At 48.2% G+C, this 72,089-nt stretch overlaps 1 protein-coding gene and 1 pseudogene across 2 annotated transcripts; one reads left to right on the top strand and one right to left on the bottom strand.

Annotated features, from left to right (window-relative positions):
* The first annotated feature begins 19,283 nt into the window (after positions 1-19,283).
* LOC140212783 (uncharacterized) lies at positions 19,284-69,321 on the top strand. Of its 2 annotated transcripts, XM_072285844.1 has the most exons (13): positions 19,284-19,417; positions 21,596-22,436; positions 23,938-24,321; positions 33,517-33,631; positions 34,476-34,623; positions 35,596-35,714; positions 37,405-37,584; positions 46,614-46,676; positions 47,354-47,445; positions 52,731-52,804; positions 56,424-56,652; positions 58,001-58,103; positions 68,655-69,321. In XM_072285844.1, exons 1-13 carry the CDS (start codon positions 19,340-19,342, stop codon positions 68,953-68,955), a joined length of 2,727 nt encoding a protein of 908 aa, XP_072141945.1. In that variant the 5' UTR covers positions 19,284-19,339; the 3' UTR covers positions 68,956-69,321. The 2 variants fall into 2 exon arrangements, with proteins under 2 accessions (XP_072141945.1, XP_072141944.1); XM_072285843.1 differs by lacking the exon at positions 19,284-19,417 and having other exon boundaries at positions 21,095-22,436.
* Positions 39,325-39,855, bottom strand: LOC129381296 (protein GVQW3-like; annotated as a pseudogene).
* Positions 69,322-72,089: the final 2,768 nt, after the last annotated feature.

Below are 72,089 nucleotides of genomic sequence, written 5' to 3'. Positions count from 1 at the left end.
GTAAAAAAAAAAAAAGGGGGGGGGGGGGGTTGCTTATTATGCGTTTCCTAGACAAGCAAATCACAATATTTTCGGAATGCACTAGGCGTGACGTGTTTCCTATTGCGAGTTCTCGCCGAGTGTTCCCTCTTATTGAATCTCTTTCTCTATGCTTAAACCGTCCAACAGCTAACCGAGCAACCCACAGCGCTTACGTGACCACCAGGGTAGACCACAGGCGTCGCAGCTGCACGGCCTTTCATCTTGTTTGGTTTCCGCGCGCTGTGAAGTTAGCGTTATGTATGGTCAACCAGCCCTGCGCCATAACTTGCTGCGAGGTACGCGCCGATTTTAATATTTGTCGGCACCAATAATTCAAGTGGGAGCAGACGCTATCCGTGTGTCCAACCAAGTCCCCTTTCCTGCGTAAGTGCCGGTCGCGTGGGCCTGCGAGAGCGTTCTTGCCACCGCGATAATTGAATGCCGTCGCCCGCACAAATACGTAGACTGCGTAGACGCCGATGCGTCCGGTTCCAGCCGCGCTATGCCATGCGCGAGATCTTTCGTGGTATGTGCCTCCGAAGGTGATCGTCCAAGATTACGGCTCCAGAAACGCGGCACGCGTTGCCAATGGCGTGATCACGCAGTTACTCGGCAATCGCGTCCCCGTCGCGTCTGAATCCAATCCACAGTGACGCAGCAAAAGGCTGAGCGAAATTTGCGCTGCGCACGTTTCCTCTGCGCAGGTTTGTGGCCCCTGGCTGCTGTGGCGTCGACAACGTCGACTTCATTTGTGACAGGACCGTCTGGCTCGATTGTAACGTTGGCTGTACGCGCTCCAGATTCCGCTGCTCCTGCCAGTTCCTTCGCGGGCAGACTCACGCCTCAAGGTAAGCGCGCAGCTCTTCTGCACAGTGTCGTCCGTGCCGTGAAAAGGGGAGAACTTGGGCATAAAAGCTACGCAAGCAATGGCGCGGAATATGTCATAACGGCGTTTAGTTACATTTGGTCACCGAACGAAATTCGGGGATTTTTGACGAGAAGCCTCGAGCAGCCGTCATATGTACACCCTTTCAATTTTTTAACAATAGCACGCGAGCGTCGACGGTAAGGCGTGTCCGCGGCCTTGTAGTGGCCAGGGACGGTGGGCTTGGCAACATTACGTGCGGTCGTGCAAGGCGAACCCTATAGTGCGAATGTCTACTGCAGCGTTGTTCGCTTCAGGAGTGCCCCTCACCGCTGCAAGGCCACTGACACGTCGTGTGGTCGGCGCTCGCGCGATATTGTTCAAAAATTGCAAGGGTGTACTACAGTCAACAGCAAAAGATTGCGGGATGCGCGTGGCAAAGCGACCCTCCTCCCTTTCTAGCGGTGAACCCTTGGTGTCGAGACCGACGCCTGCACGCTTGCGCGTCCCTCTGAGACTGCAAGCGTGCATGTTTCCGCGCTTCCTCCTTGCGCGCCGGCGATATCCGAATGTAGCCGCGAGGTAGCCCTCTTGCGATATGCGCCGTGGCGGCTTCGAGAACTTCGTTTATACAACGGAAATCAAATGTCCATTTTCATCTTAAAACTTTTTGTGCGCAAACAAACAGGGACGAGTAAAAGATTGTTAGAAAGGCTGTTAGAAAGCGCTTGTCCTTGTATTGCTCCTTTTCTTCGTCCCTGTTTGCGCACAAAAAGTTTTAAGATGAATCTGTTCCAACTAGGCCGACTCGAAGTTATGCTTCAGTCCATTTTCGTCTTGCCGGTCTCATTCTATAGAGCGCGTCTTCTGCCACGCTCGTCTGCGGTAGAACGCACCGTTCGTAAAAAGAAAGGAACAACGAAGATTGGCCACGAAAAGGTGCAGCCCAGAAAAACAAGGCTTGTTGCGTTCGCCACCTGGCCGGCCCTACGCATACGCTCGTGACTCGACAAAAAGCGGCCGCAGTGGCGCCCGCAAGTTCACGCTTCTAAACACGTTTCACAGTTTCGCCCGTCGAAGCCGCCACAGCGCGTATCGCAAGAGGGCTACCTCGCGGCTACATTGGATATCGCCGGCGCGCAAGGAGGAAGCGCGGAAACATGCACGCTTGCAGTCTACCCGCCGTGGTTGCTCAGTGGCTATGGTGTTGGGCTGCTGAGCACGAGGTCGCGGGATCTAATCCCGGCCGGCGGCCGCATTTCGATGGGGGCGAAATGCGAAAAACACCCGTGTACTTAGATTTACGTGGTCGAAATTTCCGGAGTCCTCCACTACGGCATGCCTCATAATCAGAAAGTGGTTTTGGCACGTAAAACGCCATATTTTAATTTTTTCTTTACGCTTGCAGTCTGGGAGGGACGCGCATGCGTGCAGGCGTCGGTCTCGACACCAGGGGTCACCGCTAGTAGGGGAGGCATAGAAATCAAACCGCTAGGGAAATCGTGGAAGCACACTGGATTGAAAAACAAAAATGCAGCCATCCTCCTGTTTCCTTGTTAGATAAAAATTTGCTTCTATCATCACATCTTTAACGCATTTCATTGTAAGTGGTTGTTTTATGCACCTTGCTGTTTTTAGTATGACCGGGTGGCTTTTGTCCATGTCTTTTTATCACAAGTGTTATATGTAATATTGACGTTGCTCTATTGATCGCGCAGATCTGCGGGTATCATATGCGCTATAGGCGTGCTCTGTTGACTAAATCGCGCAGATCTGTTGGTATTTAAGCAGGTAGTTCTTCAAAAATAAAAACCAGTTGTTAGAAAGCGCTCGTCCTTGTGTTGCCCCTATTCTTCGTCCCTGTTTGTTTGCGCACAAAAAGTTTTAATATGAATCTGTTCCAACTAGGCCGACTCGCAGTTATGCTTAAGGGGAGGAGGGTCGCTTTTCCACGCGCTCGCGCATCCCGCAATCTTTTGCTGTTGACTGTACGTCGTAATGCTGCGCAGTTTCGAATACTCTGGAAGTTCGTGGCAATATCTCCGCATGTCATCACATGATTAATTATTTATTTATTTTATTTATTTCAAGAGTACTGCCAGCCTCTGATTAGAAGCCTTAAGCAGGAGTGGTTACATACATGACGAGCAATACATTGAGTACAAGGCGCGAAGCGTAAGCAAAATTAAATAGCACTGAAATTGAAAATATGAACATGCCATTTGCGAAAACGTAGCATTTAGCGCTAACAATGTGAAATCATTCCAGAAGAAAATGCAAACTGCTCTTAGCGCTAAATTGAACATTTTAGAGGCAGAAAAACGGAAAACTAGAATATATGTACACAACACGTGGCAAACGATTTCAGAACATACATCCTATCCGATAAACATAATATACCCCGCTCATTTACGCGATTTCTTTAAGCAGTTTTAAGAATGATTCAATGGTATCACAGGCAACCACCGCAGCAGGAAGTACATTCCATTCCTAATGGTTCAGGGAAAATATGCATTTCTAAATGCTTCTGTTTTGCAGTAGTAGTTTTTAAGCTGCTTAGCGCGGCTAGACAGAGTTGATCGACGAGCGAGAGGCTCGGTGTACGTGTCCTTGTCTATGCCTAATTTTCCATGATAGAGCAGATACTTGTATGTAATCGTTATTTATATCGCCGTTTTTATATAGTGTAGCTAGTTCTGCTGTTTCGAGCATCGCACTTGGTGATGCATACCGTTAAAAAGAATTGAATAAAAAATCTTATCGCCTTTCTCTGAATTTTTTCCACCTTTTTTATGTTGGTATCGCAAAGTGGATTCCAGACGACGAATCCATACTCAAGAATCGGGCGGACGAAAGTTTTGTAAGCTAGTAGCGTTATCTCACGGCGTGAATTTCTTTAAGCAACGCCTCAAGTAACCAAGCTTCTGCATGGTTTTCTTTTCTATGTATGACACGTGCTCATTCCACTTTAAGTCAGAGCTTTAAACGAACGAACGTGCGCTGCCGAAAACTTGCTTGGTGACAGAGACGGTACACGATTGAACGATATTGCAGATTTAGCGCGTCATTGCCCTCAAGACATTGCGCTGCCACCGACGGAAGAGAGAACGAATTTGAACTACTTGTCAGCTTCTTACGGGGCCGTGCCAGCCGCGGGCGGCAATACTGACGTCACAGGCGCTTTTCTTTTGTCGGTTTCGCTTTCAGAAAAAGATAATGCTGCAAATGCAGTGTCATTCGTTCTTGCCTCGTGGATTTAAACAAGGGTTCTAATGGTCGCCACATCGCGTTTGTTTCCATCGCGTGTTTCCAAGTAAGCAGGAAAATCTTCGCTCACACCCGCAAACACACAAACACCCTCGCACGAGCACGCACTCTTCCTCACACGCTCTCTCCATCGCACGCACAGATATTCATGCGCACACAAACGCGCCCCTTTGTCTGCAGGCATGCATGCTAAAACACGAACACGCACGGTCGCACACGTGCACATTGACACGCCGCCATGCATGCGCCGCAATCGCGCAAGTGCACACACATGCACTAACACGCAGATGCAGGCATGCACACACGCCGCGAATGCTCACACACGCACACACGCACTCGACTGCAAAAATATGCAAACACGGAGGCACTAGCACGCGCACACTCTGCCCTAGCTCACACGCGCACACTTTCTCTCCCTCGTGCATACGCACGCTCTGTCTCCCTCGCACACAAAAGCATTTTCCCTCACACGCACGTACTCTCTCCATCCGCCACGCGCACGCACAGACATCCATGCGCACGCAAGCACGCACACATTTGTTCACTATCGTGCATGCTGAAACTCGAAAACTCACGTTGGCACGCGTACACGTTCACACGCGCTCAAGCATGCACCGCAAGCGCGCGCACACATACACACGCACGCACACGCAGGCACACACGCGCCGCGAACGCTCACACGCATACACGCACTCGCGTGCATGCAAACGCAAATACACGCGCGCACACTCATACACAGAGCGCACAAGCCCATGCAACCATACCCAGGCACGCTCAAGACATGCACACGCATAACCACTCTACAATCTCGGCTGCCTGTCAAACCTGTGCGTGCTAACAGACTTCATAGCACTCCGTCTACCATTATCATCTCAATGCCAACTGTAATAAATCGCTTTATGGTTTAAATTTGGCGCTTCTTCAAGTCAATGTGCCCTCTACCAGGAGGGTGCGAAACGATTTCCTCCTGGCGTGGGACTTCACCGCCCCTCTCTGACCTGCTTTAACTATTTTAACGCACCACCAATGTTCCGACTAAGTGCCAGAATGCACACATTGTTAGAAGGGACTACCCTCTTGTTCTAGTCAGTTGATACGTTTTGATCCTCGGCCGATATTCTGAAATATCATTTTGAATATAATTTTTCCCATTGAGTTACACTTGTGCATTGCTGTGAAGTTCTGAAGGAGAATGTGCAGAATTCCTGGACATGGTGACATTGTGGTAGTAGTCTTTTGCTTTTTTAATGCTTTGGCTTAAATGAGTGCGCAGCGCTGAAAGTTTGCGCATGTTACTTCCAGAGGGGTGCTTCCGGTGTTTTCTAGTCTTCTTCGCCTTTCGTTCCAAGCGTACAATTTCTTTTGTTATCGTGGGCGGGTTTTGCGGACAATGATTACCTTAGTCGGTACAAAGTTACTTACGCATTGCAACACAAGATTTTTAAAGTATTGCCAAAGATCCTCTACTGAGCATAAAGCAGACTGGGATAAAGAAACAAAGTTGGCAAAAGTCCGGAGCATCTAATATACGTACAGTGCCGTCCACTTCAGCGTAGAGCGCGCGAGCAGCCTGCTTTTCTCTGCGAGCGGCACCTTGCGGCAGTTGCGGGGTCTCAGCTAGTGTGCACTGGAGCATGCGCGTCCTACTAGACGTGCAGGTCTACTTTGCACGAGTGTCAAAGTTGAGAAGTGTTCAACCGAATGTGCAGTCAGCCTCGGGGCGCTTGCGGCATTGCGTTGGCAAAGAATGACGCGTTTGGGCTTATAACACGTACGAGCCCGGCTCTTTCACAACAAACGACGCACGCTTTCTGGCTCTGCCGAGCGACGCGGTTACATGGAAAATGATAACGCGAACGGCTGAGTAAAAAGAAGTCCCATACGTTAATTTGATGATACCGTGTTTTGCCTACCATAGGCGGCTATTGCTATTGCATTCTTTAGCATTTTGGCTCTATCTCATTAACAGAACACGGCGTGATCAGCAATTTACGAACAAGAGAAGCTTCAGCTTTCTTGTTCAGCTCCTTCCTGAGGTTTTCCTGGTTAGGCCAATGCGGACGACTTGAAATCTACGTCTTTCTGTGGCCCCGCCCCGTTGTGGCTCTTTGTAACAAACAGCATTACGTTGAATGCCATGGCCATGCGGCAGCCGTGACCGCGTGTTTGGATCAGTAGTGTGCCATGACGGCTTGTAGCGTTTAGACAAAACATGGAAGAACTAATTTTATTTATGCAAAAATCAGGAGCGGGCTGTAGCATCTCCCTCCCAATAGAAGATGGGTCCCCCAAAATTCCGTTTCACATTTGCTATCCTCGTGGGAAGCTAGTCGTAGAGCTCATTCACGAGGTCTGGCAGCTGTCGAGGACAGTCCTGCCCCTCTGGAATGGCTAACCAAAGCTGGCCAGCGTTAGCTGTGACTAGACCTGCCTTTCTGGCTAGGTTTAATTTCATTATTTCTCATACATTTTCTGTGACATTTAAATCAGGACTTCTCGCAGGCTAATTCCGCCTTGAAGCCAGCAGAGTCCATCCGGGAAGGGGCCATCAAGGAACTGCGGAACGAGCAGTCTCCAAAACGTCCACGTGCGTTTTAGAGGTCATTCTCTCTAGAAATCGACGTAAACCTGTGTGGCTGACCGCGCCCCACACGTGGACTGTGACACTCCCGCTTGAACGAGTACCTCAGACATAGCGCTCCTCGCACCTGCAGGAGATGTCAGGGACGCATGCATTAAACTGATAGCTATTGAGTACACGTATTTTACAGATAGGAGCGAAATTTTGGTAAATCATGCATGGACTATGTAGAAAAAAGAAAGGGAAGTGGTTCATTCTAATCAAAACTTCGAGTGGTAAGGCGACTTCCGAGACCATGCAGTAAGACAAGGAAGTATTAGTTGCAATGTTGAAGTAAAATCTTTTTCACGTTATAACTGTTTACAAGGATGAGAGATTACACGTTTTCATTTACAGGCAGTGCTGTTCCTGACAGAAGTAGGGAACTACACAGCGTTCACAGTCAATGACAACGGTATGAATATGGCATATACCGGCAGTTGCGCGGACGCCACACGCTTCTCAGCTGGTCCCAACGTGTGCAGAATGAGGCCTCCTCCGTGAACACAGCCGCGCGCCAGTTGTTCGTGCAGCAAGGCTCCACCGCAGACGCAAATTCAAGACGCTCATTGCGATGTCTTTTCTCCAGCATAGTTCTTGCGCAGATATTCTCTATACCGGCTTCGTGAAGCCTTCTCTTGATTGTCGTCAGACTGATTATCCAGTTCAACTTCATCCCTAATTTCCCTGGCCCTGAGGAATGGATCAGCCGCAGCTGCTGCCGCGATTAAACGGTCTTCATCTTCTGATGTCACCCGCTGTCGGCTGGCACGGGAGGCGTCACTAATTCGTCCTTCATTATAAGCGGCCTGAAGGACCCTGTTAACTGTGCGCATATGGCGCCGCGTAGCTGCGCATATCGCTCTTTGAGACATTGTGTGCCCCAAAATATCAATTGCACGTCGCTCTTCTGCTGTGAGTCGCGGAGCCATGGCGAAATAGAATTCTGGGAAAACGTTTGGTATTTATACTTTTATTCTAGACGGCAGGCGCGTGATCTTGTCATTCCATTGGCCGATTACATTATGTGGGAGGGGTGCAGAGGAGGAAATAACTTTATTGAGTCCTGAGGAACCCCTCCCTACCCACTCTTGGTTTAGTGGTCGGCAGGGGTCGCGGGCCGCAACCACGTTGGGACGCGGAGCCCGTGATCCTCCGCCCTTTCGTGAGCCCTCTGTACGGCCGGAAGCTGGGTCTGGTGGTCGTCGCTTCGCAGGGCGTCCACCCAGTCTTCTTCTTTACCGAACACGGTGCCGCTTAACGCGGAGCATTGCCAGAGCATGTGCGCTAGCGAGCAGTACGATTCGCCACAATCCGGACATTGCGGCTTCACCTCTGGTGAATAAAGGCTCAGCCTGCCTCTCGAGGGGAACGACCCTGTCTGGAATATTCTGTATATCGATGACTGTGGTCTAGTGAGTTTAGTGTGGGGGAGCGGGAAGGTCCTCCTCGACAGCTGATAGTGCGTTATTTCGTTGAAGGTGAGCAGCGGGTTTCGGTGCTCCAGTCCTTTCCCGCCACTTCGCTCGCCACGATCGCCGCGGTGCGCGAGTCCTCGCGCACGGCCGTGTGCCAGTTCGTTGGCGTTGGGGAAAGTCGGGGTGCACGTCGGCCTCCATGTGGGCCGGAAACCATTTGACGATGTGATAACCCGCGGCTCCCTCGTTGCAGAGGACGGCCGCCGCTTCCCGCGATATCGAGCTCTAGGCGAATGCTCTGGCCGCCGATCGCGAATCTGTGTACACGTAAGGACGTTCGGGGTCCCTCATTGCCATGGCTATTGCCACCTGCTCGGCCACTTCGTACGTTACCCCCTTGACCGATGCCGCGTTAATGATCGTCCCATCCCAGCGTATCGAGACGGCCGCGTACCGGTCGCTGCGCCCGTACTGGGCCGCGTCTACAAATGCCGCCAGTCCCGGGCACTTGGTGGTCGATTTCAGCAGTGCTCGGGCACTCGCCTGACGGCGCCCCTCGTCGAACTGCGGGTGGACGTTTCTTGGAAGCGGTTCAACCTTGAAAGTGCCCCTGACCGCCGCGCTGAGCGCGACCTTGCGTGCGTTGCACTCTGCATCTGCATTTATGCCTGCTTCTTCTAGGATGCGTCTGCCGGCCCTGGTGGTCGACAGCCGCACGACCTATGCCGTGGCCTGTGCTTCGATGAATTCTGCTAGCGAATTGTGGACCCCTAACCGATCGAGCCGCTCCGTGCTTGTAGTGATCGGAAGACCTAGCACCCTTTTGATGCTCTTGCGCATCAGTGTCTCTATCTTGGCCGCGTCTCTCTTGGTCCATTTTAGCGCCGAGGCTACGTAATTTACGTGACTCATGAGGAAGGCGTGGTAAAGTCTGAGACTGCTCTTGCTGAGCCCTCCCCAGCGGTTGGTCACCCTTAGGATCAAGCGGAGCATGTTCTCCGTTTTGGACGCGAGTTTCATGACCGTTTGCGTGTTACCGCCATTAACTTCAGTTAGCAGCCCCTGGATTCTTAGTGTCCACTCCTGGGGATCGGCTGGCCGTCGCTCGTAATTTGATCGGTATTTGATCGATCGGCATCAAATTCCTCATGCCTTGTTTTGAGGGCCTGTACAGCAACAGTTCCGATTCGCTGGCTGACAGGCGGAGTCCCGTTTTCTTCAGGTACTCTTGCGCTGTGTCCAGCGCCTCTTGAAGAGCCCGCTCGACTTCTGCGTCGCACCCTCCCGGACACCACACCGTAATGTCGTCTGCGTACAGGGCGTGATTGACGTTGGTCACTCTCGTCAGCCGGTCCGAGAGCCCTTTCATTGCTAGATTGAATAATAGCGGGGAGAGCACCGCCCCTTGTGGGGTGCCCCTCGCGCCCAGCGTGTACCAATCGGATGTGGCCTCTCCTATTTTGATCGTGGCCTTCCTGTCTCTGAGGAAGGAGCCTCTGTAGAGTGGTATTTCCGGCCGAGCCCCATCATCGATGTCATTTCCATTAGAAATCTGTGTTTGACCGTGTCAAACGCTTTCGTTAGGTCCAGGGCCAGTATATGCCCCTGGTGTCTCTGGTCATGCCGTCGATTAAATGCTTCTTGAATAGTAACATTACGTCCTGTGTGGAGAGGCCCGGTCTGAAACCCACCATGTTATGTGGGAACAGGCCCTCTCTCTATGTACCGCGATACTCTGTTATGTATGACATGTTCCGCCGTCTTACCCACGCACGAGGTGAGCGATATGGGCCGCATGTTCTCCACCGCAACTAGTTTACCGGGTTTCAGTATTAGTATGACCGAGGCCTCTTTCCAGACCTCTGGTACTCGTCCCATTTTCCACGCTCTGTTGATTTCTTCGGTAAGCTTCTAGACCGACTTTCCGTCTAGGATTCCCAACAGTTTGTTCGAGACCTCGTCCGGGCCCGTCGCGGGGCGTCCGTTGAGGCCTTGTGGGACATCCCAAATTTCAGATTCCGTGAAGGGCGCGTCGAGTTCGACTTCTGCGCCGGCGTATTGTAGATAGTCGCCGTCGCCTGACGGACCCAGTGGCAGATACGTCTCCGCCAGATCATTTAGGAGCTCGCTTTCCGTTTTGCCCTGCTCCTTTTGCTTGTGTAAAATCCTATCGATTGCCAATCTGATTGCCTTTGGATTGCCTGTCGTCTAACAGTTTCTTCAAAAGGTTCCAATTGCCTCCGGCTCTCATTTGTCCGTCTACCGACGCGCACACCTCGTCCTTCTGTTGCTTGGAAAGCTCGATCGAGTGCGCTTCGATTTCCCGGTTTAGTGCCGCTACTTTCTTCCGCAGTCTGCGATTTAGTCTTGCGTTTTCCACCTGGCCGTGATGGAATTCTTTGCCTCTAATAGGTGTGCCAATGTCGCGTCCATCCTTTTCACGTTCAGTTCGGTTTGGACGACCGTCGTCGCGGTGCTAACGTGCTCTTTGGGCCTTCCAAAGAGGCTGTCTAGGTCCGCGTATTCGCTTGTCTTTCTTCCTTATTTTGTGGAAGGCGTCCCAGTCGGTGACCTTAAATTCTCTCGGTGGTGCCGCCCTGATGGGGATCATCACCGCCAGTGTGTAGTGGTCGCTGCCGAGGTTCTCGTGCAGGTTGCGTCACTCTGCCCCTGGCACGTTTATGATGGTCAGGTCGGGCGTCGTGTCCCGCCCCACCGACGTGCCTAGTCGAGTCTGATAGCGGGGGTCCGTCACCAGCTCTAGCGAGCACTTAGTGACTGCCTCCAATAGCCGCTCTCCCTTAGACATCGGTCTTGCGTAACCCCAGGCTTCGTGGGGTGCGTTGAAATCTCCCGCCGCTATTAGTGGGGCCCCCTTGGCCATTGAGGTCGCCTTCGTTATTATCGAAGCGAACGACTGTCTGGTCAGAGGGCGGGCTGTACTCGTGAAGTGTATAACTGCGACGTGTATAACCGCGACGTGTCGAGCCTATCGCGTGACCCTCTCGCTGTGCCCTTGGACAATACCGACGCCTTGCGGGAGCTCATTAGGCTTGTCGTGCGAGAAGAGCTTCAAAAGCTTCAGGTGACGCCGGTATCGGTACCGCGACTCGCTCTGGCTGAGGTCGTCCGGGAGGAAATCAGGCAGGCAGTCCAAGTGCCAGAGCGACGCGAGACACCACAGCAGGAGGTACGGCAGCCACAGCCTCGTATGTCGTATGCGGAAGCTGCGCGAAGTTCGCTGGCCCCGACTTTTTACGATGTGCGCGACCTCCCGGACTATCATGGTGTGCGCGCCGTTCAACAAGCAACTGGCGACTTCAGGCCCCGCCGCACGCCATTCATGGCTGAAACCCGGCCACCCCGCAAGAGCGACGTATGGCGTACCGCAGACCGCAGGCCCTTGTTTTCATTGCGGTGAAGCCGATCACCTCTTCAGGGCGTGTCCTTACCGCCGAGCTGGGCTCCGTGGATTTTCACTGAATGCGCCGTGCCCGCGCAATGGTGAACGCCCCCTGGAAATTGAAGCATACCTCGCTGACGCCAGGACCTCGTTTGCCCCAGGATTCCGTGAACCCCGGTCACCGTCACCCGCCGAAAACAGGTCTTCCAGCCCCCTCTTCACGTCGAGAGCAACGAGGCGTCCCGGGAAAACTGAGTTCAGGGACCTGCGGAGGTGAGGTCGCTGACGTTGCGAACGCTGAAGATCCTCCACTACGACGACCGCGATATGACGTAATTAAGACGAAGAGAAAGCAGTGTAATTCCGGGTCAGTATCCTGCGACGTACCAGTTACCATAGATGACCACGAAGTCACGGCGTTAATCGACACGGGTGCGGACACGTCTGTTATGAGCCAGAATCTCGCGCCTATACTGAATAGTTTCGACGCAATGGACCGGAACTCAGATTCGTACTGCAGGAGGGCATCTCATAACTCCAATGGGCCGGTGCACGGCGCGAGTCAATATTCGGGACTTCACGTACATCGGCGACTTCGTCATTCTTCCTGAATGTTCAAAGGACCTTATACTCGGCATGGATTTCCTTCAGGCGAACGGTGCCATCATCGACATGCAAGAGTCTAGAGTGAGCTTCGCTACTGCGCAAGCCATAGCGAACAGTAATGACAACGACCATTACGTCGCGCTTCGCGTAGCTGACGATCACGTCACGTTGCCACCCAAGAGCAGCGTGCTTACCCTTGTCCGATGTGACATGGAGGACGACGCCGAAGGAATTGCTGAGGCGAACATGCCCCTGCTTCTTGAGCGCCACATTTGTAGAGCCAGATGGCTTCTTCAGGTACGAAACAAATGTTCAGTCGTTTTGCTAACAAACTTTAGCAACGAATATCGGCATGTACCGCGAGGAACGACAATCACATTCCTTCGCGAAATCACTGATGTAACTGACATTGCCACATTTGAAACCACATCGTCTCAGCAATCTGGGTTACCCAGCCTAAAAGAACGGATTCACGTTAACGCCGCTCTGCCAGACCACCAGAAAGATCGTCTACTGAGTCTCGAGAATGAATTTGCGGACTGTTTTTCAACGTCATCCAAAGTGCGGCGCACGTCCATCACAAAGCACCGCATCATTACGGACGAGTCCGCACGTCCTGTCTGTCAGCATCCCTACAGAGTGTCTCCAGTGGAAAGGGAAGCGATCAAGCATCAGGTGAAAGAGATGCTCCAAGACGACGTGATCCAGCCGTCCACCAGCCCGTGGGCCTCCCCTGTAGTGTTAGTCAGAAAGACAACACACTACGCTTCTGTGTAGATTACAGAAAGTTGAACCGTGTCACCAAGCGCGATGTTTATGCATTGCCACGCATCGACGACGCACTGGATCGTCTACAACATCCCAAGTTTTTTTCTTCATTGGGTCTTAAATCAGGGTATTGGCAAATCGAAGTTGATGAACAGGATCATGAAAAAACAGCGTTTGTGACACCTGACACTCTTTAAGAGTTCAAAGTTCTCCCCTTCGGTCTCTGTTCCGCACCTGCTACCTTTCAGCAGATGATGGATACCGTGCTTGCTGAACTCAAATGGCAAACCTGCCTCGTATACTTGGACGACGTCGTCGTGTTCTCGAGTACGTTTGACGAACATCTCGCATGACTCGAGTGTCCTCGCTGCGATCCATACTGCCGGCCTCACCATCAAGCCTTATAAATGCTACTTCGGGTTCCAAGAGCTCAAATTTCTTGGCCATGTCGTTCGTCCTCAAGGCGTCCGACCAGACCCCGACAAGTTAGCTGCTGTCGCCGAGTTTTCACCACCCACAGACAAGAAGGCTGTCCAACGCTTCCTTGGTTTGTGCGCATATTATAGGCGCTTCGTCGAGGGATTCTCGAAAATTGCTGAGCCTCTGACACGGCTTACACGCGACGATGTGCCTTTCATTTGGGCGGACGAGCAGCAGCAGTCCAATGAATTGCGCAAGCGTTTGCAAGAGGCCCCAATATTGCTTATTTTGACGAAGACGTGGACACTGAAATTCATACTGACGCCAGCAATACTGGTCTCGGCGCAGTTCTTGTGCAGTGGCAAGCTGGTGCGGAACGCACCATTGCTTATGCAAGCCCCAGTCTCAGCAAGGCTGAGAAAAACTACTCAACCACTGAAAAAGAATGCTTAGCGGTTGGGTGGGCAATTAGTAAATTCCGACACTACTTGTATGGTAGACCCTTTAAGGCAGTCAGTGACCACCACGCGCTGTGCTGGCTTGCCAACCTGAAGGATCCTTCAGGCAGACTAGCACGTTGGAGCCTGCGCCTACAAGAGTACGACATTACAGTTGTCTGCCGATCTGGAAGGAAGCACAGTGACGCTGACTGTCTGTCATGCGCACAACTCCGTACGACGTCATCGGACCCTGACCATGACTTGCCATTTGTCGGCGTTATCGACGCCATAAAAATGGCTGAGCACCAGTGCGCTGACCCTGAGCTGCTGCCGCTGATCGGGCACTTTCAAGGAGTTGAAGGTGTTTTACCCCGCTCGCTCGTGCGCGGCTTATCATACTACTTCCACAACAACTTCCTTTACAGGAAAAACTGCGGAGGCGGTCCCAATACGTACCCCCTTGTCGTGCCGTCGGCGCTGCGCCAAGACATTTTGCAAGCGTGCCATGAGCCATGCGCGGGACACCTGGGATTTGCTAATACATTAGCAAGGATACGACAGAAGTATTACTGCCCCCGGCTTTATTCCTCTGTACAACGGTACGTGAAGACCTGCCGCGATTGTCAGCGCCGCAAGAAACCACCAGTCAAACCGGCCGGCTTTCTCCATCCTGTAAACCCTCCTCAAGCACCGTTCCAACAAATAGGAATGGATCTACTTGGGTCATTCCCACTGACCTCTTCGCGCAACAGATGGATAGTCGTCGCTACCGACTACTTAACCCGGTACGCCGAAACCGAAGCTATCCCTCAAGCAAATTCGTATGAAGTTCTTGGTACGCCACATCGTCCTACAACATGGTGCACCGTCTGTTGTCATCACCGACCGCGGTACAGCATTTACAGGGGAAGTTATGCAGGACGTTCTCTAGCTGACTCATTGCTCTCACCGCAAGAGCACTGCGTATCACCCTCAAACCAATGGATTAACTGAACGTCTGAACAGAACGCTGGCTGATATGCTCTCCATGTATGTCGACGTAGAGCACAAGACGTGGGACGAGATTTTACCCTATGTGACTTTCGCGTATAACACTGCTGTACATCTTTGTACATTCCAGCAGACAAACGGATCGACATTAATGAGTTTGAAAAACTAATAGACCAGCTTCCTGAGCCGTATATTGTGGTTGGTGATATTAATGCTCATAGTGAACTCTGGGGGGACTCACGCTGTGATGCAAGAGGCCGCGTAATTGAAAAATTCCTTCTATCCTCTGCAGCAACCCTGTTTAACAAAAAGTTCCCGACTTGTTATAGCACTGCACATAACACCTACTCCTCAATAGATCTGGCGGTTGGTTCTGCAACACTTCTGCCATTGTTTGAATGGAGAGCTCTCACAGACTCCTTTGGAAGCGACCATTTTCCAGTTCTCTTAGAGGCGATACAGACGTATGACCCACCTGTGAATCCAAAAAAATGGAAGCTAAATGCTGGAAACTGGGCAGAATTCAAAGAACTCGCATGTATATCCCTTGAATCGATAAGGCAGCTTGACATTGAAGAAATGACCACCTATATAACTGAACACATTATTCATGCCGCGAAACAAACTATACCACAAACCTCTGGTAATATAGTGAACCCTAAGCCCTGGTGGAATGAAGAGTGCAAGCAAGCACGAAAAGAACAAAGCAAAGCATGGCGTACGTTTTCAAAATATCCAACAGAAGAAAACCTTATAAATTTCAAACGTGCAAAAGCAAATGGAAGACGTATTCGTTGGGAAGCCAAGAGAGCTAGTTGGAGAAATTATATCGGCTCAATAAACTCATACAAAGATAGCCAGAAAGTGTACAGTAGGGTTCGAAGGCTGAAGGGGAATACCACACTACCCTTGCCCGTGGTAAATGACAGTGCTACTACATTAGAAGGGCAAGCAGATTCTTTGAGAGAACACTTTGAGCACATATCGAGTTGTGCGAATTACATAAAAGCATTCCTCACATATAAAAAATTAGCTGAGTCAATACCCTTCTCCTTCCGAAAATCCCATAGCGATGGGTACAATTGCCCATTCACGATGCAAGAATTAAAAATAGCTTTGCGCAACTGCAAAAACTCTGCGCCAGGATTAGACAGTATTAATTATGAGATGGTCAAGCACCTACCCGAGGAAACACTTGAATGCCTCTTATACCTGTTCAATAAAATTTTCTGCAGTGGTCGATTGCCGTCCTGTTGGAAGGAAGCTATAGTAGTACCAATATTAAAGCATGGAAAAGACCCCTCCTGTGTACAGAGCTACAGGCCTATCGCTCTAAGAAGCTGTGTATGTAAAGTATTTGAAAAAATGACAAACCGCCGATTAATGTACTTCTTGGAATACAATGGAATTCTGGATCCCCACCAAGCCGGTTTTAGACCAGGAAGGTGCACAACAGATAGCCTAGTTCTACTTGAGTTATATACGAGACGCATTTGTTCGTAAGCAATATTGTCTATCAGTATTTTTTGATCTCGAAAAAGCTTATGACACTACCTGGAGGTATGGAATATTGCAAGACCTCGCGTCGTATGGCGTGTCAGGCAACATGTTTAACATGATAAAAAGCTATCTGTCCGAACGAAAGTACAGAGTAAGGGTGGGAACTGCAGTGTCGAGAGTCTTTGTACAAGAAAACGGTGTACCACAAGGAGGAGTACTCAGCTGCACACTATTCTTAGTTAAAATGAACACACTACAAAAAACACTCCCACCATTTATATCCTACTCAGTCTATGTAGATGATATACAGATAAGCTTTAAATCATGCAATCTGTCCATATGCGAGAGGCAGATTCAGCCGGGAGTGAACAGGCTTTCAAAATGGGCTGACAAGAATGGCTTTCGCTTTAATGAAGAAATGACGACATGCGTGTTATTTTCTCGGAAAAGAGGCATACATCCTGAACCGAATATTACGATGAACGGGTATGTGCTTAGTGTGAAAAAGGAGCGGAAATTTCTTGGCGTTATATTGAATGATAAGCTCTCGTTTGTGCAACATATAAAAAACATAAAAATGAAATGCTTAAAAACTATGAATATCCTCAAAATTCTTTCGCACCAGTCGTGGGGAACTGACAAGAAATGCTTGCTCACGCTGTATAACAGTTTGATTAGAACACGTATCGATTACGGGAACATTGTTTACCAATCAGCTTCACGTTCTGTTTTAAAAATCCTGGATCCTGTACATAACCTTAGCATGCGAGTAGCCCTAGGTGCATTCCGTACTAGCCCTGTTCCAAGTTTGCACGTAGAAGCTAATCAGTGGAACCTAGACCGACAACGTAAGTATTGTAGTTTTATGTACGCACTTAAGATTAGTTCCAACCGAGAACACCCGTGTTACAAAATGTTGAAGAGCACAGAAACGCAAACCCTCTTTGCAAAGCGGCCATCATTAGCAAAGCCATTTCCATTGAAACCACTGTCGCTATGTCAAGAAAACAACATATTGCTGTCGGACGTTCACCTACATAACACTAACGAGTTAGTAGCACCATGGGAATCAGTCACCATACATTGTGACTTCTCGTTCACAGAAACAAACAAAAAGCATACACCCCAAGAAGCTATAAAACAACACTTCTTATCACTACAGAGTAAGTACAAGTGTCCAGAATTTTACACTGATGCTTCAAAAACTGCTGAAACATCATGTGCTGCAATCGGTCCAGATTTTGCAGCCCATTTAAGATTAAACAAATACACAAGTATATTCACTGCTGAAGCACACGCTATACTCCTCGCAGTTAAAGAAATAACAAAACAGATCAATCAATCGATAATATATACAGATGCCTTAAGTGTGGTCCGGTCAATACACCTTGGAAAACAAAGAAAGAATCCGGTGATAAACACTCATCAGCAGCTTAACCTTAGCCTACAAGAGGGGGCTACATATTATAATCTGCTGGGTACCTGGCCATACTAGTATACCTGGTAATGAAGCGGCAGACGCAAATGCGGCCTTAGCAGGTCTAAGGCCCCAAATAGATGTAAGTTATGTTCCATATACAGATATGAAACCTGTCGTTCGAGGAATACTGCGTGACGCATGGCAAGAAGCTTGGGACACAGAAAATAACAACAAACTTCACATCATCCAACCCTACATTACCCAAACACCTGTACACCGGCATAGACAGGAGGAAGTAATCATGTCGAGACTCAGGATAGGACACACACATGCAACACACTCATACTTGCTAGCCGGTACTGAACCACCGGTCTGCATTAGATGTGGAAATCAACTCACAGTCATCCATGTTCTTATACAATGCCCTAGCATGGAAGCCACGCGAAAAAAAATACTTTCCTGAACTTTACCGCACCAATTTACCTATGCATCCTGCATTTTTCCTATCGGCTGAGCCGATGTTCCCCCTCGACCGGCTGTTAGGTTATCTTAATGATGTGAATTTTTTGAAGAATATATCTTACCGCTTTTAAACTCATCTTCCCTACGCTACCCGAAATCCGACATAATCATCTTAAATTCTCCCAAGAAATGCAAGCCTTATGTTTTTAATTCCTAGGCCTTTACAGCCACCGCAGTACGTCACAGGCATTGCGACCCATTATACCCACTGACATGTTTATGACATTCTACCGCACTACTAAACATCGTTGCTGGCGCTCTTTGGCCGTTGTAGCCCTTGCGCCATAAAACACTAATTAATAATAACACTGCTGTACAGGAGACTACACAGTTTACGCCGTTCGAACTTTTATACGGGCGCTATGTCACGTCAACACTTGACGCCATGCTACCTCTGGCTGATAATAGCCCGACCAGCGAACACGCGGAAGAGTTCGTACAAAGAGCCGAAGAGGCATGCCAGCTTGCTCGGCATCGTATCCGGAGTCAACAGCATACAGACACCCTTCGATACAACCAGGGTCGACGCGACGTCCATTACAATACCGGCGCCTGCGTGTGGGTCTGGACGCCCGTCCGTCGCCGTGGACTCTCGGAAAAGTTGATCCGCCTGTATTTTGGTCCCTACAAGGTTACGCGCCGCCTCAGTGACGTGACCTACGAAGTCGTCCCCTGCAGTTCTGACCCCGGTTCGCTCCGTCGTCGTCCTCGCGCTGAAGGTGTTCATGTAGTGCGTATGAAACCATACTAGGCGCGTACGTGAACGCCGAGATGCACCTGAGGAGCTCCACTTATGTCGCTGAAAGAACTTTGTGACGCGACCGAGACGGTCGCTTTTCGCATGGGGGCAATTGACACAAAGATGTGGGGCTTCCGCACCGCAGAACGGCGCGCGCAAAGGTCGGCGCCATGAAAGACGATGAAGTGCGCAAGCTGCACACTCTTCTTCTGGCCCGCCCCGCCATTAAAGAGAAACGTCTCTTTTCTAACACCCCGTCTCCACTCTATGTTACAATATACAATTGGTAAACGAGTCTGTCAATGTTTGTTTTCCTATCCAGGTTCTTCATTTGGTAGTCATGTCCGATTGGAGCGACTCGACTGAGGCGGCCGACAGCGACACTTCAGACATCCCGCCGCGGTTCTCAAGGCCCTGGGTGAGTGCTGTCGTGTGCTGAACCTGACCGCTTAGTTCAGTGGAATAATTGAGCCGTGTTATGGACCGTGGGCATCCGGAGCGGTATCTACCGGCATACGGAAAATATACTTTTTTTTTTCATGGGCGTCGCCATAGGATGTTGATGTGCTTTGGATCGGGTGGCCATATAATCCTTGGTCTAGCTGTTTCAGTTGTGTTCTTAGAATTCCTACACACTATGTTGCGTAGACTGCCGCGCTATCTATGCAGCAGGCATAGATAGTGCTCCGAATCACAGTGGCAGCTCCAGATCACAATACGCTAATACAATGGGCTGAGAAAAATGGCTTTCGCTTCTCTACTAAAAAAAAAAAAAAAAAAAAAAAAACTGTTGCAGTGCTATCCTCGCGAAAACTCGGATTGTACTTAGACCCGGCTCTAAAACTGAATGATGTGGCGCTGCCGGTAAAACAAGAATGTAAATTCTCGGGAGTAATCTTTGACAAAAAACTAAACTTCGTGGCCCATAGAAAGACAACAAAAATTTACGCAAATAAAGCGTTAAATATTCTGAAAGAGTTATCCCATAAGCACTTGGGTTCTGACCGAGCGTGCCTCTTACGTTCGGTCGGAACGTAGCATCTTACGTAGATCTTACGTTCAGCTTTCTGGACTACGGCTGCGTAGCTTATGGCTCAGCCAGACACCCTTACATTGGACGACTTGATCCAGTACATAACCTTGTGCGACTGGCAAGTGGTGCTTGCAGAACATCACCTGCCCCAAGTTTATACGTTGACTGTAATGAACCTTTCTTACAGCAGCGCCGAGGGTTACTCACTTTTCCTACGCACTTAGAATTCGTTAGTCACCGCAGCACATATGGTACAACATCGTGACACAATGCAACTCAAGCTTACACTACACAAATAACGTTATTCGGCCCCTTACGACACGAGGAATACTCCTGACTTATGATGTTCCTGAAGAGATCCTGGAGGTTGCTTAAAGGCCACAAAGATTGCCCCCCATGGTGGAATTTCATACATCTGTGACTGGACACTAACGCATCTAAAGAAAAGACACCCCACAAGAATACATAATACAAGAGTTCTGAGCTATTCAAGAAAAATGTAAAAATTACAAGGAATTTCACACTGACGGCTCTAAAGCACAAGTATACGTGGGTGTCGAAAGTAGAACAAAAAATTGCGAAAACAGCATTCAGCATTCTAATCATGCCCTGCATTTACCTCTCTTTCTGGATAATTAAGGCTTTGTTCGCGATAATTTTGACGCCTTAAATATTCTCGAGGGCTAATCTATCACTTTAGCTTCATGAAATATTTGCCTTTAATGTCCCTTTAATAATAAATACTGAAGAACAGTGATTCTACTGGGTCCCGAGCCATGTTAGTATACCCGGGAATGAAGCAGCAGATAGATGCGCGTCCATGGCAGCGCACAAAGGCATAACTCGCATAACACTTCCATACAAAGACAGGATCCGAGCGATTAGTAAGACCCTGGCATCAAAATGGCAACAATAATTTAACTCGTGCATAAATAACAATTACATGTGACTAAACCCCTGCTTGGCGAGTGGAAATCGTGCAGTCACCAAGTACGGTTCCATGAGGTGATCTTATGTCGACTTCGAATTGGGCAGACACATCTAGCACACAATTTTCTACTTCGAAAAGAAAACCCACCAGCTTGCGAGAAATTTCATGAATCACTTTCAGTAAACCACATTATTGTGACAGGCCCACGTACTGAACCACAGAGGCGGAAACATTTGCGCAATTTGTATAACTTGCATATACCTTTACACCCTGCCTGTGACTGGCGCAGCATGGCCTTAGTCGCTTTTGCGCCATTAAACCCGAATTGACTAACTTTGTCCTTTCTGTTGGCAAAGGAGTGCCGCAGCTTCCACAGCCTCCATCATCTCACCATCGTCGGCGCGCTGTCGCGATTGCTTTTTCGTCATGCCGTCTGTGTGACGATGGCGTCATCGTCGCACCGCATCATTTCCATCTTCATTCTACCGTCGTCACACCGTCGTGGTCACTCTCGTGGCGTGTGTACCAAAGAAAAAAAAATGTTGATAATTTGTGCCGCCGTTACCGTCATTCGTTTGGTTTTAAAATGCTCTTCGATTGTTTCTGCAACAATCTTTTTTATCTTTACGCAGGATGAGAAGGCCGCCCCAAAGCGCGCGAAGCCTGAAGATGAAGACTCGTCCCCCTGGATGTGGTACTACAACCTGACCGCGAAACAGCGACGCGCCGAGGACGAAAGGATCGCGAATAAATTGGCCGCCACGGCGGCGGAGTTTCGCGAAGTCGAGGAGTTCGCGCTCACCTACGCGCCGTTCGAGTACCGCACGCGCGGCAGCTCGCTGAGCCCCAACACCCCGCCGCCAAGGGGGCTCCGCGTGCCGGCGAGCAGTACGGTCGTCCCGGCTTCTGCCGAAGCGTCAACCAGCAAGGCGGGCCTCCCAGAGCCGCCTCGTGAGGCGCCTCGCGAGCCGCCTCGCAAAGCTCAGCCTCACAGGCGAGTCTTGTTTCGACTGGCGGACGGCTCGGTCGTCTCGAGCTCCGACGATGAGGACACGCATGTGTCTCGAAGCTCGCGTAAAAGGCCAGTCTGCAGCGACGACGCCGACAAGCACGTCGGTAGCCCGCCGACGTCGGAGGGCCGCGTCGACGACATCAGTTCGGGCACCGACGACGACGCTGGTGCGAGTGGGCGCGTCGCGCAGCTTTCCACGGTGCGGGACACGTCTGGCGCGTGGCCTCGCAGCGTCCGGGAGGAGGACGTCGACCGTGAGAGCGGCGGCGACGCGGAGCGCGCCTCCTCCTCGTCACTCACGAGAGCCGACGTCATCCGAAAGAGGAGGGAGAGGATCGAAAGGCAGCGCAGTCTCCTCGAGGAGATTTGCTCCGGGCGCCTCAGTTCCGGCGACGAATCGAGCCGGAAGCGAAGCTTTCGCCGCTCGTCCGTCGTAACGCCGACAGACCGCAGCGTAACAGGTGATGCTGTCTGTGTCCTTGTGATGTTTTGTTTCCTTTTCATTTTCACGGGAAACGACTTTGATTGAATAGATGTTCATTGAACAGATGGCCCATGCTCTATTGGGGGGAAAAAGGAAAACGCGGACCACGGTGGAAACACCTTTAAAAATTCTCAAAGGGGTTCGTTTGCTGAAACAGATGTAACGAAAACACGTTATAGCATTGTCGCTTATCTTTGCAACGCACCTTACTTTGGTATCGTTGTTTAGAGGAGAGCCATTACTCAATCACGCATGTGCCGCGTGCGCGGATGGCGCCGTTATGGCGCCACACATGACGCAATCGTAGCTAAATTCCGCTCGCTCGTCGTTCAGAGGCGTAGCTCGGCAATGCATACGTTAGTCCATCCGATCGGGAATGGTCTCGTTTGAGAGAGCTCACTATTCCACAGTACTGTCAAAAGTGATCAACAAGGAGAAAGTAAGGGATATTCGAAATTTTAACGTGAGAAAGAAGTAAAGAAATGGACCCAGCATAAAATCAGTGACAAGAAAACTTGGCATAGCACAAGCCAAGTTATGTGTACTGAAAGGCAAGCAGGCTAATATCATCAGTAATCTCGAAAGTACAGTAAGAGCAGCGGAAGAATTCTATACTGATTGTTGCCATCTGCTAGCAGATGGATGGCATATTGTTGACCCTACTGCTGTAGATATATGTAAAACGCTCGTTAATTAATCGTTACAAACCAATTAAAAAGACCACAAAATATGTAAGATGCGCTTCTGAAAATTGCTGCTAACGACATGCAGTTGATTTCACCCGCATCGAAGGCTCCAATTTTTTTAAAACTTGGTGCACGATAGCTCGGACACCTTCTCTGCGCTCGGACACAGAGCGGAGAGAAGACAATGCCTACATTTGCACATTTTCTAGAAGGAGCAAATTTGCTCGCGCCCTGCATTCATGTGTTCCCTGTGACAGGGGGCACATCAGTTCCTTCGCTGCGAAACGTAGGCGTGCATGTGGCAAACAGCCTTTCGAAGTTGGCAAAAAACACGGGAACGTTTGCTACGGAGGGCCGCGGTGTAATCTCCCTTATAAATCGTATCTCCGTAGTGGATGCAGTCGAGTGTTCAACGAAAATTCGCGGCGATCGACACTAATTGAATGGTTGGCGCGACTTGACCGGTGGCTCAGTGAACCGTGGCGCTCTGCCGCTGAGCGTTACGTCGCGAGTTCCATTCCTGGCCGCAGTGGCTGATTCCAACAGTCAGTCGAGCACTTTTGTTATGGTGATGTGAATGACTGGACGGGCTTCGAGCATAAACCGATCCCTAGAGAGAGACAGGGAGAGAGGACAAAGATAAAAAGCGTATGCCTATTACACACCCAATGTTGACGTTTCTCTACCATCATAGTTCTCATATGAAACGACCTACGTTCCCGTGTTATCAGAGGAATTCGGGTGTTTTCAAATAGGGATGGGTGAGAAATTGTATTCGTCCTCTAATCCCAGGTCGTCTGAGTAGCGTCCGCAGGAAGCTGTTGGCCACTCCTTCGCCGACGTCCAGTGTAGAGGATCCGCTGCTTGGCTTGGAGCGGGGCCAGACTCCGCCCTCCTTAAATCTCTCTTCGGACGACTCTGCGACCACCAGCTTCATGAGGCCAGGGGCGAGAACCTCCAGAGGGCCTCTGCGCGTGTGGCACTCCACCCCGCACGGGGCCCCACGTAGGTTCGTCTCCTCGCGCGACATCAGCACGACCGACTCGGCCGCCTTGCTCGGGACGCTTGTCAAGGCAGCGAGTGCCGAGAGGAGGCAGCGCGCGGACCGCAGGTTGCAGGCCCTGGACCGCGGGGAGACGCTGGTCATCACCCAGCTGCTGCCAGAGTTGCAGGAAGGTGCGTGGCTCTTCGAGACACGTTGGTGCGCGCCCCTGTGGCGTTGTGCTGCCGAGCGCGGGCATGCGGGTGTGATTGCGCGATGACACGCGCGATGAGTGTTTGAGAGGCACGACACTTTCTCAGGGAGGCCTGGACGCGTCTTAGAGATGCGTTTTAACCGTGACTCGACAGTATTGCGTAGGGGAGAGGTGGTTTAAATTTTCACGTGCTTTTCAAGGGCGTCCTGTTTCTCCTGTTAAGAATAGCGTTCGTTCTTCGCATGCACTACAGTTATTAGGGAAGAAAACCGCGTGAACGCGCATCTCTCTCGCGACTGGCAGCAAGAACGACCATTCCCTCTGACGCTCCATTCGCAGCAACATTTGCTTCTTAGATACCACTATCGATTGTGTTTTACCGATTGATTGATTGATTTTTTACGTTCCCTAGCAACGTGGGGGTTATGAGAATCGCCGGGGTGAAAGCCCCTCTGGAGCGATTTTTTTTGCTTCACTGGGATTTATTTTTAAATGAGCACGGACATATTTGAGGCTGTTCACTTTTTGCGTGAAATGAGTTGTCTGGAGTGTTAAATAACTTCTATGGCACGAATGGCCCGATGTAGCAGCATAGGAGGTGGAGCGAGCCGGAGGGAGTATCAAGATGTCTCGATGCCCTTCTCCCACGTGACCACTTCTTGCGTCGTGGCGTCACGACACTGTCCCCTCCTGGGAAACTAAATCGAAACTGGTTGTAGAAAAGATATTAAATCATTTAGAGCGCTATAACGCTTACTGCTATTTCTAAGGTTTATAGATGCCATACTTTCATCTAAAAAAAGTAGTCTCAAATATCCTGTCGCCCCGCTTTGACGTGCACTCGGAGCTCGGCACACGAGTCCTACTTGCATTCAGCCTCTGGCGGAAATGGAACCGGGGCTGAGCAGCAAGACGCTAGAGACAATTTAGACAAAAGCGGCGGAGGAGACGAGCAGCACAGATGAGAGGGGGCGGTATCCAGGCTGGCTCTCACCTGCGCAGACTTTCGCCTCATGCTCGTAGTGAAAAAGCCCGTGAACCCTGGCTTCGTATTGCGCCACGATCTAGCAAGGGAATTTGACAACTTTCTGACTAACCTGGTGGAAGGACAAACCGCAGGCATGTGGGTCGATTCGCAGAATTTTCCTTCGTTCAGCAGCTTCACGTTGGTCATCCACAAACAATTGCGATCGCTGAGTGGTATTGCCGATTTTGATGCCCCGTCAGACTTCGCGACGCTTTGTCTCTTCTCTATTTAGGACATGTGCTACTTTTTACTCATGTATTGCAACGCAGATGGTACACCATTAGTTTTCTTTGTTACGATATTTTGCGGCAAGTTGTACGCGTGAAATAGTTCCTTACATTATACAGAAAATTAATTAAAAATCTAGTAACTCACATTTAAGAAGTAACATTTCTTCAGATAATAAAGAAAGGAAATGAGGTATATTGTGACGGAAATCCTAACAGTACACTTATTTGTTAGGAAAAGTTTGCTTCAGTTTGTTTTGCTGTAGGGTTTCGCTGCAGGCAGGGCTAAAAGACGTGGAAAATATTAACAGAAGTTACTCAGCAAAGATTGTTCTGAGCGACGAACCGTGACATCTGCTCTGAATGTCATCTCCCAAAGTAAACGTCCCTGCAAATCACTTCTTTGCGATCCTCTCTATATGCAACTGCTTGAAAATCGCCCGTCCATTTCGAAACCATTCCCGTTGGCTGTGAAGGCCGTGACAAATAATCTTCAGATTAGCTTCAATGACGTGATGGAAGTTACGGCAATAGCATCGCTCCCATGGGATCTTCGCCCAGTAAACTGATTTTCCTTCAAATCCATAAATAGTAAGCACAATCCAAGTGTAGTGATCACACAACACTTTATTCTTGGAATACATGTATCGATCAATTTCATTTTTCTCTGATGTGTCAAAATCCACCCCAGCAGTATCATGTGCAGCTCACGATACAAGCCTTGAAAGCTGCCGAAAATTGAAAAAGAACAGCAGCCTTCTTACACCTAAAGCTCGCGGCATTCTCCTAACCGTCAATCATATCCTAGAAAACAGAATACAGCAAGCTGTTATATGTACGGATTCACTAAGTGTCCTAACCGGACTATATTCGGTTAGGCACTCGCGCAGCTCGGTTTCAGAGCGCAGCTTGGGCGCCCGTCCCTGCGGCGAGCGTCGGCGTCCCTCGTAATAGATTACGAATAGAACGCACACACGCACGCGGAACGCTCGTGCTTTTAATCGGAGGAGACTCACCAACCTGTCTTAATTGTGGAGAGCAACTAACCGTTCTGTACATTTTACTAGAATGTCCTCATATCCATTGTCACATTTATTTTGAACGTATTGTTACACATCATATATGTTGTCACCCTGTCCAATTTTCGTCAGATGAAGCAATGCTTCCTTTTATAGCTGCTTCAAAATACTTTGAAGATGTGAAGTTTTTTTGCCGTATCATTTATCATCCGTCACTAGTCTTTCTCTTAGGTGGCCAAGCACAGCAATAGCATGTGTGTAACGCACACGAGGTTAATGATATTGGCCATAGATTTTCTAACTTGAGCATTTTTCCTTGTTTTGGGATCATGATTATTTATATGCGCTGTTTTCAATTGTTGAGCGATAGCGCCCTTCTCGCAGCAGTCGTTCACGTATTGGGTAATCTCCTTTATAGAGACCCGCCGGGGTTGCTAAGTGGCTATGGTGTTGGGCTGCTGAGCACCAGGTCGTGGGATCGAATCCCGGCCACGGCGGCCCCATTTCGATGGGGGCGAAATGAGAAAACACCCGTGTACTTAGATTTAGGTGCACGTTAAAGAACCCGAGGTGGTCGAAATTTCCCGAGTCCTCCACTACGGCGTGCCCCATAATCAGAAAGTGGTTGTGGCACGTAAAACCCCATAATTTCATTTTTGATATATAGAGGGATCATCGAGATTCCGCAGCAGTTTGTTGCTGATGCCATCGGGGCGCGGAGCGGATTTCGGGCGCAGGTACTGCAGCGGCTAACTTCTGCATACTTTACAGGCACGCCCAATTCGAGGTTTTCCTCTCCAGTATATTGCGGTAACGCAGTTTGCGCTAGGTTTCCTGTGTATATATTGATTGGACCTCTTTCAGTGATTCTGTGCCTGTGCCGGCATATGCGTGGGTTTGCTTTGGATGTTGTGCCTTTGTGCAGTTTTACCATGTTCAGGGTCAATCAAGTGCAGTAGTATATTCCGTTTTTTGCAGAGTTTCTTCCATTCTGCCATGATGAGGGATTTTCCTTTCGTGCGCGGGGGTCCGGCGTTTATTGCTGTTTCAAGGATATAATGCTCACTTCCAAGATTTTCCTGGGTGTTTGTCCAATGGGCATCATGCATGTTTCTGATAAATGTCAAATCCGGCGTAGTATCGATGCTGACACTATTGCCTATCCTGGTGGGTGTTTGTGCGTCCGTTACTAGGGTAAGGTGGGCCCTTTGCGCCTGAAGCCATCGATTCCTGCCTTTCGCGGTGTCGTTTTTGTACCCCCAGCATTGGTGTAGTGCATTAGTCCCCCAGTGTTACCAATGCCTGATGATTGGCTAGTTTGTTTTTGTCTAACTCTCCAAACCTCATCTCGTTGCTTCTAGGGCTGCTGTAAACATTTAGCACGAATAAACTCTCCTGATGTTGTCGTTTAGGGATTATCTTAATTAGGACGTGGTCCACGTTTATAACCCCTGTATCGTGTGTTAGTGCAGTTAAATTTCTTTTACCTAGGGTTGAGACAGGGGTTTTATTGCTTGCAGTACCATAAGTTTTATATACGGACAGTTTGGCTGGTCCCCCCGTTCCGTGCAGAGCGATGATGTCTGGCGCCTCCTTGTTATTTATGAACTGCTGAAGATTACTCCGTTTCTGAATGGTACCCCCTGCACTTCCACTGCCAATTTTTTTTTAATGATTACGTGAGGCCATGATGACTGGGAACTGGTTCTTCGGCGGCCCTAGTTTCGTTGGTCCCCGTGGGCCTATCGTAGGGTTTGTGGATTTTTACCGGCCCTATTCCCATCGAGCGTCCAATTTTTTTGCATGTTCTCAAGCGTCGTAACCCGAGAATCGATTCCTTCCATAGTTTGCTGCATTCTTGTTACTAGTACTTGTTGCTGCTACGAGTAATCGATTTTCAGCGGGGGTGTGCCGCCATCCACCCTTATGCTCGTATTCTTCAGGGGAGATTGTCTCTCCCTCCACTCCAAGGAGGTCCGTGTCTTCTGCTGGTGTTGGCTCTTAGCGGAGAGGGGCCCAGTCCCTAGTCAGGCCAGGGTGTGGGAAACCCGCCGGCGCAGCGGGTTGTCGTATGCCAGCTGAGGCTTAGCTGGGTCGCCGACGTGGCCGCTCACGAAAGTCGCTGCTGTGTCCCAGAGAGGGGTCCTCCTGCCAAAGCCTTGTTGTTCTTGCAAGGCGTTCCGACGTTTCTCTTCGTCAAAGGATGGTTTAGTCTTGAAATTCCACTCGTAATCATGGAAAATGTACGCAGACCATGGATAGCGGGGCTTCTCAGCTTGGCCCCCAAGCGGCCTGAGTCAAAAAGCTACTGAGATGGAGTATAGTTCAAGCGAAGTCATTTTCCCAAAAGTGTGCCGTGTGGGGGCTTTGCCTCAACGTGTCTATATCTGCGATGGTGCACCATTTACAGGGGTGTAGTGTAACGTGCTTAATTTTCGAATATATTGACGCTATTGGAATTGTCAGTAGCATTAAATTTATCTACTTTGCCACGTATTTTGGCATTTTGTCAACCGTCAATAACCAAAATGTTACCCATTGCTGTGGTGCAGCCAAATGGCCAGAGATGGATAACAATTCGTTTGTCGGCGCCATAAAGCTCCCTTTTCCACCATGTTGCTTTCATGGTGTTCACTACTGCCGCTTCCCGAGTTTTTGTGCGAGTGGATGCATGTGCGTTTCTTTATCTTTTCTTGTAATCTCGTCCTTTGATCTCTGGTTATATATTGAACCTGTAGTAGCATGTCAAACCTTTCGTTCGTCGAGCCTGAATTATTAAGGGAGGTGGGTATTACTTGCACGAGAAAGTTACACATATTCAGCTAACAAAAACGCTAGTTAACTTGTTGTTTGGTTATTTTTAGGCACATATTGCAATTTATAAATTGTAGCGGGTGAGTTTGCAGGGCGCGTTCACTTGGAATGAATTTCCAGAATGACACCGCTTTGGAGATCGCCCCCAGCCGGTTTTTTTTTTTTTTTTTTTTTTTTTTTTGCCCACTGCAAGACGGGCGACTCTGCCAGCGTTCTCCAAATACAGGTGTATTGCGCTAGCCGATCCCAACTTGCGCCTGCAAATTTCCCAAGTTTATCACCCCAGCTAATTCACTGCTGTTTGGAAATATACGAACTCCCCATAAAAAGGCCATGTTGTTCCACTTACATTTTTAACAACTTTCTTTTATGTATTTATGCACAAAAGGGACTGGAACGCCCATGTATTTCGTCCCACACTTTGGGGAATATATCGAAAGTGGTGTCATCCTGGAGATTCATTTCAAGTGAATACATCTTGCAAACTCATGCGCTGCATTTCGTCAATTGTAATATGTGCCGTAAAACAATTAAGTCAATCAGTGAACAGTGTGTTTTGTGAAATGTTTTGATTTATCGTGCTGGAAGTGTCCGCCTCTTCGAATAGTCCAGCTCAAGGACACGAATTGCGCTATCTGCCCCACGCGATGTTTAATTCCAGAAAGCTTAGTGGCTATGGTGTTGCGCTGCTAAGCACGAGGTCGCGGGATCAAATCCCGGCCCCGACGGCCGCGTTTCGATGGGGGACAAATGCAAAACGCGCCCCCACTACGGCGTGCCTCATAATCAAATCATGGTTTTGGCGTGTAAATTTAACCCTAGAAATCAATCAAAAATTCCGAAAAAGATAAAAATGATCACCCCATATATACCCCATACTGTAGTAGCATGCCAAACCTTTTGTTCAACTAACGTTCCCACCTTTCATTAAAATTGAATGCTCGTTGATATTGCGGTTTTCTTGCGAAACTTTTTTGTTATACGGGAATTATGTACATGGCGGCTGGGCTATGCGGCGTGACTATCGCGTCTATGCAAGCGATCCGGCCTAACGCAGCACCAGCATTTTGAGCAGCGCGTGCGTGTGCACGTCTGTGTGCGTGCGCCACGTGACCGGCTTCCCACACTTCCCATACTTTTTGCCACGTCGACCCTCCTAATGCTAACGCGTTAAGAAAAGTTGTTCCGTCTGCTCGGGTAACTCATTTTCAGCATAATTTGCCTTCAGAACACTCCCGAGTTGTCTCTAAAGGCTCACTCACACTAGGCCGACCCGACGCGCATTTCGATCTGCCGACTGTCGGCGACAGCGGTTTTTTACCTCCGTGTCGGCGCCTCTGTCGCACTGTACCGACGCTGAGCTCTCCGCCGATCGTCGGCAGCATGTCGGCGTCGGTACGGTGCGACAGAGGCGCCGACACGAAGGAAAAAGCGCTGTCACCGACAGTCGGCAGATCGAAATGCGTGTCGGGTCGGCCTAGTGTGAGTGAGCCTTAAGAGGAAGCTTTAGCTCGGGCCCAACTCCGACGCGGCCTATTCAAATACATGTAAAACGCAAAAACGTTTTTATGAGATAACCCCTTGACCGATTTTGATGAAATTTGTTGCATTTGAGAGGGAAAGTGAAATTCTAGTGACTGTTGGTCGCGGAATTTCTATTTAGGTCCTGAATTTTGATAAGATTTTCAAAAATTCGAAAGTTTGAAAAAAATACAAGCATGAAGTTTACAAATTCATAACTCTGCATCAAGAGCAGATATCGCGGTTCTGTAAACGGCATCCATTTGACCATTGAAAGCGGACAAATTTCATGTCATTTTATATCTTACGTGAATTTGTTACGTTGTTTACAAAGGTTCTGCAAAAGCTGTATTTCCATATTACTAAATTTTTTTAGATTCATGTATAGCATATCAATTTTGTCCGCTTTAGATGTACTATTAGATGCAATTCAAAGAATTGTATTATCGTTTTTCGTTTGAGTTAGAGTTGTAAACTTGATAGTTTCTTTTTTTGAAAATTTGCGATATTTGTCAAATTTTAATAAAAAAATTAAGGACCTAAATCAATAATTCGAAACCAACAGTCACTAGATTTTAAGTTTTTCTTTTAAAGCCAACAAACCTCGTCAAATTCGGTGCAGTGGTTGCCGAGAAAAACGAATTCTCCTTTTACATGTATTTAGATAGGAGCACCCGAGCTAAAGCTTCCTCTTAAGCGTTTTTTGAGACAGCGGAAAAAGTTGATAGTGACAGAATGCGAGGTCGGCACAAATAGGGTGGTCGGGGTGTCACTTCAAAGCCTAAAGAAGTCGGCTTTCCCATTGTTTCACCTGTAGTGTGCGATGGTGTATTGTCATGCAACAGGACGACACCGTCGGAAAACTTTCTTTCATGTTTTATCTTAGTCAATAACGCGCAATAATGTTCTGCTGTAATGGTTGCACCCTATTGGCATTCCATCAACAGAACTCCTTCTTATCAAAAGGAACTGTTGCCGTTCGCTTCCACAGCTACATTTGCACACGGAACTTCTTTGGCCTGCAGGAGCCACCGTGCCTTAATTCCTTACACTGGTCCTTTGTCTCGTGATCATAGCGGTACATCTGTCTCGTTACCAGTTACCAGTTTGTTCAGGAAATCTGACTTTTGTTGAATATATTCCCGAGCAGCCAATGATCTCTCCAGAGGGTTCCTCTTTCGTTCAGTTAAGTTTCGGGATACACTTTGCTGCAACCTTCATTTCCAAATCGTCGTGGATAACGGCACAAATTCTCACGGGATATTTCCTGATATGTAGCATGTCATGGAGGCATTTCACATTTGAGCCACAGGCAGAAACAGCTGTTTCACTAGGTTTCTCATCTTGAAAACCTAAATGGCTAATGTTAAAATTGGCAACCCAACGTTTAACGGTAGCATCAGAACGTCAAGTTGGGCCAGTTGGTTGGGATTCATGGTAAGGGTTGTAACAGCGCACCCAAGACAAAGACAACAGAACGAATAAAACGACGACACGGCGGTAGCGGTAGCATATGAAGTAGCATAATAACGGTAGCATATGAAGGACCTGAATCGCACAGTTAGTGACATTATCATGGATCTGCTTCAAACCTTTGCCTTTAAGAAACAGCAGTTTATGGTCCTATGCTCTTCCGCAATAAACTTTTCTGGAAGTTGTCTCATGTTCACTTTGAACCTGAAAACAAATGATAAACTGAAGTTATGTATCTCATTTTTGCACCATTGAGAAAAAAATTGACCGATGTACCAGGCATTTACAGCTACCTCGTCATTTTTCAGGTTAAGGCTCAATGCTTATCAGCACTCTCTCCTATATTGCTGTAATCACAGCACCTCAGTTGAAACTCCGTAGCAGTCCCCACTATCCCCGAGTTCCTGACTGCGAATTCCTTGCAGTGACCTTGTATCAAGCGGCCGCATTCGATCGAGGGTGGAAGGTCTATGAGAAGGCGGTCTCATCTTTTCCTGCCCTAGTGCGTGACGTCACGTGCGTGCGCGACCACCAATCAGATGCCTTGCTCTCTTCCGCAGCGGCGCTTTCTGTCTCTTGTCTTTACTCTTCTTCGCGTTCGTGTTACCCTCTCCCGTTTTTATGCGGAATCGGCTGACGCCCATTCAGACTGGACAAAGTAGCTGAAGAGTGCTTTCGCTTTAACACTTTTATGTTAGGTTAGCGCATCCAGAGCTAGTTTCACTTCGCTACCCGTGGGAGAAATTTGCGGGCTCTTCACGAATAACTGAAAAATGCGTCTAGCACGAAAAAGTGCCTTTGGGTCCGCGCATCTTTGCGCTGTACAACCTCTGACTTGGCACGCGTACAGGATTCCCCTACAGTTTGAAGAATCTGTGAGGAGAGTAGAGCATTGTTTTGTCCGAGATGCTGACACGCCAAGGTGTTTTTGTCAGATGATTACATAAGGCTTTAAACCAGTCTTTCTCTCGCTTAAGCATCCCGTTCGGATTTAGGATCTGGGATTCAGCATGTGGCGAAGTCGTGATAACTGGTTTGAGCAAAAAGGTTAACTTTTTCTCTTTTTTTTTTTGCCATGTGTTTGTGGTTCGCAGGGACCAATTTCGGTGGGCAGCCGCCAACTGGGCTTCCCAGCGCCGCTCCCAGCCCAGCCTCACGGCGTCATGACGAGAGCTCGATCAGTCGGAGGAGCGTCGACGCAGCGGAGTGGTGGGTCTGCTCGTGTTGCGTAAAACAAAAGAAACCCTCGGTAACGACGGCTTGTTTACGGGTGACTGGTTGATGAAGCATTCTTTAGACAATAAAAAGTACTACTTGGTGTGCACAACGGAGAAGGAAGAAGGCGGCAGGACAGAGCACACAATCACGTTTATGGCTCGGACGACGGGAATATAAGCACAATCTGAGGGAGAGGGGTTGAGAAGGCAGGAAAATAGGGTGTGAAACAGCCACGAAGGCAGACGTAACGATTCATATTCTTGTATATGTTCCTAGCCAGTTACTTTGGCCCCCTTTTTCTCCTTCCGTACATTTCTCTACCTGAATGTTATCACGTTTGCTTCTTGCCTTCTATCAGTGCATATAGCTTCAGCTCTTGCGCTCTACGCTCTCATATCAGATTATGGTCATGCCACAGGTGTCTTGCGCCTGACGTGTATGTCTTTTATTAGCATGTGGGTTATTCCACAACAAACGCATCACACTGGGCTCGACCATCTGCGGCTTCCATTAAAAAAGCCATAATTGATTTCGTTATCGCATTAAGTCTTACCGCCATGTACTTTGGGCTAACACCCGCCGTGGTTGCTTAGTGGCTATGGTGTCGGGCTGTTTGCGATATCGAATCCCGGCCTCGGCGGCCGCATTTCTATGGAAGCGCATTGCTAAAACACCCGTGCACCATACATTGGGTGCACGTTAACATAACCCCTGGTGGTTCACCACGGCGTGCCTAAATACAAACATATAAAACTGCGCTGGCAGTGAGTCAATGGGCGCAGAGGGCTCGTCGAAAGAAGCAACATCGAGCGCTCACTTTGTTGAATCTATGCAGGAGCATCGTGATGCGCTTTGGCGTCGGCTCCAACCGCGAGCGAGTCCTGCTGTCCGACGCGCTGTCGCCATTGTCGGCCATCGCCAGCTTCGGCGCGCGAAGTCGTTCTCGCGCTTCCCAAGCTCCGCAAGACCCGCTGCGCGAACAGGTACGTCGATGTGCACGCCTGTGTGCACCTGTGCACGTGCTCCGAGCGCAACCTGCCCGCGCCAGTGAACGGACAGTGCTTTGTTGTAGTAGCAGTTGGTTGTTGCATCTGCTGACGCCTGAACGGCGGTCAACAGTGGGGTTGTTGGAGTACAGACGCAATTGCGAACGCGGTAGCAACAGTGGGCTTGCATGCCACAGGAGACATCCGGGACCTAGCAGTGTACAATGCTCGTAAAGCGCGTTTTCAAGTTGGATCAATGTACGGGATATTATTACGTGTTCGGATAGAAGTAATGTGGCACAAGCCTCAAATGTAAAACGTTTAATTTCCCATGTAACTTGCAACAAAATTGATTGGTAAACCTGTGATTAGTGGCAGAGGAAAAGTGTCGAAAATGTGTTGGCCTGTGTTCTGGCGCACTACAGCGAGTCAGCGACTCAACGTTCGCTTCCGTGTCAGCTGGCAAATTCTTAGGTAAAACCGCAATATTTCCAGGCTCTTTGTAAACAGCAAAATGACCTATGGGGTGGGGGAGACAGCTGTTGCGGACGAAGCCGGTCAGGTACCGAGCGTCACAGCTAATGCAGTTCATCTCCGCCCCCCCCCCCCCCCCCAAAAAAAAAAAGTTACCTTTTAGGCGAAGCCTCATGGGCTGATGAAGCCCTCTGTATAGTCGTCAGCAACATCCTAGAGGAGCTTCCAGTATCCCTCGCGTTCTCGTTATTAGATTAATTAGTAATGCTTAATAAACAACTTCCTCATGAATTACCTTTACGTCGAAGGTGTGAACAGATGGTTTGTGCAGCGCTTTTCAAAACACAAGTATTAGATTTTGGCGACGCGCTAACTCTTTTTCTTGCTCAAAGGAACTTTTCTTTTGGCCGTTTTTTTATCATAAAGCCTTCTTTTTTTTCATCGCAGATATGCCTCTCAAAGTGCGACATATATATATTTTTTTTCGCGACGCAGCGTGAACAGGCGCCCGCCGCAGGCGACTACGACTCGGGGCCCGCCACTCTGCTCCAGCAGCTGCTCAGGCACTGCCAACAGGAGGCGCCGGTGACGTTCGAGGTCGCGCTGCGGCTCACGTGAGTTGTCCACGCGGAGGGTACACTTCCTCAGTTCCCCCGTACTTCCCGCGGGCTCAATGCGAGCGTTCCCTATTCCATCCACGCGTCTATCTGCCCACGGGCCTGAGTGAAAGGGAACAGCCAAGGGAAGCGCCCTATATAGGCAACACTATACCTAGATAGCACAAGGCCTGTTCACTCCGATTCATGACGTCCCGTACTTCTGGCCCGAAATTTCCATTGCCAAGGCTGGCGTGACGACAGCAGTGACGTCAAAATGACTGCGGCTTACTCGAGAGCATACCCGTTACATTCTATCGCAGTCGGGCCATTTGCATGACGTCATGGATGGGAGTGAACAGGCCTTGTGCTATCTAGGTGGCGTTGGTATAGGTCATTTCATAGGCTCGCATGAGGGCTTTGTTTGGGGCAGTTCGTTTCCCACGAAAGTGTCCGTCATTGGCAGATAATACGAAGCCTGGCGATATTGGCGAGCGCAGTCGTCGGTTCGTCCGGTCCGTTCTCACGGATCAAGTGGTCGAGTGCGTCCGGCATTCATACGTGTCTCACCGCGCGTCCATACACATTTCAGAGTAGTCGTTGGTGCTCGCCGACATTCGAGAAATGTGTATACGCTATTCGTGGCGCGCGTAATCTGATGATCGGACGCGCACATCCTTTTCAATGGAATTGGCGACAGCGTTCAAGAAAATTCGGATATATGTACTGTTTGCGCGTTTCTTGCGCCGAGCGATAATCTGATAGTAGTGATAATGTGGTGAAGACCGGCAGAAATCAAAATACCGACTCGCTAAAATACTGCATATCTTTAGAGCAGTGAATAGTTACATAAAAAAAGTATCCCGCGTGTTTTCGACCATTGTTTCGACAAGTTGCTCCTCTTCCGCGGGACTCTTGCTTGTTCGCCCGAGTTCATTCGGTTATGCTGTGGGCGACTGTCTACTCGATTAACAAATGTGTCCGTGATCCGGGTGCAACGCCTCTTCCAAGGAGGGCTTTCTTTTCGAGAATTCGCCGGTGTCTGCACCCCCAGCTTCTCGCCGTTGGAAGTGAAGCCAGAGCTTGCCCCGACTCGAGCTCCGAAAGGGAGTCGCGCAATGTGGGTAGTCCGTTCCCAACTTTAAACGCTATTGCTCCGCTATAATGTAAATGCTCGGCTGCTGTAGCGAAAATAAAAAAAGCTCGTTGTTTCTAGCTGCAATGTTGACCTCGTTTTAATGCGGCGGTGTTACGATCTCCCATAAAACGTGCCAAGACGTTCGCGTTTCTTCCCAAAATCAGTGGCGTCGAGTGTATACGTGCGGGATCGTCTGCCCGAACGGTGGAGTTAGCCATCTCCGAAAAACACTCCTCAGGAAGCGCTTCTTTTCGCCACCCCCCCACCCGCCGTGGTTGCTCAGTGGCTATGGTGTTAGGCTGCTGAGCACGAGGTCGTGGGATCGAATCCCGGCCACGGCGGCCGCATTTCGATGGGGGCGAAATGCGAAAACACCCGTGTACTTAGATTTAGGTGCACGTTAAAGAACCCCAGGTGGTCGAAATTTCCGGAGTCCTCCACTACGGCGTGCCTCATAATCAGAAAGTGGTTTTGGCACGTAAAACCCCATAATTTTTTTTTTCGCCACCCCCCCCTCCCCCCGAGTAAGGACCCGTGCTCAGCACCCTCTCCTCCGTCTGTGCCGTGCAGCGACGACTGCCGCCGGTGTCTCAAGCTGGGCGAGGGCTGCACGGCGGACGTCTACCGCATCCGGAGGCCCAGCGGCGACGAGAGCGCCGTCAAGGTGATCCCCGTGGGCGGCGGCCGCAACGAGGACGGCGAGCTGCCCATGTCGCTGAGCAGCGTCATCCTCGAATGCGTCATGACCAGGTTCGGCGGCGACCGCGCCCGTTTGTTTTTCTATAGACCGTACGATTTTCCTTTTTTTTTTTTAGATATTGCCTCTGGAAGATGGCACGATTCTCGCCCTTGAGCTGGAATACTGGAGACGGGGCATTGCTTGGGCGAGACGTCGAAAAGCATAGTCCAATTATGAAATATTAATTACTTTTTCTAATTACATTACAATGCGGCGCAAATTGCGATTTGCGAATTGTAGCCGGTCAGTTCCCATGACGTATACCCTTTGGAACGAGTTCGCGGGATGAGACCAGTTTTGAGATAATTGTTCCTCAATGACTGACCAGTTACTTTTGTGCTTCAATGCATAAAACGAGGTCGTGTTAAAAAAAAAGAAAAGTGGAACAATATGACACGTTTCCAGAAAGTTTGACGGCGCACATCTCCTATCTGGTTTCATCTTTAGAAATCGGCCCAAGGCTATTACAGAAACCTACGAGATGCAAAATGAATAACGCATAATGATTGGCGGCTCAATGGCTAAAATATCCGAAAGGGTAAAACGCGTCGTCAGCAAAACGTAGGCCGCGTATTCTGAAATTCCTTTTTTTTATTTTGTAAGAATATTTTCTTTTTAATGGCCGTCGGCCTTCGCTATAGTATTTCTGAATCAAGATTGGCTTTAGCGTGCTCTGAAAAATCAGTTTAGCTTACAAAGCGCTTTGTGAATAAGGGCCCAGGTTGCAGTATGTGGCACGAACACGTACTACGTCGTAGCAGCTTGACGGCGGAGTGGCAAGGAGCACGTCACGTATTTGGTTGTTTATTCTATTGATCTGGCCGCTTCGTTGTTTAATAAGTAAAATGTAAGGAACACTGCTTTCTTAAAAAACTGTATGCAGGGAGATGTTGGTACCTCTTAGATGGCTCCGGTTACGCCTCTTAGTTCGTAGACTAGCTCAAAAAAAAAAAAAAGTGACGTACGAAGAATAAAGTTCATACACGCATCAAGAACAATTCTCTGAGCAGTTCGCAAGCGTTCTAGATGTTCATTCTGACGTACGCACGGCCGCGCTCATTGGTGGAAAACGCAACGCAAACACGCACAGAACCATCACATTAACACGATAATATCAGCGAATACGGGAAACACGTATACGAGGTCTGTTAGAAAAGTATCCGCCCTTTGGTCGAAGACAAAAAAAAAAAAAAAAACTGGCATAGCTGGAGCGTTGGAAACCTAATCACCCTCAAAGTAGTCTCCTTGGGACTCCACACACTTCTCCCAGCGGTGCTGCCATTGTTGGAAACATTCCGAGAAGGCCTCTTTCGGATTGGAGTTTAGCTCAGCTGTTGTTGCAGCCATAATGTCCTCTCTTGTCTGAAATTGCGCTCCGTTCAATGGCCTCTTGCTTTTGGGAAACAGCCAGAAGTCGCAGGGGGCCATATCAGGCCAGTAAGGAGCCTTTGAACTGCAGGAGTCTGGTTTTTTGCCAAAAGTCTGAATCAAGTGCGAGGAATGTGCAGAATCATTGTCGTGATGGATGCGCCAATTTCCTGTTGACCACAACTCCGGTCTCTTGCGCCGCACAGTATCACGTATACAGGCGACGGAGGACATCCCTGTAGTACTCTTTCGTGATTGTTTGACCCTGTGGTGCGTACTCGCGGTGTATACCACACCGAGGGTGTCAAAGAAAGCAGTCAGCATCACTTCGACGTTTCTGCGTACTTCGCGGGCCTTCTTTGGTCTTGGTGACGTGGAATGCTTTAACGGTGACGACTGGGATTTGGTTTCCGGGTCGTACCCGTATACACCCAAGACACGTCACCAGTGATTATGGTGTTCATGAAGTCGGGGTCACTGTTTGTGGAATCCAGCATGTCCTGTGAGACTTCAACACGAAGTTGCTTTTGCTCCACCGTGAGCAGCTTCGGCACGAATTTCGCCGCAACTCTCGTCGTGGCCAAATCTTCGGCCATAATGGCATGTGCAGAAAAAGTGCTGATGCCCACCTCTTCCGCAATTTGTCGGATAGTCTCACGACGGTCCTGCTTCACCACAGCGTTCACTTCGGCAATGACCTGGTCATCTCGGCATGTTGATGGCCAACCGGAGCGTGGCTCGCTCTCCAGCGATGTGCGGCCGTCTTTAAACCGGTTGTACCACTCCTTAATCTGCGTGCTGCTCTTAGCACCGTCACCGAAAGCAGTCTGAATCTCCCGAGTGGTTTCCACTTGGCTGTCGCCCAGTTTCTAGCAAAATTTGATGCAGTAGCGCCGATCCAGTCGCTCCGCCATTTTCCTTGCAATAAAAAAACCGACGAGAGGACTGCACACTACCTCCCTCAAACGCTGCGTCCCAGCGACTGACTCTATCGGCAGGCGGGGAAAAATTCGGGCATGCGCACGAAGGTTCAAGGTAGCTGATGCAAGCGCGCTTGTTTCATGTCCATCAGGTGTTCGAAAAAAAAAGGTCGGATACTTTTCTAACAGACTTCGTATATATGAAAATTTTAAGGAAATGAATGACTTCCAGAAATACAGCGTCGTAATCAGTTACAATAATATAATTGAGTAACATTTAGATATTCCAGATTCTACGAGAAACTGGGCTAATGCGCGCACTGCACTTTGTTGCAAGTGTTCTGATGGCTATGCACACTATTACAGTATCGCAGGCTGTTTCAACTTGTATAAGCAAGCAAAATGATGCGCTCACATCAGGACCCGCTACAATGTGTTTTTCTTTTTTTTATTATTTTTTGCGCTAAAGCCAATCGTACAGAAGCTGCGAGGCAATCGTGATGTTGGACGTAAAATGTTAGCGGTGGAGGCCGGCCAATGGCAAATAGCGCTTACAAATGAAGGGCCATGTGAACTGATTCAAACCAGGATTATTTATTTAGTTTGGCCATATATAAACGCGCGCATGTAGGAGTATTACATTTAATTGAAAAAAAATTTGAAGAAATTGCAGTTCGCGAGTTTGCGGGGACCGTTGAAAGCAATGCGAGAATTTTCGACGCGGAAGTTGAAAGCCCCTGAAGCAATTCCCACATAATGTCTGTTTTGAAACTCCTTTCTCTCTACTTCGCCACTCCGATTTATCAGCGTACATATCGCGTTAGGCTGTTGTCCGCCCTCCCCCGTCTTGCAACTCTCCATAGTCTTCATTCGATGATGTTGCGTCAGATGAATATTGCCAATGGCAGGTTTGCTGAACGGGAGAACAGGGCAGTATTCGCAGACCCGCCAATAAAGATGCTAGTTTTAAGAAATACCGTCCCCCAAGCGTCCTTGCGTACCCAAAGAGTCAAACTCATGTCTACGCCTTCTGCGTTGCTTTTTCCTCTTTTTTTCTTTTGTATACTTTTTTGCTTGCGTACTTTGTAGAAGCCTGGGCGACAAAATCACCTTGCAACTTTAGGTTGCATATTACTAAATTTCCCTAGTGAATTTCACCCTTTTTTTGCGTACGAGGCTTCTTAGCCGGTAGGCACATTCGGGACACCTCGTTTGACCACGCCGGCGCTTCAATCGAAAGGAAGGAGGCTCTATTTGGCAGCATGCAAACAAGAGCGCGTTCAGAACATGTCTGGAAGAGATAACTTTCTCGCAGACTGTCTTCGGCCCTTCGGCGATCTCGCGCATTCTGCTCGCATACCTACGCGGCACTGAACTCGGACATGTGGTGGCAGATTCCTGCGCAGCGAAGAGACGAACGGGCGTCCGGACTTCCAGGCTAGCACTGCCTTTAATGAGAACCATAACCGACCAACCGGCCCGTACTACGTTCACATGTCTGTGCTATATTTTATGATCCCGGTGCTAAGCAGCTCCAGGCTGCGCGTTGGTCCCCGAGAGACGCCGTGGTGATGGGCTCAGTTTGTTTTCGCCACCCGTGGTTGCTTGAGGCATTTATTTAGGGTTCCGGTTATGGTTTAGGCTAATACATGCATGCATACGTACATGCATGCGTACATGCATCGTTACTCTGCTAAGCACGAGGTCGCGGGATCAAACCCTGCTCGCTACAGCCGCATTTCGATGGGGCGAAATGCAAAAACGCCAGTGGATCGTGCATCGGGTGCACGTTAGAGCGTTGGATGGATGGATGGGTGGATGGATGGATAAGGTTGAACACTCTAAATCCGGCGGCGGCTCACGCCACCTAGCCGTGACCAGTGATATCATTTGTACTTAGAGGAAAGTGAAATTTCACTCTTGCCTTTATTTTAGCCACCATTCAGACAACCTCTGTTTGGTTATTTCCACCCGTTTAGTGTATTTTGCCTCCACTGTCTCTAAACGCCATTGCTTCGAGAAAAATCAGCCTCGTTGCTTTGAATTGTACGGCGAAGCCCTTTACAGAAAAGTATCGAGTGTTCAGCCGTTTCCTCCTCCTATCCACATGCACCGCATAACGTGCCTATCCCTAGTTATTGGACTCGGTACGTCTTAGTCCGCAAAACTCCCGTCCTGGCTTCAAACAACAAAGCTTCCCCTAGATATCGCAGATATTTTATTAGGCAATTTCCTGCTGGAAAGTTCTGTGCGTTCCTAGTGCTGATTTCGTCTGCATCCCTATTTTCCACAGACCCCTGTTTCTTTAACCTTTTTCTTAACCGATGATTCTTAACTTTGCTCGAACCTGTGATCTCATGCCCAGGTCCGCTTTGCCGAAAGTCAGACCAGGAGCTGTCACCCATCTCCAAATCTCTCACCACTTCGTACCTATTCTACTTCCACGGCGCCCAATTTCTCATAATAGCTGCATTCCTGCTATCCTTAGTCGTTACATATTTTTAATGTTCATTTAGGTACTCATCCCCATTGTTAATCCACGCGCGAAGATATTTGTACTTATCCACTCCTTTCAGCGTAATCTCCTGTATCCTATGCTCGCCGCCCTGATTATCATTAACCATCATGACTGCCGATTTTTCTTTACTGGGTTTACTGGGGCACCCTAATGCCCTCTGGAGTTCTCTGGTCCTTGTCACACTGCTCACTGAAACTCCCTGGCCATCGCCCGTTATATTTATTAACCCGTTAGCCCCCGGTAAAAGCATTGCAGAAGCTTACATTTGTACTCGTATGCAACAGCCCAGAGGGGAGATAGTACGGTAGAAAGATCAGACAGAGAATGTGTAAAGCCAACGCCCCAATGAACCGATGTATAATAGCCACTCTTTGCTCGTGGCAGCTTGCATGGGATGCTCGCGGGAGAAGGGAAAGGCGCCGTCGGAAAGTGTGCTTTGTTTCGGGTCTCGTCATTAAAAGAAACGCTACTACTAGACATGGCAACAGTTGCGGACAAACGGTGAGAAATTTAATTCAAGGTATACGGACGGCTCTGCCGCCATTTCTGAAAACTAAACGCTTTGCATGTTTGTACATTCGGACAACTGACGCAGGGCCTGCAGACGCGAAGCTGCACTAAAACACCGCAGCGTCAACAGTCAACACACAAGCGGCTGTGCAGCAAATCAACGCTTCAGTCAAGGTGCGATGCGCCCGTGTGAGCGGGGGCATCGCAGGATGAGTGCTCATTTTCTCGCAGGCTACGAATAACGCCGCATAACAATGCCTCGAGCAAACTCGTCTGCTACGTAGATAAACGCAAGCGGTGCACGCACGGTAACATTTCACATCACATCACGACTGTCGTAGGACGTCATCACCGCCAAATGTCGTCAATAAACGCAAACAGCGCAGAACGCTTAGCTTACATCGGTTACCACCGTGAGTGGGATCTGCACAATTCTTGAAAACCTATTTCTCCATTTATTAAATAACGGATGATTCAAGATAAATGTGATCGTTCCTGGAATGGGGGCATGTCAACATTCACAGCAATGGCGCACGTGAATAAATTGTCTATGAATCGTCTTGACACTTCGTAGCAGCCTCCAGTATCCGTAGTACCTGACTGCATCTTGGTTGCAATGGCTCTGCGTTATTCGGCAGCGCTCGACTGTTGCGGCGTCTGTTGTGGATGGGCGCTCGCAGCCCTTGCGCGCGTCCTCCTCACTCTCCTCTTCCTTCGCCGCACTGCGCGTTCTCCCTCTGGATTTTGCTCTCTTCCTCTGCTCGTCGCCGTCATGTTTTTTTAAAGGGGATCCCACGCGCCGTGCCAGATCGCCGCCCACTGTCCAGCCATCCAACGTAGACGAGGTAGCTGGAGGAAGCTGTCGCTAGAATAAATAAATATGTATTTTCTGAGTCTAAAAAGCGCCTGGAATCTTCACTTACTTTATCAGTGACCACCGCTTAGGTGCCTCACGCTTGTCGCATTTTGTCCACACTTCGTTTTTAATCATCCACGGGCAAGCACCCAATTAATGCTGCCTTTCTCCCTTTATGTTATTATTATTATTATTATTATTATTATTATTATTATTATTATTATTATATATCGACCACCCTCATGCAGCCTTTCACTGTTTCTTGTAGAGCTTGATGAAACTGTGCGGCAGTGTAGCTCAGTGGACCAATTCTGTTTGATCGGAGACTTTAATATCAACATGTTGTGCCCCGAAAAAGTGTCTGTGTGATTGTCTATGTTGTCCGCTTATGACCTGGAATTTTCAATTGGAGCTCCTACTAGAGCGGAATTAATAACCTAGTACAATCCTGTATGGATCACATGGCGGTCAGAGCTCCCAACTGTTCATTTAGGTCATGTACTATTCTACAAAGGTTGGCTGACCACTACTTTGTAGCATGCCGTCTTGTATTACCAGACGCATCTGGAACGCAGTCGGTCAAAACTGCATCTGGGCAGTGCAGATGCCTTGTCCCTATAATTAAACAGTACAAGCTTGATAATCTTATCGTTTCGTTTGAGTGGGCATCCTTAACCAAAAAATCTTCGTCGGGAAAAGTCTGAATGTTCTGTACGCAAATGAAAAAAAAAATTGCATTGCACATGGCTGATAGCTAAGCCGATAAGAAAGGGTCACTGCTGGATGAACACAGAAATTCTTGCTTCTATTTCGTACAGAGATACCTTGTGGAAACGTTGCAAAAAAAAAAAAATGCGAGTAACGTAGCATTGCGATTAGAACACAAGTTGGCAAGAAATAGAATTGTTGCTCTTCTGCATGGCGCCAAACGCCGTTACTTCTTCCAACAATTTTCAATTAATGTAAGCAAAACTTGGTCTTTGGCAAATCATCTCTCAGGAGGGAGTTCCAGTAAAGTTTGTTTTCGGTGCTTTTCAGCAACCTCCCACAGCAGCGGCTGATGCTTTCAACAGGCACTTTGTAAGAGCGTCCCAAAGAGCTGTCTCTATCCACAAATACTCGATCGTTAGGGCAATTCGTATCTTTGTCAGCTTCCGAGAATTTGGAGGTGTGACCTGGAAAGAATACTTTTCAGTTTCCGTCCCAACAAGCCCCCTCGATATTATGGAATATCATTACATACCATCAGAAGGAATTTCAATGCTCTGTCAGGTATTCTGCATATGCTGAATGATTTTTTGGGAAGTGACGAAATTCCGGAATGCCTAAAAACTGCAGTTGTTTTACCACTACACAAGTCGGGGAAGAAAATGTTGAAAACTATCGGCCGATTTCTATATTGCCGGTTATTGCTCAGGTCTTAGAAAAATTTATTTTCAACACCTAAGAAATTAACAAATTTTCTATCCTGACTGATCGACAGTTTGGGTTTGTTTCTGGGCATGGGACTGTGGGACTGCTTGAGGAACTTTCAGGTGAACTGTTCTCGGCATTCGATCAGTATCTCTTTACGTGTGCTCTGTTCTCAGATGTAGCGAAAGCGTTCGACACACTGAGTCATCAAATCTTGTTAAGTAAGCTGTATTTTGGGGGATTTCGCGGGCCTTTCCACAACATTCTCGAAAATTACTTGAGCAATAGATTTCAAGTTTCAACAGATCATTGCTACCGATCTGTTATTTTTAGTTCTAAGCTATCGTTTAAAGCTGGAGTTCATCAAGGCTCCACTTTATCGCCATTGTTGTTTAACATCTTCGGTAATGGCTTTCCTTTGGCAATTTCTAAATGTTCGGTGTTCTAGTATGCTGACGACACTGTGTTATTGGCGAAACATGTTTCTTACAAAATTTCCACTGAAATGTTGCAAAATGACGTGTACAATGCAATGCTTTGTTTGACTAACAATGAAACTGTTGTTAATGCCCAAAAAAACACAACTTGTTTGTTTTCGCTCTCCACCAAAAAAAAAAAAAAACTGCTGTAGTTATCATGCCTCTCTAATTACATGAGTCGAAGTGTATGTCTTGTAAATGTGCGCCTATTCCATACGTGGATTATGTGAAATATTTTGGAATATCTTTAGATAGTAACTTATCTTGGAAACATCACTTATCACTTATTTATTCTAAACTGATGGCAGTCGCTTGGCTGTTGTTTAATACCAAAAGTTTTGCACCTTTGCTTGTAAAAAATGTTATTGCACATGTACTGGGTTATAGTATGTTGAGGTACGGCATTCGGCTTCTGTTCGGATGGTTGGAGATGCAGGATATACAGGATTATAAAAAAAAATTCTTAAAAATGTTGCCTACAATTCCCTAATAGTAAAAGCTGCAAATATTTTCCGTGAACTTGGTCTACCGAATTTTCAATCATTTCTTATCGTAACAGCTGGCGTCAAACATTCTTGCAATTCGGCATTCAAAAAAAAAAAAAAAAAACGCCGCCACAAGGGAACTTCGAAAACACGTCCGTTATGTAGTTTATCGTTCAGCCAGAAGGTATGGTGCGACCAGACGCTAATATGTGCCGGACATCGGACATCTTGAACAAGTTACCAGATGATATCTTTAACGCGTCTTCGAAAAGCACGCTGAAAGAATTATTAAAGGAGCTATGGTCAAATTAACTTCCAGAACATTATTGTAGCGTAATATTTACTTCAATTTCCGTTGTTTTAAGTAGAATAAATAAATGTTTTTCTTGCCGATTTTAGTGGCAGTAAAAATTCTTCTTCTTCTTCTTCTTATTATTATTATTCTTAGTATTCTTCTTCTTATTATTATTATTTATTTATTTATTTTCCAGGGAGCTAAGCAACCTGCGGTTTAACGAGACCAACCAGTCGGCAAACTTTATCGAGCTGAAGAGGTGAGTATACGGGCGGATCCGTCGAGAAATTTGTGTAAGCACAAATCTCCAGGCTGTGGGGGGGGCCGTTTGTAAACAACTTCATTTTTTTCCCCCGTTCGTCGTCGGCTCGCGCTAAGGTATATACCGCCTCCGTTAGCGCTCAGATCGGCCACTCGGCAGAACGGACTATAGGAAATGAATGCGAGGAAGGTATTTGTTCTATTCTACAAAATACGGCCCCACATTCGCGTTCAGTTCCACGGATAAATTGGCGAAGCGATTTGTTTCTCTGTCATAACGAGAGCTTTTGTTGGCGGTGTCGCATCTATTGCCGGAGCTGAACTATTGCCCATCGCTTCTTTACGGCGCCGCAAAGTGTGTATTCTGCATGACAAGACTCGTGTACGGCATAGTGTGAATATCCTTTTCGCTTCGCTACATTCCTTATAATCTACCGAGCCCAAACAGACGATTGTGAGGACATCACTAATGGCAGAGCGTCCCTCCGACCACTGACGAACCATTTCATCAGTCCGTCCAGGCTTCCGCAGACTGGTTGGCAGGCGTCGCATTCAAGTTACGCGGCGGGCTTATGACAAGCGAAACGATCTCCCGCGTCATTTTTTTTCCTTTTTTTTTGCGCCTCTGCACTCCCTGATATAGCACCGCCGTTATGGGGTCGTCCTCTGTTGCAGAATTTATTGTGTCCAAGGAACTTACCACCCCGTCCTGATGAAGAGCTGGAACGACTACGACAACCAGTTCTGCTCCGAGAACAGCGACCCCGGCAAGTGAACTATACGCTACTGCCTTTTTATTCCGTTCTTCGTTCTGAACTACCCGCCGTGGTTGCTCAGTGGCTATGGCGTTGGGCTGCTGAGCACGAGGTCGCGGGATCGAATCCCGGCCGCCACGGCGGCCGCATTTCGACGGAGGCGAAATGCGAAAACGCCCGTGTACTTAGATTTAGGTGCACGTTAAAGAACCCCAGGTGGTCGAAATTTCCGGAGTCCTCCACTACGGCGTGCCTCATAATCGGAAAGTGGTTTTCGCACGTGAAACCCCATAATTTGATTTTTTTTTTCCTGCTGAACTGATACCTTGACATTTTATATGCGTCGTCTTCAAGCCAATCCATGCTCGGCGTACCAATACGAGGCAGCGCACGAGTTTGCAGGAGGTGACACACCCGCAGTAAGCACGCACGGGTGTGTTCGCGTGTAAGCTAGGACAGTCACGGGAGCATCTGTGTCGGCACTCAATGATTCGTCTCACTCGTAACTAAGAAATACCCGCGAATTTGGAGCGGTATGTCCATCCTATTACCTACCATTCGTCTCCATTTAAAGTGTTCTACAACAAGCATTTCATTGTGACGACCGTTTCCTCGGTGACCTGGGGTGCGATCGGAGATGGTTGTTCGGCGCGTTCGTTCGGTTACCGGCGCGCGCGATTGGCCTACTCCGCGCCGACGTCGCCAGCCGCGGGGCGCCGCCCCGTTTTTGGTGACGTCAAAATGACGACACGCTCCTGTCAATCATCCGCCCACCGAGCATTTCGTCCGAACGCGACGGGAGTTGAGAAGTTTGGAGCGATCATACGGCTTCGCATGGCGCGTCTGGTGGATTGGATTGGATCCAACAGGTGGCCTTTTCGGCTTTCTTTCGGCTGCGGAATAGCACGTTTGAATCCAATCCATAGTTTAATTCGAGAAAATGGCGCTTCCGTTGGGAACTTTTGTTGTTGCGCTGGCGTTTCTAGAGGAAGGAGGAGAGCGGGTGGCGGTGCGAAACGCGTTTGAAGAAATGGCAGAAAGTGAATTCCGGCGTCGTTTTTGTTTCTCGAAACAAATAATTCGTTGGTTGTACAGATAAATCGACATCATTGGTGCCAGCGAGCCACTGGAATGTTGTCGCTGCCCCTTGAAAAGTGCGCCACTCCTCCCGTCGTTTTTTTCTTTTTTTCTTCTCGCTGTGCGCGACACCACCTAGGGACGACGCAAAGAACCTAATAGTTATAAATTGCAGTAGTGACACGTACTACTATTTGAAAACGTGTTTGGGCTTGAGAAGATAAAATACGTTTTTTTAGGTAACGATTTCATTCATTTGGAAGACGAGAAACATTTCGTTTTGTAGTATACTGTCTGCAAGCAGACGACAAACGACGGAAGTAAACTTCCGGGGAGGTCACCGCTTCCTGATTGGCTGCTCTCTCCGCCCCGCTGTCACAAATTTTGCATACTGCAACTTTGTGACGTTGCAGCAACTGAACAGAACGCGTATCGAACAAAATATCTCCGATCGCGCCCCTGATGCGCATTTGCTACGCTCATTGCACGGAAATATTGGTATTCCGCATGAAATGTGCAAATGGCACGCGCGCACGCCGGAGCAAGCAAAACATTTACTGCATCTGTAGTGCGCATATTAACACGCGAACATTGTTTTCTTACGAATGTAGCATGGTTGCTTGTCGCCTCCCCAAAACAGCGAGTGGCTTTTTTTTTTTAGTGTCTTTTGTAAACAACGCTATAGTATGATAATTTTCATCCGAAGTTTGCGCGCGATGCTTACTGTTCCATGAGCCTCACCGGCGGCAGCAAAGTTGCAGTAGTCTGCTAGAGGCAAATTTTGTGGTGTCAAGAACACTTGGTGGAAAATCTGTTCGCGCTCACAGCCCGTACCCACATTATACAAATGCCTTAACGGAGGATAGGTCAATGGGTCGACTTGGTTCCAGCGTTGTCATAAAAAAACTATTGCGTGTGTCAGTTCAAAATATTGCGTGCTGAAAGAACCTAAAGTACAGTAGTTCTTCCGCCATAGCACCTCCAATAGTTTCTGTATTTATGTGCCACATTCTAGGCAGTTTCTACTTTCAGTGTACCCTTTCTCGGAAACTAATCGGCGGATGACCATTTGATTGGTCAGGTATATTTGATATGTAACAGTTCTCAAATAGAACCTAAATTTTTATTTGTATTAGCAGCCTGCGAGGAAGAATGTCTAAACTTGTCGGTATATATGAGAAAACTAAAAGATTTTTTTTACGCCAATATGATTTATTGAGAATGTTTTGTTAATGAATGTTGACTGTTAGCACTACAGTGTTACTGTAAATGTTTCACTGTAATCTGGCGAGTGGTATATATCGTAGAAAGGTGTGCCGAAGATACCAGATATTGGCATTTTGAGAGAGAGAAAAAAAAGAACAATATTTCCTTTGCCTGTATACCACAAATGTTAAAAGGGCTCCAGTACAATGCACGCGATTTATTGCTTTCTTGCACCCCTTGTGTTGTTTATACCAAACATGCATTGTTGAGTCTCTGCACTGCGCCATCTTCCTGGGGTTCTGTATATTTTTTTTTTTTGGGGGGGGGGGGATGGAGTCTAAACATAATTATTTATTGTTGGTTTACATCAAACCCATCATGGTCTATAATTTAATCAACATCTAAATTTTGACTAAATTGAATACGCAGTCTATGACATTCCGGTTTTTACAGAATATGCAAGGAAAGGGGCAAAATTCTACGGCTTCGTAGTTCTTGTTGTTTTTTATGGCGTGTGGTGTTGTAGATGTTAGTGAGCTCAAATTTCTGGCGCAGAGCGAAAGCACGAGCAAAAAAAAAAAAAAGCTCGCGCAGGCAGTTCCCCCCAAATTTGCCTCTTTTACTACCTTTTGTAAATGTACGCTATACAAATGATTTATTTCGGAGTCTTTCTGCGCGTACTTTGCTGGGCCCGAACGCTCGTAGAGAAATTGACAAACTTCAGCCTTCAGTGCGGCTCTGAGACTAGTGATGCTGCGACAAGCTCTTTCAGCGAACACCATCTCATCTAAAGAAACCAAAATTGTTTTTTTCCTTTGTGATGCGCATAACGTCATCTTCGCACGCCAGCGTCGCTATGACCTCTCAAATGCGTAGACAGGCCCCACAATTCTCCGAGCACGCCTGACCCAGGAAAGTCCGCGCTAATTGCCGTTGCTGGGCTTAGTTTGGTACTGCATCGGGATATAAAACTGGGTGAGTTGGTCAATGTTCATTTGCACGGCGGTAGCGCTGCTGAGACGAAGGCATCCTCGCATTCAAGGCGCCACCGCTTCGCCCCGAGCGGCGCTGGATAGCACTATGAGGGCTAATTCTGCGCACAGATGCGCTAGAAGTGGCTGGACAGATGTTGCCGCGATAGCTCGGTAGGCAGCTCAATGGACACTAGCTAAGGCAATGAATTTGGTACGCTAATTGGTACGCTGATGGCTCTGAGAATGTTTACGTAATTGCGGATATTGTGTCTGTTCTTACTGTGCAAGGAAGAGCAAGAGGTCTTCCTAATACGGTTACCGCAAGAGAAGATCGCGAGTGATCGCACCGCAGGATAGCGATCGACACGCAAAAAGCACTGATGCGAGCTAAAACACGCGCACGTATGATTCTCTGTATTTTCTTTCTCGTTGAGAACGGAAATTTGACCGTAAGATGTAGTTTAATTTCAGGTCATTACTTTGGTGAACTTAAACCCAGCAACTTACAGTGGAATTTCCGTTCTGAACGAGAAACAAAATGCAGAGAATCATACCTCATCCATAAGTTGAAGACACTGTAACCAATAGGCATAAACGTTTCAAAGGGAGCTTTAGAATCTATTAGCTAAATTTCAGGCTATAGACAACAGCACTTAGTTATTTTCATTGCCTAGTGTATTTTTTTCCTCCCTTTCTTTGTTTCCTTTAGATATTTATTTCATTTCAATGGAATGGAGAACAGAATAGAATGGAGCACCGTTTTCTGCCGCTCCTTTTATCATCTCTTTCAGAGAGACGATAGCCCACTGATCTCCAGCGAAGCAGATAATGAAGGGGGAATATATGGACACGGCCGCGTGTCAATCTCCATTCTACACCCTCGCCGCTAACGCACCTTCGGTCGTTGCCTCGCCCACCCGACTTAACACTCTCCCCTTTAGAAGAACCATGTTCCAATGATGTCCCTTTGAAAAAGACAAGTGCACTTGTCGAAACGTTGGCTCCCGCTTTTACCTTGTTCTCGCTTTGCTCATCGTCTTGAATTTCCATCTCCCGCCTTCCCAATGTTTTCCCTATATTGCAGTCAAGTAATTGATTTGTGGCTGCTGGCACAGGCTGGTTGTATTTCCGGTGTTTGTTGCGTGCCCTTGACGACAGCGAACCTTTAATAGAGTTATAGTTTCCACGAATGTTGTATGAAACAAAAGTGCTTCAGTGCTTTCTATATTCAGTGTCCTGCGAATAAATGTATGAACAGAAACACTGATATCAAATGACAGAATAACAGCACAAGGTTCCTGTAATGGCACAAAGCACGTAAATAAGTGTTGGAAAACACAACTTGTGCGATACTTCTGGCGCTTGCTTGAGAATGTCTGCTTAAAACATTTCTTTCCATCAGATATTGTTTACGAATAATGCGGGATTGCACAAAAACGCACAAAAAGAATTGCCGCGCGACTGGCCGCTCGGGGTACTTTGCGTGCACTCACGGGCTTCTTTCATGCTCTGAAAAACACTTGTGTAGCACGTATTGAGGAAGAGAAAGCTGTATCGGGAGTTCGTGTCGCTCTGCAATTTTCTCATTGACACTTTTCATCTAATTGTAACATTTAAAAAATTCATTAAGACAACTTACTTAAGGCGGAATGCAAAAATAGTCTGAGTGTATCCAAGTGACGGAAAACGACGTTACCATGGTTCGGTCCAGCTATACGTAGCATTTGCATGTTTTAAAAGTTTTGATAAAGTGAAACACCCTGTCGGTGTCTATGGGTGCGTCCATTTTTCGGTTAAGTGTCATGTGGTTCGATTGCACTAACAACAATTCGATGCATTGCACATCGGCCACGGTGAAAGAGGAACAATTACATGTCTCATGACTTGGATTCTTAACATGGCAAGTGATCCGCCGCAGTTTTCATAACTGTGAGTTCAGAATTTTCGGAGCCCTTTTTTTTTTCTTGCTTGCGAAGTTCGTGCCAAAATATTGGTATGCTTGTTTCCCGCTTCCGTACTTATTTCGGCGGTCTTTTTCAGCCTTATTTCAAGAGACCCAACACTACGTCCTGCTCGAGTTCGAGTTCGGAGGAAAGACGCTGGAACGCTCCAAGGTATGGGGCCTGGGCTACAGGAATTAGTGTTGCACTTTAAAACCACGCGTAGACTCTCACTTGCAACTGTCCGCTGTTGATGGCGTGTTTTCTGAGCTGCACTGCACGATTTCTCTATGCAGTAGTACTGCGAATGACACCTTTATTTGAAGCAGTGACTTGTCAGTCGAGGTGGGAGGGTCCCTTGAAAAAAAAATAAATACGTGTTGTATCCGCGCATGGCGACAGAGATGCGAGTCACTAATGCAGGTAAGAACGCAGCATGCAAGATAAACGAGGCGTATAGTGACGAGGCTGATGTTATGAAAGCAGACTTTTGGGCTCGAGAGGGGACTGACTTTGTTCACTGACATTACAGGGAGTCGCATATCGCTAAGTGACAAGGACACAGAAACATGGACATAAACGATGGCCTTCTCGCGACTCATTTATTTCGATATGCAAGGGAATATAACCGCTCCCGTACTTCTGCAGAGTTCAGATAGGTCATAAATGATGCAGACGGACACAGCTTACCCGCCGTGGTTGCTCAGTGGCTGTGGTGTTGGGCTGCTGAGCACGAGGTCGCGCGATCGAATCGCGGCCACGGCGGCCGCATTTCGACGGGGGCGAAATGCGAAAACACCCGTGTGCTTGATTTAGGTGCACGTTAAAGAACCCCAGGTGGTCGAAATTACCGGAGTCCTCCACTATGACGGGCCTCATAATCAGTGGTTTGGGCACGTAAAACCGCGTAATCTAATTTTTAACGGACATAGCTTGCAACCTTCGCAATCGGGCATAGCTTCCACCCGCTTGTTTCTATCCATTCTTTTACGCCACGCAGCTGGTCCACTGAGTCGCTGTCGTGGTGTTACATTGTTCAACGATGTTGTGCAGCACTGAACATTGTCTCACGCCCGCAGACACGACAGTGCACCGAGAGATGCCCATTCATGTGACTACTTTTTGTTTACGGCCTTGTCATTTAGCCATCTCGCCGCCCGCACTACGTCTATCCACGCACCCGAGAATGGGCTGCAATGAAACTTCGAAGTAATGAATTATACGTAGTTACTTAATAACATTTTTGGTTAACCTCGTGAATTAACGATTACATTGTTTAATCGGTAACGCTCACTGTAATTCACTTACTTTTTTTTCCGTAATCACAAGTAAGCAGGTGCTTTCTTTAAAGGTCAAGCGGTAACAGGCCACGTCGGTTTGAGAGCGTGAATTTGGCGAAAACTACACTGGCCCGATATCGTGCTGCGCAGCAGCCTCGCGGACGCGCGTGCTCTGACAGGCACACCCAGGAGCTCGGCATTCTACGCGCTTTCTCTGGCAACTTCACACGCTATTTCAGGGGACTTTTTATCTAACCGCTTTCCCACCAACTTGGATGACTCGGTAGTCCATATGCTAAAAATGGCAAAGGCATCGGGCTGTTGTGCAGAGAGAACAGAGTTCGAAAGCAACCGTCGGACCAACTTGGGTCACTTGGTATGTGTCGTTGCGCATGTGGCCAATTATGTGTGTGTGTGTGTGTGTGTGTGTGTGTGTGTGTGTGTGTCTGGTGCTGGACAGAACCTAACCCGAATCACAAAGTGCAGATTAGGCGGAGGCTGACACCTGCCGCAGCGTGCTCAGTGGGAAGCGCAAGAGAAACGGGTTTCCGCTGCTGCAGTACGCGTGCGTCGCTGCATTGCTTCAATGATAATCGCACTGCTGTCGACTTTTACCGCAAGGTGTGTTGCGGTTGAATTGATTTCCTCACCTGTTAGCCAGCGAACTGAACCGCAGTGCTGGTATAAGTTATCGATAACGACGGCCGCTTAGGACATTAATGCCAGGAAATGGCCTGCGGACGATTTTTTTTTCAGCCTTGCATAGGCCCACCGGAAGGAAGCTTCAAGTCCCGTAACAATGAAGCGTCGTGCTTCGTAGAAGACACAGACGCGGAGTAATTGACAATCTTGTGCGCGAGGTGTCCGTGCGTTACAACAGGGTCCTTCGCTCCAGCGCGCACATCGAGCGAGTCTTCAGTGTCGCTGCTGATGTCTTTTCAACAAAAAACGAGGCAAAAAGGCCCGCAAAAGCTTTGAAAAAATAATTGAAAATGCCAGGCCATCTTTCCGTTCACTGTATCTGTGAAAAATAAAGAAAATATATGGGGAAAGCAATGTAGAATTAATCGATTACTTTTGAGAAAGAATGACTTTTGTCGGGCAGTAATCGGTAATTGCATTTTTGAAGGAAGTAATTGTGATCGGTGTAACGAAGCAGACGCGCCTTGTGTTTTCAGGAGCAGCTCGAGGACAGTTTCGGTACATCGGTTCTTTTTTTTTTCTCTAACGTGTACCAAACTGGATGCAATAAACCTTGTATCAGTGGATTGGTTTGCCTTGTTCAGTGCACGCACGAAATGGCACATTTCGATATAAAATTTAAGTCAGAAATAGCACATCGCCCATGTCTGTTTTTGTGTGTCCGCCCCGCACAAGCGTTGTTTCCAGCTGAAATTGTCTGCCATGCCAGCTTGTCTGTAGCGAGCATGGTGAACAGATGTAGACAGGAGTTCATGCTGCGTTCTTGAGACTTAAACCAATTGAACGTGCACTGAGGGCATCGGCGCAAGTCTGTGCGACTCTACGAACCTGCCTCAACTCGCTGGCGAGCCGTGTCACGTGACATTCTGCGAACATCCTTCGGGTTTTCATCCACTCTAAATATGAAGCGTGTCTTTAATCAGTTCGTCCCCCAAACCGCACCGCTACTCCAGGCTTCGTTATGTTGCAAGCTTCTCTCGTGTAATCGGCGTACGCGCGGTCTGCCATATACGTTGTGCTCTTGTCGACAACAAATTCAGTCTTGAACGTGGCCGCACAAATAATTCGTTCGGGAGCACTGGCCACGTACGCGTAACCCTCGAAAAGTACCTCGATTTGCTCCACATATTTTGGTGCGAACGAAGGAAAAAACTAGATTTTCCACCGGGTCTACTCCGTGGTCTCACACTGCCGAAAACAACAAATCGACATCGTTCGTGTCTAGGCTGGAGACCCGCCCGCGCTGTCCTCGGTGCTTTTTAGCTGGTTTTAACGCTTCTCGCGCGCAATGGTACCGCATCAGGTAAAAAAATATCACGGTATTGTCAAGCAGAATCAAGCTAGGAGCAAAAGAGTGCAATGACGTATACGCCAACGTGTACGTGGCGTATACTTTTACAGTCGTTTTTTTTTTCCATCCAGATGCAGTGCTGCAATAAGATTTTAACTCAGGATTACCCAACTTGTGTCATTCTTAATGGTTAAAAAAAAAAAAGAAAGGATACGTTTTCACTTAACGATTTGGTGCCACCAGACCGGATCATGTTGGATTTTTTTCGTATAACTGCCGTGCCTTCTTGCACAAACTTTTCGCCGCGTTTTCCGAAATTGAACCGCGGTCGTCAAAAGTTGTTCCTTAAAACATAGCTAGCACTTACGGTTCACAGGAAAGCGGCGCAGAGTTTTCTGGTATTTACCACAACAAGCGTACGTATACTTGTCCGAGAACTGCGCGTATTTACTCGCCAAGGCAGTCCTGCGGGGCGTGTATGGGGCTATATAAGGGGCGTGGCGCACCTGCCCTCATGCAGGTAACGATCGAGCAGTTGGAGAGCGTGTTCTTGCAAGTCGCCTGCTCGCTGGCTGTGGCCGAGCCCGAGCTTGAGTTCGAGCACCGGGACCTCCACTGCGACAACGTGCTGGTGAAGCCCACGGAGGAGGAGTTCGCCGAGTTCGTGCTGCACGGCCGGAAGATCCGAGTGCGCACTGCTGGCGTCAAGGCATCCGTCATCGACTACACGCTGTCGCGGACGCGCATAGGTATGCCACCCTGGGCGAACGCTTCGGCCGGCTTTGCTTGCGCTGTCCCGGGACCTTTAAAGACCAAGGCGACCCGCTATGGCGACCGTGGCTTTGCGACAGCCTGTCGCGTGTTTCCACCGGTGTTCGTGCGCCCGTATGCAAGTGATGGTCGCTGGCATCGAATCCCGGCCACGGAGGCCGCATTTCGATGGAGTCGAAATGCGAAATACCCCCGCGGTACTTGGATTTAGGCGCACGTTAAAGAGCCCCGGGAGGTCCAAATTTCCGGAGTCCCCCACTACGGCGCTCCTCATATGCAGATCGTGGTTCTGGCACTTAAAACCCCAGAATTGTATGTTAACTTTTAAGTGATAGCCAACGTACCGCGAAATAGAAATTGAACGAAAAATATATATGTATGCATATATACGTACGCCGAAGCTATAGGAGGATGTAGTACCACATGAATTGCTACCGGTGCCCGCCCAGCGTTAAAGGGCAGTGTGAGAAGCCTCAAAGCGTGAATCCTTTCATATGAAGAATTCCGGAATTTATTCCTCGTGATGGGTGCGGAATGCAAGAACGCTGTAGTGCCGTGTTTTGGCGCACATTCAAGAACACCAAAGGGACAAAATTTTATATCGCTGACCCGCCTTGCCCCCCCTTTACGTGTCCCTTCCTAGTCGTATAAACCACTTCGGAGTTTCGGGACGGTAAATCCCGCAATATACGTTTATTCCTCAAAAAGCGCTGCGCTTATTCCAAGGCGTCCTCCGGTTTCAGGGCCCCTACGTGAGTGACCACGTGTGACGACTTAAATTCCTGGGAATACTTTTTCGCCAATCCTTGGGATTACGTTTCTCTTTTTTTACCTAGGCACAGAGGGCAGAATTATTCTCAAACACGCCGATCGATAGTTGCGCGATTAGTTCGACCTGGACGGTGCCAATAATTTAAGCTCGCCCGCGCAAGGACACCGTGGTTTCGACGTCATTCGACTGTCTTCTTGGCACCGCTGTTTGTAAAGGAAGTCTGTGAAACCCAAGGTGGACAGGGGTTTATAACAAAATTCAGAGAGCTTGCTGCCTTGCATATATAAGCGAGTAAGCATGTTTATGCAGAGGAATAGGATAACCTAAAAAGCACGTATGCTCATTTCTCTCTACTCATTCATTGAGCTGTGCCATGTCTCCTAATCCCAGCTATTTTATCTATTCCGGCATAGACGATGACATCCAAAATGCGGGGTCAAATGCTATACTAAGGACATGAATACACCTTCACTTTCACCACAAGATTGTGTACGTCGTTCTTTAGTTTCCTGCGTAATGTACAAAGTTTGCATCTGTCCTTTTTTTCGGCCCAGGTGGACAGGTGTACTTCACAGACCTCTCCAAAGACTCCGCTATTTTCCAGGGAACGGGGAGCTTCCAGTACGACATTTACCGGATCATGAAGGAGCACAACGGGTGAGCGGAGTGAGACTGCTTGGTAAAAAACCATGGCCCGCATGCGCAGATTTTTGTTCGTAAGTGCTGCTTGCCATTGGCCGGTAGCCGCCGCTAATAATCTTACGCCCAGCTCTAGCGTAAGATCGTTTTTCGAGTTCACGGCCCCACGTATTTGCCTTGCAGGCGTTACAAAAATAAAAATCGCTGCACGCCTAATTGCGACTGCAAAAGTGCCCGCATGTCTCGAGGGTGAGGGTAAGCCAGTGTTTCTCTCCAGTACCGATTCGTCTGGCACTGCGTTTTCGAAGTTCGCTCCCGAACAACAGCGCCGGTGAGTTGGTGTGACGTCACGTACTTCTAAGGATTTTCGCAACTATGGCACTACTACTTGAGATAGTCTTGCATTATCACTAGGTTAACACTTTCCTTTATTCACACGGCAATATAGTCCTTGCTCGTACAGTCCTAGCGGAAAAAGTTTAGCACAAGTGAGTGGTGACCGGAGCGGCAAAATCGCCACGCGCTGCGCTGTTGTTACGGAGTGCGCGGATAGGGGGAGTGCCAGGCACATTCCATTTTGCAAGCGAACGCGCTTTCTGCCGTGGCCGGCAGAAAGAGGCTGAATAATAATAAAAAAAGGGCAATTGTCAAAAGAAGAGTATACACGTAACGAAGCGCAAGGTAAATATAAAAGAAAAAGAGGAAAATGCAATTGAACAGTGTGTTCGTTTCCGAGCTTTGCTTTGTTGTTCCGTAGTTCTACATTGACAGCGAGTTATGAAAAATATCGAGATCTTGAAAATTGGCTTTGTCATATTATAAGGTTAAGCGTTCCTGTACAGTTGAGTGTCGATGACAGGCAGGAAACATGAAAAGGTCCATGTTCCCTGGTGAACTTGCGCGGAATGCGAAACGTGATGCAACTTCAGGAGTATGGGGCAGGAATTCCGTGATGTATGAAAAGAAACAGAAGGTTAGCGCGATTAATAATTCTCGCCACTCGCATGGCGCTCTCTGGCCATATCTGGCCCATACACCACTCGTAATCATTAATGATAATGATGATAATTTTCATTGCACAAGTGAATACAGAAAACAAGAAACGGGCCTGTCAAAACCACAAGTGGCTTGAGGGACTTGGCCCGGCAAAATCAGCGGACGAGCGTGCAATATTTGCTTTACCATAGACATCTGGCGAGACATTGCAGGAGAATTAAGTTAGGAAGCTTAACACGAACAAGAAGCAAAACATATAGCAAGAATCAACAATCGACGGCAGGATGTACATTGCCATTTGTTGGGCGTGTTGGTAAACGGAAGGGAGGCAACACCGGATAGCGCATTGTGGTGTTGTCTCCCTTCCGTCCTTGTTTGCTTGCGCTAAATATGCTTTCAAGATGTATATGTTTTAGAAATGATGAACAGCATTTGTGACAAATGTTGAAGCAACCATGTTACAGTGAATAAATCATGGTTTTCAATGCCTTTTTTGATGTAATGGAGAATGCCTCATTTGGCAAATCGTTCAGAAACTTCTCTTTAAGGCGCTGTAGAGAAGTGGTTATAACTGGTTTGTCTGCTAAGCCGAATTATTGCTTTTGAGGCTGGAACCCTAATGAGTGATCTGATTTAATTTTCGTCTCTGGTCTCGTCCCCGTCACGTCAAGAAAAAGATGCACAATCAACTATGCAGTTCCGTTTTTTGACACAAAGCAATGATTCATTCTTTTATGGGGCTTATATGTTCTGAAGCTAAACAGGGGTTGCGAGGAGTGCCGTTAAAGGAGTACTCTACACTAGTTTTTTTCGCCTCACTCGAAGTGCGGCAAAGAATCTCGAAAGTAAAATATTGTTACAGGACGTTGGGAGTACAGAAGATTGTATTTACAGTATATATACAAAATGAGTCAGATTAGATAAGATGGCTGACCACCAACAACACGCAGCAGCCAGCGTACCGCGATCTTCTTCTTCCTCTTCTTTCATCCTTCCGTAACAGGACCCCCGGGTGGTGAAGCGCCGCCTCGGCGCATGTTATAGGCGAAGAATTGCGAGCGAAGTGTGACTTCAGCCGCGAAACGTGCACGACGTCAACAGGCGTCGGACTTGAGGATGCATCAAACTGTAGCGGCGGAATCTCGTAATTTACGTCGTCCACTTGATGTAGGACTTCATAAGGCCCTGTGCAGCTAGAGAGAAGCTTCAGGGAGAGACCAACCCGACGACATGGTGACCAAAGGAGCACGCAAGCACCTGGCGCGAACTTGACATCGCGATGGCATTGGTCATAACACTCTTTTTGTACATGATGCGAGGCTAATAAACGGAATCGGGCGACTTGACGTGCCATGTGAGCGCGATCGATGACTTCACGAGCGTACTCAGTTACAACACGTGGCACAGAAGGGAGGACGGTGTCAAACGGCAGTGTGGGGTCGCGACCATACAAAAGATATAAAAGGGTGAATATCCTGTGGTGTCATGTCGGGACGAGTTATACGCGAACGTCACGTAGGCCAGCGTGGCGTCCCGGTCGCGGTGATCGTTGGAGACATACGTCGACAGCATCTCTGTGATTGTCCGGTTGAGACCTTCCGTAAGGCCGTTCATTTGTGGGTGGTAGGTGGTGGACAGCTTGCGCTCAGTGGCACAAGAGCGGAGCAGGTCGTCCACAACTCGAGACAAGAACGAGCGGCCGCGGTCTGTAAGTAACTGTCGAGGTGCGCCGTGCTGGAGAATGACGTCATGAAGGAGAAAATCGGCGACGTGTACTGCGCAACTAGTCGGCAACGCCTTTGTTATAGCGTAGCGTGTCGCGTAATCAGTAGCGACAGCGATCCACTTATTCCCTCTAGTCGTCGTCGGAAAAGGGCCAAGCAGGTCAAGGCCTACGCGAAAGAACGGTTGAGAGGGAACTTAAATTGGACGGAGTAGTCCGACAGGTGGCAGGGGAGGTTTCTTTCGGCGCTGACACAATTCGCAAGTGGCGACATAACGACCCACGGAGCGGTAGAGACCCGGCCAGAAGCACCGGCTTCGTACGCGGTCGTATGTACGCAAAACTCCAAGGTGTCCCGCCGTCGATGCGTCGTGAAGTTGTCCGAGAGCGATGGACCGCAGATGACAAGGAAGGACAAGGAGCAACTCAGGGCCATCAGGGTTGATATTTCGGCGGTAGAGGATGCCGTCATGCAGTACGAACATGCGGTACGTGCCGTCAGTGCTGCCAGATTGCATTCCGGCGATGGACTGTAAGGATTCGTCACGTTGTTGTCCAGCGCGCATGTCGGTCATGTCAGTAAAGGCCATCACGCAGGTCACCGGATCATGCGCAGCAGGATCGGGGGGATCCAAGGGGTGACGCGAGAGGCAGTCAGCGTCCTTGTCGAGGCGTCCAGTCTTGTAATGGACACTAAATGTAAATTCCTGGAGCCGCAAAGCCCAGCGGCCAAGCCGTCCAGTCGGGTCCCGAAAGGAAGACAGCCAGCAAGGTGCGTGATGATCTGTGACGACCGAAAACGTGCGGTCGTACAAATATGGCCGGAACTTGGCCACAGCCCAAACTAAAGCCTCTCGGCAGGTGACAGCAGGCGGCTGGCGTAAGCTATCACGCACTCGGTACCATTCTGTTGTTGGGCGAGAACAGCGCCGCTGCCATGGCCGCTTGCGTCAGTGTAGACGGAAGATCTGTCAGACAGAAGATCTGTCAAAGGCCGAGCAACGTTGGCGAAGTTTTCGCCGAAACGGCGAAAGTAAGAACACAGGCCGACGAAGCAGCACACGTCAGAAGCAGAACGTGGCAAAGGGAAACTGCTTACTGCGGGAGCTTTTTCTGCATCTGGTTGGACACCGGATGCGTCAACGAGGTGTCCCAACATGGTAAGCTGACGGCGCCCGAATTGACACTTCGTGGAGTTAAGTTGAAGGCCGGCTTTTCGGAAGACCGCGAGAATTGCAGCGAGTCGGGTAAGGTGGCTGCCGAACGTGGGAGAAAAAATAGCGTCGTCTAGGTAACATAGACAGGTGGTCCATTTGTGACCTCGCAGAAGAGTCCATCATACGTTCAAATGTCGCAGGAGCATTGCATAGGCCAAAGGGCATGACTTCGAACTGATATAAGCCATCCGGCGTGATCAAGGCCGTCTTCTCGCGGTCCATTGCATCAACTGAAATCTGCCAGTAGCCAGATCGAAGATCCATGGACGAGAAGTATTTAGCTCCGTGCAAGCAGTTCAAGGCGTCATCGATACGTGGTAGTGGGTAGAAGTCTTTTCGCGTGATCTTGTTTAAGTGGCGATAATCAACGCAGAAACGCCAGGTACCATCTTTCTTTTTCACAAGGACGAGAGGCGGAGCCAAAGGACTGGCTGATGGCTCGACGACCTCTTTGCGGAGCAATTTTTCCACTTCTGATTGGATGACTTGATGTTCAGCATGCGATACACGATAGGGACGCCGACGAATAGGATTCGTGTCTCCAATGTTTATGCGGTGCTGAACAACAGATGTTTGGTCTAAAGGGTTGTCGCCGAAATCAAAGATGTCACTGTACGATTCAAGTAGGAGACGTATGTCCGTGGCCTGTGCAGAGGTGAGGTCAGGTGCAATCATTTTCGCGAAGTCCTCCGTTAAGGAACCAGAGCTGTGAGTTGCAATTGGTGCTAATAAACCACTCTCGGCATTCAGACTCCCAATATCAAATTCGGAACCAGAAGAAACACTGGCCAAGTACATGCCGGCCGGAATGATTTGAGGGCACAGGCTGAAATTGAGAAGTGGTAGAACGACGTCGTTATTAGTAACCGTGACCAGCGTATGTAGAACAGCAACGTTCCGATTCAAAAGCACGTCGATGATTGGGCGAAGCAAATATATTCACCGTCAGGAACCTGTGGCTGGGCGGTCAAAGTGACGTATACGTCACTTTGACCGTCAGTTATTTATAAATAACTGCCTCGGATTACAGACGCACATCGTGAAGCGAGCACAAGTGCGCTGGGGTGGTGCTCGGAGCATCGGCGAGTTGAGGCAGTTTTAACTGAAGAACGCCGGTCGCGCAGTCGATGAGAGCAGAATGAATGGATAAAAAGGCCAATCCAAGGATAACGTCGTGAGGGCAGTTGTAGATCACAGCAACGAGAACATGAGTAGGGCGGCCGGCTATACTTAAACGCGCAGTACACATTCCAAGAACAACCAGTACGCCGCCGTCAGCCACACGAAGCACTCGGGCAGCTGCTGGGGTGAGACCTTTTTTAAACAGTCTACGTAGGCTAGCACTCAACACGGATATGTGGGTTCCAGTGTCGACGAGTGCTTGGACAGGTACGCCGTCTATTTTAACGTCAATTATACTTCTCCTTGTGGGCACAGACAGAGTATTTGCTGCAGTAGTCGGCAATGCAGCACCACATCCGAGGGCTCCATTTCCTAGTTTTCCAAAAGGGTGCGGCCAAAAGCCACAGGGGACGAAAGGCGACATGGCTGCGGCGAACGGGAAGATGAACGAGACTGGTGTCCGCGCGGCGATGGTGAGCGGCTGTACCACGTGTCCCGAGCTGAGTTGTCGGCGCTGTTAGACTCGGCGGTGGGCGAAACATTGCGGACATTTGCATCAAAATGGTTCTGGTTGGTCGGCGTGCGAGGTGCTGAGGGCCACGAGTTGCGACAGTATCAGGCGACATGAGCAATGCGGCGACAGGTGAAATAGATCGGCTGGTCGTCCACAGTTCTCCCCTCAGTCGGGTTGTGATAATGCGGAGAGAAGAGTTGGGGTGGAGCGAAAATAGAAGGGCGTTCGTTAGCTCTGGGATTGGCGACAGCACATACAGAATGTAAACCAATGTTTTCAAGTTTCTGGCGAACGATGGCTTGTACGAGAGGAACGGAAAATATGCTAGCATCAGCGCTACGCGAACAGAAATCTGCGGGCGCCATCGTATCCAGTTCACGTCGAACGATTCGCACCACGGGCTCTGATGGCGATGCATGCTGCTGTGCGGGTTGATCTTCACACGTCGACGTTGCGGCAGTACTGGGAAGTCGGCTTTTGGCTTGCTCGAATTGTCGGCACTCTTTAATGATAGCATCAACTGTAGAGCAGCTTTTGCACATGAACAGATTAAAGGCGTCGTCAGCAATGCCCTTAAGCACGTGCCCGACCTTCTCAGCTTCTGTCATGTCGTGATCGGCTTTACGACAAAGTGCCAGCAGGTCCCGGATGTACGAGACATCGGACTCCGTGGGGGATTGGGCACGGGAGGCCAGTTCCTGCTTTGCGGCAATTTTACGGCCGGCTGGTTTGCCAAACAACTCTGTCAATTTCTCTTTGCATTGGTCCCAGCTGGTTAGCTCCTCTTCGTGGTTTTAGTACCACACCTTTGCCGTGCCTCTTAGGTAGAACAGGTGAGCTAGCATAAGCGTAGGGTCCCATCTGTTGATTCCACTCACGCGTTTGTACATAGCCACCCACTCTTCAATGTCGGCGCCATCGGTCCCGCAGAAAGTTTCAGGATCCTTGGGTTGCACAACAACCGAAGGTGACAGCGACGTAGCATGCGACGGTGACGTAGGAGGCGACAACGACGTTGATCCCGAGTGCTCACCGTCGGTCATGGTGCGGACGTTGATGCGACGTCCACTGCGGAGCTCCGTTTCCAGCCGTAGTACCCCGCACCTCTCACCAATATGTTACGGGATGTTGGGAGTATAGAAGATTGTATTTACAATATATATGCAAAATGAGTCAGATTAGATAAGATGGCTGACCACCAACAACACGCAGCAGCCAGCGTCCCGCGATCTTCTTCTTCTCTTCTTTCATCCTTCCGTAACACTATAAAGACACCAAATAAACGGACACACAAGAGAGGAACAGGACAGGGCGCCTCTTGTGTGTGTCCATTTATTTGGCGTCATTATATTTTATAATGAACAGCTACCAACTAGCCCAACAAGTGCTTTTAAGGAATCTCGACGCTCTTGACCGCCTTTGCGGGTTTTCAATACAAGCGACATTAAAATGAGTGCTAAGCAATACGCGTGCTGTTTTATTTTGCTCGTTACAGTGCAAAGCAGGCAGAACTCTTACAGAAGCTTCGCCAAAAGTCTTGCAGGCATAGTGGTGCTGTAGAAGGGGGAAACTGGAAGCGATATCGAACCGTTACAGACAGATTGGTCAAGACGATTTGGTCCAGACCATTTGGTGATCTGATAAGTCTTTCTAAAATTTATTTATTCATACCGCAAGCCTTCTAAGCCTCATACAGGAAGTGGGTACAGATAATGGATAACCGTGGTTGGTACAAAAACAGTGGCAGCACACTGCAAAGAATAGTTTATAAAGAGGAGCATAAAAAATAAAAAACTTAATGCTCACAGCGCGAAATGGTCGACGGAATAATACATGGAATTCAAGCACGTAACAAAACCAATTCACCAATCTCGCAGTGGTACAAGAATTATTTCAACTTGATAAAAAAAACACCAACATTCACAACACTGTTTGGCAGTGTATTCCACAGTTCTCTTGCTTCGGGAAATAGTTCTTCAAAGTGTTGCACCGTGCGATAGACGCTCGAATGCACCTGTTGTGGTTGTTTCGACCAGAATACCGCCACAGTTGCTTCGGGTGGTCTTCCTTGTCAATTTTGATGCGTCATAAAATACAAAAGAAAAAAAGCTTCATTGCAGCGATATTCTGCCGAAGGGGCAAATGCATCCCTTGGCATGTAAAGCAGTTGCACTGACGTGACGTGAGTACTTACCGCAGATAAACCTGAATTCTCTAATTTGTACTTTTCAAGCTTCTTGATAAGCTTGATTGGAGTCCCGAACTTTACTTGCATACTCAAAAATTGGCGCTACTAAGGTTTTGTAAGCTACTTTCACCTGTGGTGATGCCATCCCTAATTTCGGAGAGGAAATCCTGATTGTTTGAATGCCTTGGTGCATGTAGTCGCAGTGTTCTGCGCCCATTTTAGGTCGTGTGTAATTGACTTCTAAATATTTCAGTTCCTACGCTTGTGTTATATCAGTACCCGATATTTGGCAACTGAAAAAGGCTCTTTTTTTTTCTGCTTACCGTGAGGAACTTCGTTTACTTGACGTTTATTTCCATGTCCCAAGCCAAACAAGTCAGCAATTTGGCGTAATTAAATTTTCTGGTCCTTCAGGCTGGCACAGTGCAGTAGGTCACGCAGTCATCGGCGAATAACCTCAGTGTAACCCCTGGATCTTCGCATGAATAAATATCATTAACATAAATGAACAAATAAAGGTCCCAAAATGGATCCCTGTTCTACGCCTGATAAAACATTAGGATGACTAGAATCGACATTGTTTACTGAAACATACTGCACACTGTTCGAAAGATATGCTTCAATCCATATTATTATTTTGGGATGAATATCTATTGAATTCAGCTTTTCGAATAACTTACAATGTGGGTCGTGGTAGCAATATCAATCAAAATTGCGTCGGCTTGCAGGGTGGAGTTAATTACCGTGACAAGCCATGCACAATTTCAAGCAAATGGTTTACAGTTCGCATCCCTTTACAAAATCCGTGTTTCCGGCTATAAAGTAAATTAACTTCTAAGTAGCTTATGATTGCTTTATGATGGCATGTTTTAATATATTACAATTCCGTAAGGGTATGTGCCGATAAGTATCTAACAGTGCGGCTACTTTCATATTTCGCGCGTTTTCTTTATAAGGCGGAAAAAATTACGGGAGACAGCGCACTGAAAACTGAAGCGGGTGTTTCTAAAACGCAATTATTACTTTTATATAAAAATTCGCGCCCTCAAACCAGTAATTAAAAGCTTCGTTATTTAACGTATCTATCCATAGTTAGGAGAAAAAGAATCCTCCTGTTGCGGTACGTCACTGCTGACGGAATACCATTGGTTGCGTCCTCGTTATATTCTAAATTTTATTTTTAAGAGCTTGGCTAACGTTAGCTATTGTATATGCTGCCATAAGATGTCCCCATGCCTGTCAGACTCGCGTAGTAGTGGACGAAAAAGGCGCGCAACTTGGCTAACGTGCTTTGCTGCGGTCTCCGCGGTCGCTGTTCCATCACGACTTGATCTCGATTTGCGCTCATTGGAGATAGCCGCAGTTACGAGTCGGATGCATTGCGTGTACGGTCGTGTCCAGGGTACGCAATTGTATGCATACATATGGTTGTGAGAACACACTAAACACAGATAAAGCACCACCGTAACTGCGCTTTTCTTTGATTTTGCTTGAATTATCTACCCGGCACATATTATAGTTAACGCGCGAATACTGATGAACACACTGCAATGAGCACAGCTTTGATCCTGCTGCTTTCATGCGTTGTGAAAGTGTGCTATAAGCTATCCACGCCTTCGCATTTGCGTAGCCCGCCGTGCTTTTCGTCACAATGCATTTTCTTTCGTGAAACACTGCTAATCGTACAGCAACGTGCGAGAACTCCGAGGCAACTAAGGCACTGAAGAATCCGAGCCAGCAGAGCGCCTACTGTGGCGAAGTCAGCACTGGCTACACCGTCCCCGCAAAGTTGGTGGACGTCCTGCGGAGACGGACGTCTTGCACATATCAGCTGGCGTTCCCAAACCGAATGAAAAGTTACACGTGTCTCTCTTTAATGGATGCCAGAGGCCGGGCCTTTGCTCGCTACGCGGGGTGCTTGGTCTTTTTAGGTGCCTTCGCACAGACGAAGAATCCCTCTTCATTTAACAACTGTCGTAGGCATCTACAACTCTGAAGGCCGCCAAACTGCAGCCGCTAAAGTTCCTAAGCTGCGCTATGTCGCGACAGTCGGTTAAATAGCGTCGCCCAGCGTCGGACCAGTCGAGTGCGACGAAGGCTTCGGCGATATTCTGAGTGCCGGCAGCGCTCTTTGTTTTTTTCACACTAAATATTTTCTGGCAGTTCAACTTTCAGTGCAATAGATTTGAATATCCGAATATGTGAAAATACAACCATGTGCTCGAAACTTGTTCTCAATAAGCGCAACACCATGTGCTTTATTGATTGGCCATGGATAAGAATATGGCGTCCTTCAGCCATCATAGCGCAAATGCTAACAGGCATGGACGTCGATCAGCGAATTTGATTATTAGGTCGATAGCTCCATCAATGAAAATGTATAGCGTTTAGTTCAGGTAGGTACATTGAAAGCATTTCCTTTCTGGCTCCTTCATTTCACTTTCGTATGGCCCGAAACACTGATGCAAATGACTCAAAATGAGGAAGAAAACTGTACTGATAGGCACTGAAATAAAGAAAAATGACAGTGTACTTACATCCTTTCAGATGTCAGAAAAGTGCTAAATGGCGATGCAAGGAATGGCGCAAATAAAAACACGAACGGAAAAAGCAGAACGCAAACGCGCGAACTTGAAAGTATCGCATGTCAGTGTGGGTTTATTCGTGTCCCTGCCGCCTTCCTTTTCTTTTTTTTTTTTTGCGCTGCGCTTAAACAACTTGTTCTTTGCAGACTGTCCATTTTCAAGTTTAGTAAACGAATCTACGACACACACCTTACTCGCTCTATTGCTTCCTTTTTTTCTCGCAGTGACGATTGGGAGGCCTTTCGCCCGCATACCAACGTGCTGTGGCTTCATTACTTGCTGATGAAGTTGCTCCACAAGCTGCCCAAGACAAAGCAGGTTACTGAGGTCATTGAGCCCTCCTCTTCTCGCGGCCGACTTTCCGCCTGGATGGACGTCATCCTGTCTTTCCCGTCGGCCGAGCAGTTTGTGGTGGAGCAGGTCCTTCCACACCTCGAACGCGACGCCGAGGCACCGCGCAGAGCGAAGCGGGCAGAGCGGCCGCAGCCTGAGCCGCACGCCATGAATCTTCGGGCGCACCGCTAAGTGCGCCATCGTGCACTTAGCGATATATAAATATAGAATATGAAAAAAGACAAAAAAAGACAAAAAAGAAAAAACAAAAAAAACGTTATATGTAATAGTTTTTTTTCATGCGAAACTTTGCATGATTGTTTAATTTGTCGGAAAAGACGGTTGATATATCTTTCCCACAATCTGTCTTTGTTAATTATATTTAGAACCACATAAATTTGTTTCAAAAACTGCGTGCCGCAGTTCAACTTTGCGACTTTTACTTTTTTAATTGTTTCGTCGAGTAAAGAGTTCGCTTTTATGTTAATTTTATATTTTAGTTATTTATGTATTGCGATTTTATTTATTCATGGAATAAAGATCACATGGATGCTCCGAGTGCTTGAGAAAAATGGCCGTTGAATATCGAATCGAACATTTGCAATTTCTAATAAGGTGAACCTTTTTGTGGATTGTGTTCTGCAACGAAAAAAAAAAAATTGTTTACGTTTGGTAGAGGTACACCGCGACGCAGTACGATCACATCAGGTTAACGATGACCAATAAAGGTAATGATAAAGAAAACGGAACAGCGCCTGCCAAACGCATTTAGTAGATTGTAGCGCTCGATTAGAAAGCTATTAAATGCAATGCTAAAATGCCGCGCATCGTTTTGGAGGAATCCAAACATGGTGAGATAGGTCAAATGATAAATTGGTCTGTCTAAATCGAGACGGCGAATACATGGGCTGCCCAAGACGAGACATGCTCGCCAACGGCTGGCTGCTGTTGTGCATTGTGCTGTTGTGCTGTTGTGCAGAAACTCGTTCTTATGCGCACAAGGCTCGCGCTTTAGCGCGAGCCTTGCGTTAGTCTTTCTCCTTGCGTCAGTTTGCGTCAGTCTTTCTCCCTGCACACAGCAAGGACTGTTGCTGTCCCTCTTAGCACTGGAGCAGACAGACAGTCGCCTACTTAGTATAGTGGATTCCCGAATCGAGTAGGAGTAGACTAACAAAAAAACTATTCAATTCGTATTTAATAGGTACAACATTTGCGCAACTCTATAGTATAAGCGCCTGGATTTGTAAGCACGAATTGTCACGGTCACAACCTAATTACCGTGCTAGCTGCACTCGTTCTAAGCACGACGCGCGCCGCAATTTAAACTGTTCGCGCTGCCGCCGTCGCTAAAGTCGCAGTGATGGCGGCAGCGCGAAACGTTTATCCAAGCTGCGCACATCGTGCTTAGAACGGGAGCCATCGCTGCGACCTTAGCGGTGTTTTTTTTTCGAAGGCGAGCTATTGGAAAGCAGGTGAGACGGCTTCGTACGAATGAATAAGGACGTATTTCCTCTACAACGGGCAGCTTAAGATTCGATTGCGCCGACGTGGAGAAATTTTCGCGTATACTTATCGCATAGCTAAGTAGCGAGATTGCCTATGTACGCATGGGGTGAGCTTAGCTTCGGCACATCGCCAGCAGATCGTCACTTAACTGTTCTTTTAATTATTTACTACTGTATTGGTGGTAGCAAAGTAGTATATGATTATGCGTAGGATGACACTGTATTACGTAAATTGCAACTCGAAACTTCTAGTCAGAAAGAGACCAGCAAGTGATATATTGCTCGTGTTTCTACTATATCTTTAAATATAAAAGCAGGTGAGGACATTGATGCCTCTGAACTATGGGCGACAACAGGTGGTGCTAAACAGAGCTGCCCACAAAAGCTCTCCACAAAGTTTGTGTAGACAGTTTGCTTGGGCATGTGGAATTCACGAAGCCTTTCTTATTCAGGTTGCAGGAAGAAGTGTTGCATTGGAGAGCGCGCACTGCTAACTTACTAGATAATGAATGTCGCTATTTTTAGAGGTGACGCGTGTTCTCGTACATGTCCATACGCAGTTTCACCCGTTCCTTTCTTTTTCCGTATCCTTTCCCCTCATCGCGTTTATACACCCGCCATGCGCGCACTGTGCGCTGTGACCTCTCGCCTGCTCCCTTCCACGTTTTGCGCGCCAGGAAGAATTTTTCCTTGTTTAAACATTGTGTGACGATCTTACGCAACTGCACGTGACGCATAGGCTTGCGCTTACGAAGCGCAGATTAAAAAAAAAAAGAAATGTCGAAATCGCGCATATCGTGCCCCGGAATGATTTGCAGAAATTTAGGAGCGTTGTGTTCTCTGCTTGTATGCGCCGAACGCAAGTTGAACCATGGCTCGCAAGAAAAAAAAAAAATATTGTGCCGTTTACAGTCATTGTTAGCGCGCATTGAGAAGGTAACTGCATCAGGCGTGGTGGCGTATAGTGCACTTGGGCGTTTCGCTGCTAAGCCCGAGGGTGCGGGATCGAATCCCGGTCGCGGGGGCCGCATTTCGATGAGGGCGAAATGCAAAAATGGCCGTGTCCCGTGCATTGGGCGCACGCGTTGAAGAACCCTAAGTGACGAAAATTAATCCAGAGTCCCCAACTACGGCGTGTCTCGTAATCATACCGTGGTTTTGCCACGTAAGACCCCAGAATATAAGGTGGGGACATTTATTAGCGACCGCGGTGTTGTTAAAGGAAGACATGCTGACGGACTAGTTGGTTTTCCTTTCTTTCCTTCTCCGGCACACCTTCTTTCTTGCTTTGCGTGTGTCCTGGCGCCCGCGTTTCAAATTTAGCTGTAATTATAGCGAGCTGGTCTGACGGCCGGATTGGGATCTTGAAGAGAAACGGTGATTCTGCAGTACCCTTGAAAAAAAAAAATTTCAGCGGCGGAACCCAGGCCGCATATGGCCGAGTTAAGTGCAAGCATCGCTACCTATAGGTGGTCGTACAGTTGCCAACACACACACACACGCCAATTCTCGCACATAACCCAACTAGTTAGTCGTGACGATCTGCTCGTGGTGTGCAGCGACTGAAAAAGTTGTTTGGATCAATCGCTGATTCATTGAGCGCCCGTTTGCGCCCTTTATGCTTGAACCGTTTCGTGCCGAAACTGTAACCGCTTATTTCTTTTTCGGTTCAGTTCGGGGTTCAGGCTCATTCTAAGAATATGGGTTAGGGTTCAGTTCCGGCTAGAATTCAGTTACGGTTTTCGGTTCGGGTTGATTAGACATCCTGTTAATACAATCGAAAGCTACTTGTCGAACCGTACTTTCCGTGTAAAGGTTGAC

This window comes from Dermacentor andersoni, chromosome 1 (assembly GCF_023375885.2).
Source record: "Dermacentor andersoni chromosome 1, qqDerAnde1_hic_scaffold, whole genome shotgun sequence".
Taxonomy (NCBI): Eukaryota; Metazoa; Arthropoda; class Arachnida; order Ixodida; family Ixodidae; genus Dermacentor; species Dermacentor andersoni.
The sequence above is the reverse complement of the archived record's forward strand: the minus strand, read 5'-3'. Positions and strand labels throughout refer to the sequence as shown.

What these genes read in the sequence shown, in the direction of transcription:
- LOC140212783 (XM_072285843.1), top strand. Translation starts at nt 21,407, where the DNA reads ATGGCGTCATCGTCGCACCGCATCATTTCCATCTTCATTCTACCGTCG. An exon ending in AACTTTATCGAGCTGAAGAG is followed by an intron (nt 46,677 to 47,353) that starts GTGAGTATACGG and finishes CCTCTGTTGCAG; the next exon opens with AATTTATTGTGTCCAAGGAA. An exon ending in AGACGCTGGAACGCTCCAAG is followed by an intron (nt 52,805 to 56,423) that starts GTATGGGGCCTG and finishes GCCCTCATGCAG; the next exon opens with GTAACGATCGAGCAGTTGGA.